General features: G+C 46.7%; 4 long non-coding RNA genes across 4 annotated transcripts in view; 1 reads left to right on the forward strand and 3 right to left on the reverse strand.

Annotated features, from left to right (window-relative positions):
- Positions 1–23,968: 23,968 nt before the first annotated feature.
- LOC122889221 lies at positions 23,969–24,322 on the reverse strand. The gene is made up of 3 exons (XR_006380852.1): positions 24,296–24,322; positions 24,149–24,216; positions 23,969–24,025 (listed from the first exon to the last, which is right to left on the reverse strand). It is a non-coding gene; the product is annotated as an uncharacterized LOC122889221 (long non-coding RNA).
- Positions 24,323–24,465: 143 nt separating this feature from the next.
- LOC122889222 lies at positions 24,466–34,970 on the reverse strand. The gene is made up of 3 exons (XR_006380853.1): positions 34,836–34,970; positions 32,153–32,254; positions 24,466–24,499 (listed from the first exon to the last, which is right to left on the reverse strand). It is a non-coding gene; the product is annotated as an uncharacterized LOC122889222 (long non-coding RNA).
- A 1,545-nt stretch (positions 34,971–36,515) lies between these two features.
- On the reverse strand, positions 36,516–47,278 carry LOC122889223. The gene is made up of 3 exons (XR_006380854.1): positions 47,216–47,278; positions 38,247–38,268; positions 36,516–36,537 (listed from the first exon to the last, which is right to left on the reverse strand). It is a non-coding gene; the product is annotated as an uncharacterized LOC122889223 (long non-coding RNA).
- Positions 47,279–69,829: 22,551 nt separating this feature from the next.
- Positions 69,830–72,089, forward strand: part of LOC122890084 — a 6,234-nt gene continuing 3,974 nt past the window's right edge. The window contains exons 1-2 of the long non-coding RNA XR_006381054.1: positions 69,830–69,981; positions 70,818–70,945. This is a non-coding gene — a long non-coding RNA (uncharacterized LOC122890084). The remainder of the gene's footprint in view (positions 69,982–70,817; positions 70,946–72,089) is intronic.

Here is a 72,089-nt window from a genome sequence, read left to right on the forward strand (position 1 = left end):
CCCGCTGTTCCTGCCAGTGCCAACTCTCCTGCATCGCGACCGTTTCCCGAACACAAAGCCAACGGCTCCTTCTCTTTGCCCGTGGCAGCGTGCTGCACCTTCCCCAGACTTGCTCTTGGGGAGCACGGTGACAGACGTGTCCGTTTCCTTAAGCCCCTTTCCAGAGGTGCATCCACGCTGCTCTCTCTGGCAGAGGGGATGCTAGGTGAAAGGGAATTTCGCTCCATGCGGGTATCTTGCACTGTCCTCAGCAGAATAGCTCAGGCAAGAAGCAGCAGCTTCCTAAAAACCCGACACTGTTTGCCCAACGAATGCTCTGCTTTCTCAGAGAGGAGGCCTGGCCATAGATGATTTCGCTCCATGCGGGTTTATTACAATTTGCAGGGAAGTCTAACTCAGGCAAGCAGCAACAGCATCCCTCAGACGCGACTCTGATTTCCCAACGAAAGCTGTGACTTCCCAAAGGGGATGCCCGGGCAAAGTGGCTTTCGCTCTATGCGGGGCTCTCCCACCGTGCTACGAATACTAGGCTAAGGCAAGCAGCCACAGCAGCCTACAGATCTGACTCTGATTTACCAACTGAACTAAGCAGGCACAATCAAAAACCAACAGCAGCGTGCGTTGCCTAGGATGGCACTCTATGCTCACTTCATGTCCTGTCATAGGCAAGGCTAGGCCTTTTGCACTAGCGCTCGCGTGGAATCGGGGACTAAGCCAGTGCCTTCCCCACAGGAGAGGAGAGTCGACATGAACCCTGCACACTGCCCTTGCACTGGGCTGGGGATCTGTTTGGGTCTGTCCCCCCTCCTACCCCGGCACACTTCCTGACACCAACAACGTTGTCACATCTTGGAGGAAGACGGCATCGGACTGCCCGTTCGTCCAGGGAGCTGTTTCTGCGAGTTGAAGCTAAAGCGCTTGGTGGCAAGCCCAAGTCTGCCGTAGACAGAGGGGGTCAAGGAGACGCTGTCCCCTTGGGACCAGAGACACAGGACAGGCCTGCCTTCTGCCCAGACTCCTTCCTCAGTGTGGAGCACACCTGCCTGCCATAGTCATACTCTTCTGTAACCTTAGCAGCCAGTCCTCCGACCCTCAGCACAGGTAGATGGTGACACTTGTCTTACAACGGGCCCGCTGTTCCTGCCAGTGCCAACTCTCCTTCATCGCGACCGTTTCCCGAACACAAAGCCAACGGCTCCTTCTCTTTGCCCGTGGCAGCGTGCTGCACCTTCCCCAGACTTGTTCTTGGGGAGCACGGTGACAGACGTGTCCCTTTCCTTAAGGCCCTTTCCAGAGGTGCAACCACGCTTCTCTCTCTGGCAGAGGGGATGCTAGGTAAAAGAAAATTTCGCTCCATGCGGGTATCTTGCACTTTCCTGAGCAGAGTCGCTCAGGCAAGTAGCAGCAGCTTCCCACAAACCCGACTCTGATTGCCCAACGAATGCTATGCTTTCCCACAGAGGATGCCTGGGCATAGAAGGATTTCGTTCCATGCGGGATTATTACAACGTGCAGGGGAGACTAGATCAGGGAAGCAGCAGCAGCATACCTCAGACGCGACTCTGTTTCACAAGTAGCTGGTGACTCTTGTCTTACAACAGGCCCGCTTATCCTGCCAGTGCCATCTCTCCTGCTTCGCGACCGTGCCCAGACCACAAAGCCAAGGTCTCCTCTTTGCCCGTGGCAGCGTGCTGCACCTTCCCCAGACTTGCTCTTGGGGAGCACGGTGACAGACGTGTCCCTTTCTTTAAGGCCCGTTCCAGAGGTGCAACCACGCTTCTCTCTCTGGCAGAGGGGATGCTAGGTGAAAGAAAATTTCGCTCCATGCGGGTATCTTGCACTGTCCTGAGCAGAGTAGCTCAGGCAAGAAGCAGCAGCTTGCCACAAACCCGACTCTGATTGCCCAACGAATGCTATGCTTTCCCACAGAGGATGCCTGGGCATAGAAGGATTTCGTTCCATGCGGGTTTATTACAACGTGCAGGGGAGACTAGCTCAGGGAAGCAGCAGCAGCATCCCTCAGACGCGACTCTGATTTCCCAACGAAAGCTGTGCCTTCCCAGAGGGGATGCCCGGGCAAAGAGGCTTTCGCTCTATGCGGGGCTCTCCCACCGTCCTACGAATACTAGGCTAAGGCAAGCAGCCACAGCAGCCTACAGATCCGACTCTGATTTACCAGGTACTGCTATACATTCGCAGGGGTTTTCAGCTGGCGCGAACTGCCCTTCGCTGCTGCTTCACAGCAAGGCTTTGGGCATTCGCTCTGACACTGCAAAGAAGAAGAGCTGCGGGAGAGCTAGTTTATCTTGGGCCTTGCTTTCCGGGGCTCCATGTTCGCGCCGTGCGTTCTCCCTGCCAAGCCGAACTAAGCAGGGTCAATCACAAACCTACAGCAGTGTGCGTTGCCTAGGATGGCACTCTATGCTCACTTCATGTCCTGGCATAGGCAAGGCTAGGCCTTTTGCACTAGCGCTCGCGTGGAATCGGGGACTAAGCCAGTGCCTTCCCCACAGGAGAGGAGAGTCGACATGAACCCTGCACACTGCCCGTGCACGGGGATGGGGATCTGTTTGGGTCTGTCCACCCTCCTACCCCGGCACACTTCCTGACACCAACAACGTTGTCACATCTTGGAGGAAGACGGCATCGGACTGCCCGTTCGTCCAGGGAGCTGTTTCTGCGAGTTGCGGCTATGGCGCTTGGTGGCAAGCCCAAGTCTGCCCTAGGCACAGGTGGTCAAGGAGACGCTGTCCCCTTGGGAACAGAGACACAGGACAGGCCTGCCTTCTGCCCAGACGCCTTCCTCAGTGTGGAGCACGCGTGCCTGCCCTAGTCGTACTCTTCTGTCACCTTAGCAGCCAGGCCTCCGTCCCTCAGCACAGGTAGATGGTGACACTTGTCTTACAACGGGCCCGCTGTTCCTGCCAGTGCCAACTCTCCTGCATCGCGACCGTTTCCCGAACACAAAGCCAACGGCTCCTTCTCTTTGCCCGTGGCAGCGTGCTACACCTTCCCCTGACTTGCTCTTGGGGAGCACGGTGACAGACGTGTCCCTTTCCTTAAGGCCCTTTCCAGAGGTGCAACCACGCTTCTCTCTCTGGCAGAGTGGATGCTAGGTAAAAGAAAATTTCGCTCCATGCGGGTATCTTGCACTGTCCTGAGCAGAGTAGCTCAGGCAAGAAGCAGCAGCTTCCCACAAACCCGACTCTGATTGCCCAACGAATGCTATGCTTTCCCAGAGAGGATGCCTGGGCATAGAAGGATTTCGTTCCATGCGGGATTATTACAACCTGCAGGGGAGACTACATCAGGGAAGCAGCAGCAGCATACCTCAGACGCGACTCTGTTTTCCCAAGTAGCTGGTGACTCTTGTCTTACAACAGGCCCGCTGTTCATGCCAGTGCCATCTCTCCTGCTTCGCGACCGTGCCCCGACCACAAAGCCAAGGGCTCCTCTTTGCCCGTGGCAGTGTGCTGCACCTTCCCCAGACTTGCTCTTGGGGAGCACGGTGACAGACGTGTCCCTTTCCTTAAGGCCCGTTCCAGAGGTGCAACCACGCTTCTCTCTCTGGCAGAGGGGATGCTAGGTGAAAGAAAATTTCGCTCCATGCGGGTATCTTGCACTGTCCTGAGCAGAGTAGCTCAGGCAAGAAGCAGCAGCTTCCCACAAACCCGACTCTGATTGCCCAACGAATGCTATGCTTTCCCAGAACGGATGCCTGGGCATAGAAGGATTTCGTTCCATGCGTGTTTATTACAACGTGCAGGGGAGACTAGATCAGGGAAGCGGCAGCAGCATAGCTCAGACGCGACTCTGATTTCCCAACGAAAGCTGTGCCTTCCCAGAGGGGATGCCCGGGCAAAGAGGCTTTCGCTCTATGCGGGCCTCTCCCACCGTCCTACGAATACTAGGCTAAGGCAAGCAGCCACAGCAGCCTACAGATCCGACTCTGATTTACCAGCTACTGCTATACGTTCGCAGAGGTTTTCAGCTGGCGCGAACTGCCCTTCGCTGCTGCTTCACAGCAAGGCTTTGGGCATTCGCTCTGACACTTCAAAGAAGAAGAGCTGCGAAAGAGGGAGTGTATCTTGGGCCTTGCTTTCCGGGGCTCCATGTTCGCACCGTGCGTTCTCCCAGCCAAGCCGAACTAAGCAGGGTCAATCACAAACCTACAGCAGTGTGCGTTGCCTAGGATGGCACTCTATGCTCACTTCATGTCCTGGCATAGGCAAGGCTAGGCCTTTTGCACTAGCGCTCGCGTGGAATCGGGGACTAAGCCAGTGCCTTCCCCACAGGAGAGGAGAGTCGACATGAACCCTGCACACTGCCCGTGCACGGGGATGGGGATCTGTTTGGGTCTGTCCCCCATCCTACCCCGGCACACTTCCTGACACCAACAACGTTGTCACATCTTGGAGGAAGACGGCATCGGACTGCCCGTTCGTCCAGGGAGCTGTTTCTGCGAGTTGCGGCTATGGCGCTTGGTGGCAAGCCCAAGTCTGCCCTAGGCAGAGGGGGTCAAGGAGACGCTGTCCACTTGGGACCAGAGACACAGGACCGGCCTGCCTTCTGCACAGACTCCTTCCTCAGTGTGGAGCACGCGTGCCTGCCCTAGTCGTACTCTTCTGTCACCTTAGCAGCCAGGCCTCCGTCCCTCAGCACAGGTAGATGGTGACACTTGTCTTACAACGGGCCCGCTGTTCCTGCCAGTGCCAACTCTCCTGCATCGCGACCGTGCCCCGACCACAAAGCCAAGGGCTCCTTCTCTTTGCCCGTGGCAGCGAGCTGCCCCTTCCCCAGACTTGCTCTTGGGGAGCATGGTGACAGACGTGTCCCATTCCTTAAGGCCCTTTCCAGAGGTTCAACCACGCTTCTCACTTGCTCAGGCAAGAAGCAGCAGCTTCCCACAAACCCGACTCTAATTGCCCAACGAATGCTATGCTTTCCCAGAGAGGATGCCTGGGCATAGAAGGATTTCGTTCCATGCGGGTTTATTACAACATGCAGGGGAGACTAGCTCAGGGAAGCAGCAGCAGCATCCTTCAGACGCGACTCTGATTTCAGAAGTAGCTGGTGACACTTGTCTTACAACGGGCCCGCTGTTCCTGGCAGTGCCATCTCTTCTGCTTCGCGACCGTGCCCCGACCACAAAGCCAAGGGCTCCTTCTCTTTGCCTGGGGCAGCGTGCTGCACCTTCCCCAGACTTGCTCTTGGGGAATACGGGACTCACTTGTCCCTTTCCTTAAGCCCTTTTCCAGAGGGGCATCCACGCCTCTCTCTCTGGCAGAGGGGATGCTAGGTGAAAGGGAATTTCGCTCCATGTGTGTATATTGCACTGTTCTCAGCAGAATAGCTCAGGAAAGAAGCAGCAGCTTCCTAAAAACCTGACACTGATTGCCCAACAAATGCTATGCTTTCTCAGAGAGGAGGCCTGGCCATAGATGATTTCGCTCCATGCGGGTTTATTACAATGTGCAGGGAAGTCTAACTCAGGCAAGCAGCAAGAGCATCCCTCAGACGCGACTGATTTCAAAACGAAAGCTGTGACTTCCCAAAGGGGATGCCCGGGCAACGTGGCTTTCGCTCTATGTGGGGCTCTCGATCCGTCCTACGAATACTAGGCTAAGGCAAGCAGCCACAGCAGCCTACAGATCCGACTCTGTTTTACCAGCTGAACTAAGCAGGCACAATCAAAAACCAACAGCAGCGTGCGTTGCCTAGGATGGCACTCTATGTTCACTTCATGTCCTGGCATAGGCAAGGCTAGGCCTTTTGCATTAGCGCTCGGGTGGAATCGGGGACTAAGCCAGTGCCTTCCCCACAGGAGAGGAGAGTCGACATGAACCCTGCACACTGCCCGTGCACTGGGATGGGGATCTGTTTGGCAATGTCCCCCCTCCTCCCCAGGCACACTTCCTGACACCAACAACGTTGTCACATCTTGGAGGAAGACGGCATCGGACTGCCCGTTCGTCCAGGGAGCTGTTTCTGCGAGTTGAAGCTATGGCGCTTGGTGGCAAGCCCAAGTCTGCCCTAGGCACAGGTGGTCAAGGAGACGCTGTCCCCTTGGGACCAGAGACACAGGACAGGCCTGCCTTATGCCCAGACTCCTTCCTCAGTGTGGAGCACACGTGCCTGCCCTAGTCGTACTCTTCTGTCACCTTAGCAGCCAGGCCTCCGACCCTCAGCACAGGTAGATGGTGACACTTGTCTTACAACGGGCCCGCTGTTCCTGCCAGTGCCAACTCTCCTGCATCGCGACCGTTTCCCGAACACAAAGCCAACGGCTCCTTCTCTTTGCCCGTGGCAGCGTGCTGCACCTTCCCCAGACTTGCTCTTGGGGAGCACGGTGACAGACGTGTCCCTTTCCTTAAGGCCCTTTCCAGAGGTGCAACCACGCTTCTCTCTCTGGCAGAGGGGATGCTAGGCAAAAGAAAATTTCGCTCCATGCGGGTATCTTGCACTGTCCTGAGCAGAATAGCTCAGGCAAGAAGCAGCAGCTTCCCACAAACCCGACTCTGATTGCCCAACGAATGCTATGCTTTCCCAGAGAGGATGCCTGGGCATAGAAGGATTTCGTTCCATGCGGGATTATTACAACGTGCAGGGGAGACTAGATCAGGGAAGCAGCAGCAGCATCCCTCAGACGCGACTCTGTTTTAACAAGTCACTGGTGACACTTGTCTTACAATGGGCCCGCTGTTCCTGCCAGTGCCATCTCTCCTGCTTCGCGACCGTGCCCCGACCACAAAGCCAAGGGCTCCTTCTCTTTGCCCGTGGCAGCGTGCTGCACCTTACCCAGACTTGCTCTTGGGGAGCATGGGACTGACTTGTCCCTTTCTTTTAGCCTTTTTCCAGAGGTGCATCCACGCCTCTCTCTCTGGCAGAGTGGATGCTAGGTGAAAGAGAATTTCGCTCCATGTGGGTATCTTGCACTGTCCTCAGCAGAATCGCTCAGGAAAGAAGCAGCAGCTTCCTAAAAACCCGACACTGATTGTCCAACAAATGCTATGCTTTCTTAGATAGGAGGCCTGGCCATAGATGATTTCACTCCAACGGGTTTATTACAATGTGCAGGGAAGTCTAACTCAGGCAAGCAGCAAGAGCATCCCTCAGACGCGACTCTGATTTCCCAACAAAAGCTGTGACTTCCCAAAGGGGATGCCCGGGCAAAGTGGCTTTCGCTCTATGCGGGGCTCTCCCACCGTCCTACGAATACTAGGCTAAGGCAATCAACCACAGCAGCCTACAGATCCGACTCTGATTTACCAGCTACTGCTATACGTTTGCAGAGGTTTTCAGCTTGCGCGAACTGCCCTTCGCTGCTGCTTCACAGCAAGGCTTTGGGCATTCGCTCTGACACTTCAAAGAAGAGCTGCGGGAGAGCTAGTGTATCTTGGGCCTTGCTTTCCGGGGCTCCATGTTCGCACCGTGCGTTCTCCCTGCCAAGCCGAACTAAGCAGGGTCAATCACAAACCTACAGCAGTGTGCGTTGCCTAGGATGGCACTCTATGCTCACTTCATGTCTTGGCATAGGCAAGGCTAGGCCTTTTGCACTAGCGCTCGGGTGGATTCGGGGACTAAGCCAGTGCCTTCCGCACAGGAGAGGAGAGTAGACATGAACCCTGCACACTGCCCGTGCACTGGGATGGGGATTGTTTGGCACTGTCCCCCCTCCGACCCCGGCACACTTCCTGACACCAACAGCGTTGTCACATCTTGGAGGAAGACGGCATCGGACTGCCCGTTCGTCCAGGGAGCTGTTTCTGCGAGTGAAGCTATGGTGCTTGGTGGCAAGCCCAAGTCAGCCCTAGGCAGAGGGGGTCAAGGAGACGCTGTCCCCTTGGGACCAGGACACAGGACAGGCCTGCCTTCTGCACAGACTCCTTCCTCAGTGTGGAGCACGCGTGCCTGCCCTAGTCGTACTCTTCTGTCACCTTAGCAGCCAGGCCTCCGTCCCTCAGCACAGGTAGATGGTGACACTTGTCTTACAACGGGCCCGCTGTTCCTGCCAGTGCCAACTCTCCTGCATCGCGACCGTGCCCCGACCACAAAGCCAAGGGCTCCCTCTCTTTGCCCGTGGCAGCGAGCTGCCCCTTCCCCAGACTTGCTCTTGGGGAGCATGGTGACAGACGTGTCCCTTTCCTTAAGGCCCTTTCCAGAGGTGCAAACACGCTTCTCTCTTGCTCAGGCAAGAAGCAGCAGCTTCCCACAAACCCGACTCTAATTGCCCAACGAATGCTATGCTTTCCCAGAGAGGATGCCTGGGCATAGAAGGATTTCGTTCCATGCGGGTTTATTACAACGTGCAGGGGAGACTAGCTCAGGGAAGCAGCAGCAGCATCCCTCAGACTCGACTCTGATTTCACAAGTAGCTGGTGACACTTGTCTTACAATGGGCGCGCTGTTCCTGGCAGTGCCATCTCTCCTGATTCGCGACCGTGCCCCGACCACAAAGCCAAGGGCTCCTTCTCTTTGCCCGTGGCAGCGTGCTGCACCTTCCCCAGACTTGCTATTGGGGAGCACGGGACTGACTTGTCCCTTTCTTTAAGCCCTTTTCCAGAGGTGCATCCGCGCCTCTCTCTCTGGCAGAGTGGATGCTAGGTGAAAGAGAATTTCGCTCTATGTAAGTATCTTGCACTGTCCTCAGCAGAATAGCTCAGGAAAGAAGCAGCAGCTTCCTAAAAACCCGACACTGATTGCCCAACAAATGCTATGCTTTCTCAGAGAGGAGGCCTGGCCTTAGATGATTTCGCTCCATGCGGGTTTATTACAATGTGCAGGGAAGTCTAACTCAGGCAAGCAGCAAGAGCATCCCTCAGACGCGACTCTGATTTCCCAACGAAAGATGTGACTTACCAAAGGGGATGCCCGGGCAAAGTGGCTTTCGCTCTATGCGGGGCTCTCCCACCGTCCTACGAATACTAGGCTAAGGCAAGCAGCCACAGCAGCCTACAGATCCGACTCTGATTTACCAGCTACTGCTATAAGTTCGCAGAGGTTTGCAGCTGGCGGGAACTGCCCTTCGTTGCTGCTTCACAGCAAGGCTTTGGGCATTCGCTCTGACACTTCAAATAAGAGCTGCGGGAGAGCTAGTGTATCTTGGGCCTTGCTTTCCGGGGCTCCATGTTCGCGCCCTGCGTTCTCCCTGCCAAGCCGAACTAAGCAGTGACAATCACAAACCTACAGCAGTGTGCGTTGCCTAGGATGGCACTCTATGCTCACTTCATGTCTTGGCATAGGCAAGGCTAGGCCTTTTGCACTAGCGCTCGGGTGGAATCGGGGACTAAGCCAGTGCCTTCCGCACAGGAGAGGAGAGTAGACATGAACCCTGCACACCGCCCGTGCACTGGGAAGGGGATCTGTTTGGCACTGTCCCCTCTCCTTCTTCGGCACACTTCCTGACACCAACAACGTTGTCACATCTTGGAGGAAGAGGGCATCGGACTGCCCGTTCGTCCAGGGAGCTGTTTCTGCGAGTTGAAGCTATGGCGCTTGGTGGCAAGCCCAAGTCTCCCCTAGGCACAGGTGGTCAAGGAGACGCTGTCCCCTTGGGACCAGAGACACAGGACAGGCCTGCCTTCTGCACAGACTCCTTCCTCAGTGTGGAGCACGCGTTCCTGCCCTAGTCGTACTCTTCTGTCACCTTAGCAGCCAGGCCTCCGTCCCTCAGCACAGGTAGATGGTGACACCTGTCTTACAACGGGCCCGCTGTTCCTGCCAGTGCCAATTCTCCTGCATCGCGACCGTGCCCCGACCACAAAGCCAAGGACTCGTACTCTTTGCCCGTGGCAGCGAGCTGCCCCTTCCCCAGACTTGCTCTTGGGGAGCACGGTGACAGACGTGTCCCTTTCCTTAAGGCCCTTTCCAGAGGTGCAACCACGCTTCTCTCTCTGGCAGAGGGGATGCTAGGTAAAAGAAAATTTCGCTCCATGTGGTTATCTTGCACTGTCCTGAGCAGAATAGCTCAGGCATGAAGCAGCAGCTTCCCACAAACCCGACTCTGATTGCCCAACGAATGCTATGCTTTCCCAGAGAGGATGCCTGGGCATAGAAGGATTTCGTTCCATGCGGGATTATTACAACGTGCAGGGGAGACTAGCTCAGGGAAGGAGCAGCAGCATCCCTCAGATGCGACTGTTTTCACAAGTAGCTGGTGACACTTGTCTTACAACGGGCCCGCTGTTCCTGCCAGTGCCATCTTTCCTGCTTCGACCGTGACCGACAACAAAGCCAAGGGCTCCTTCTCTTTGCCCGTGGCAGCGTGCTGCACCTTCCCCAGACTTGCTTCTGGGGAGCACGGTGACAGAGGTGTCCCTTTCCTTACGGCCCTTTCCAGAGGTGCAACCACGCTTCTCTCTCTGGCAGAGGGGATGCTAGATGAAAGAAAATTTCGCTCCATGCGGGTATCTTGCACTGTTGAGCAGACGACCTCAGGCAAGAAGTAGCAGCTTCCCACAAACCCGACTCTGATTGCCCAACGAATGCTATGCTTTCCCATAGAGGATGCCTGGGCATAGAAGGATTTCGTTCCATGCGGGTTTATTACAACGTGCAGGGGAGACTAGCTCAGGGAAGCAGCAGCAGCATCCCTCAGACGCGACTCTGATTTCACAAGTAGCTGGTGACACTTGTCTTACAATGGGCCCGCTGTTCCTGGCAGTGCCATCTCTCCTGATTCGCGACCGTGCCCTGACCAAAAAGCCAAGGGCTCCTTCTCTTTGCCCGTGGCAGCGTGCTGCACCTTCCCCAGACTTGCTCTTGGGGAGCACGGGACTGACTTGTCCCTTTCCTTAAGCCCCGTTCCAGAGGTGCATCCACGCCTCTCTCTCTGGCAGAGGGGATGCTAGGTGAAAGAGAATTTCGCTCCATGTGGGTATCTTGCACTGTCCTCAGCAGAATAGCTTAGGAAAGAAGCAGCAGCTTCCTAAAAACCCGACACTGATTGCCCAACGAATGCTATGCTTTCTCAGAGAGGAGGCCTGGCCATAGATGATTTCGCTCCATGCGGGTTTATTACAATGTGCAGGGAAGTCTAACTCAGGCAAGCAGCAACAGCATCCCTCAGACGCGACTTGATTTCCCAACGAAAGCTGTGACTTCCCAGAGGGGATGCCCGGGCAAAGTGGCTTTCGCTCTATGCGGGGCTCTCCCACCGTCCTACGAATACTAGGCTAAGGCAATCAGCCACAGCAGCATACAGATCCGACTCTGATTTACCAGCTACTGCTATACGTTCGCAGAGGTTTTCAGCTGGCGCGAACTGCCCTTCGCTGCTGCTTCACAGCAAGGCTTTGGGCATTCGCTCTGACACTTCAAAGAAGAGCTGCGGGAGAGCTAGTGTATATTGGTCCTTGCTTTCCAGGTCTCCATGTTCGCGCCTTGCGTTCTCCTTGCCAAGCCGAACTAAGCAGGGAAAATCAGAAACCAACAGCAGTGTGCGTTGCCTAGGATCGCACTCTATGCTCACTTCATGTCCTGGCATAGGCAAGACTAGGCCTTTTGCACTAGCGCTCGGGTGGAATCGGGGACTAAGCTAGTGCCTTCCCCACAGGAGAGGAGATTCGACATGAACCCTGCACACTGCCCGTGCACTGCGATGGGGATCTGTTTGTGACTGTCCCCCCTCCTACCCCGGCACACTTCCTGACACCAACAACGTTGTCACATCTTGGAGGAAGACGGCATCGGACTGCCCGTTCGTCCAGGGAGCTGTTTCTGCGAGTTGCGGCTATGGCGCTTGGTGGCAAGCCCAAGTCTGCCCTAGGCACAGGTGGTCAAGGAGACGCTGTCCACTTGGGACCAGAGACACAGGACAGGCCTGCCTTCTGCACAGACTCCTTCCTCAGTGTGGAGCACACGTGCCTGCCCTAGTCGTACTCTTCTGTCACCTTAGCAGCCAGGCCTCCGTCCCTCAGCACAGGTAGATGGTGACACCTGTCTTACAACGGGCCCGCTGTTCCTGCCAGTGCCAACTCTCCTGCATCGCGACCGTTTCCCGAACACAAAGCCAACGGCTCCTTCTCTTTGCCCGTGGCAGCGTGCTACACCTTCCCCAGACTTGCTCTTGGGGAGCACGGTGACAGACGTGTCCCTTTCCTTAAGGCCCTTTCCAGAGGTGCAACCACGCTTCTCTCTCTGGCAGAGGGGATGCTAGGTAAAAGAAAATTTCGCTCCATGCGGGTATCTTGCACTGTCCTGAGCAGACTAGCTCAGGCAAGAAGCAGCAGCTTCCCACAAACCCGACTCTGATTGCCCAACGAATGCTATGCTTTCCCAGAGAGGATGCCTGGGCATAGAAGGATTTCTTTCCATGCGGGATTATTACAACGTGCAGGGGAGACTAGATCAGGGAAGCAGCAGCAGCATCCCTCAGACGCGACTCTGTTTTCACAACTATCTGGTGACACTTGTCTTACAACGGGCCAGCTGTTCCTGCCAGTGCCATCTCTCCTGCTTCGCGACCGTGCCCTGACATCAAAGCCAAGGGCTCCTTCTCTTTGCCCGTGGCAGCATGCTGCACCTTCCCCAGACTTGCTCTTGGGGAGCACGGTGACAGACGTGTCCCTTTCCTTAAGGCCCTTTCCAGAGGTGCAACCACGCTTCTCTCTCTGGCATCAAGATCAAAAGCTTCTGCGCCGCAAACGAAAACCGTCAACAAAACAAAAAGGAAACCCACAAAATGAGAGCACTTATTTGCAAATGACTCTACAAAGGGCTGATATCCAAGAACTATAAGGAATTTCTCAAACTCAACATCCAAAAACAAATAATCGAGTCAAAAAATGGGCAGAAGATGGGACCAGATACTTCTGCAAAGAAGACATACAAATGGCTAACAGATGCATGAAAAACTGTTCATCATCATTAGCCATCAGGGAGATTCAAATCAAAACCACACAGATATCACCTTCCACCAGGTAGAACAGCAAAAACTGACAAGGCAAGAAAAAAACAGTTTTGGAGAAGTTGGAAGAAAGGAGAACCCTCTCATACTGCTGGTGGGAATGGATGTTAGTACAGCCACTTTGGAAAACGGTGTAGAGGTTTCTCAAAAAATGAAAAGTGAAGGATATGATATTTCACACCAGGGCTGAACCTGTCAAAAAAAATTACATGTGGCCAAGTGATTCATGTTGGCTGGCTCAATTGTTCTCAGGATACCTCGTTTTTCTCTTCTTCCCCTTCATCCTCTTCAGCAGTAACTGGACAATCAAATATTTCATTTTATATAGACATTCCAAGACTGGAAGGATGTAGAGTGAGTTCAATGAGTTTCAGGCCGAAGGAAAAAGATGTGACAGTAACATGGAACCCCCATTCCTGGGGGACTGACAGGTTTGCAAGAGGGGTGGCCCATCACAGTATTAATCCTTCCAATACTGGGGACATTGAAGTGAGTACACATGAGCCTAAGTAATGCCTTTCTGCAGCCTGGATAGGGGTGCGGGGTCTCTGCATCAGGGATTTAGAAGGCCAACAGTTGTTCAGGGTCTTTTAGAGCTGAAAGGTTAATCTGGATTGCTTGATTGACTCACTGACTTTATTTATGATAAGAAAATGTTGGTCACAGTTTCACGACATACAGAATTGAGGCAGGCAGTCAATACCTAAACATCTGCTCTCCAGGGTTATGTTTTTAAAAGACTGGATGTGTAGAAAACAAATCTGACTCAGGCACCAGCCACAGGACGTTAGCTCATGGGTTGAAGCCTGCCAATACACAGGGGCCATCTCTGGCTCACTGATATCACAGAACAGAAACAGAATCTGTCACAATGAAGATGTAATATTTCATCATGAAGGTTTTTTTTTTCAACACAAAGTTCACAAATTACTCAAACTCATAATTTATTCTGTTGTGCTTTGTAGCAAATAAAAAATTATTTAAAAATGAAAGAATATTTTGGGAGTGATTTAGATGTTAAGTTTTGTGCAAAAAACAATTTACATCTTAGGGGATCACAAGAAAATATTGAAAGCCCAAACTCTGGAAGGATTCTGAATTTAGAGTATTATAGATTATTATAGTATCTATATGCCTAATCATATAGTGATAGTAAGATCTAGTCTTATATGTATAACAAAATTCAAAAATAATTTGTAATGCTACTACAACATTATATTAGACCTGAAACACTATTGAGAATAGTCAAAGAAAAATTCAGTCCCCTGTTATTGACGGGAAAACAGGTAAAGACCATCAGTGAGGAAAAGCTTCAATTATAAGAGATGTCATATTAACAATGTCATAAGTGGGGCGCCTGGGTGACTCAGTTGGTAAGCATCTGCTTTGGCTCAGGTCATGATCCCAGAGTCCTGAGCTCGAGCCCCACATCAGTCTCCCTGCTCTATGGGAAGCCTGCTTCTCCCTCTCCCACTCCCTCTGTTTGTGCTTTCTCTCTGTAAAACTAATAAATAAAATAAAAAAAAAGAATGTCAAAAGGGGAGCATCTGGGTGGCTCAGTGGGTTAGAGCCTCTGCCTCAGGCTCAGGTCATGATCCCAGGGCCCTGGGACCGAGCCCCGCATCGAGCTCTTTGCTCAGTGGTGAGCCTGCTTCCTCCTCTCTCTCTCTGCCTGCCTCTCTTCCTACTTGTGGTCTGTCAAATAAAATAAATAAAAATCTTTAAAAAAAAAGAAATAAGCAACAAAGGAAAAGAAAAAAGTGGGAGTGCATGAATCAGTGGAGCTAAACATCTATTTTAATATCTTCAACAAATAGCAGCAGCTTTTTTTTCAAACGCTGATTCACATATTTTGCTTAGTACAATCTTCTGCATATTGAGAAGTGGTCTTGACAGTTTGAACAGAAGAAGTCTCAGTGGAATCCTGCGAAAGAGCTCTTACTAAACTGCAACCAATTTAAAACTGCTGAAGATTGTTACCAGCTCATGAGAAAATTAGAGAACATGGCAAATCTCAGTTGAAAATAAAGAGATAAGCAGGGGCACCTGGGTGGATCAGGTCTTGATGTCAGAATCCTGGGATCGAGTCCCACGTTGGAGTCCCCACTCAGTGTTGAGTCACCTTCCCCCTCTGCCTCTGCCTCCCCCTCCTCACCACTGTACTTGCATAAAATCATTAAAAAAGAAAACAGAGAAAAGGAGATGAGGTAAAAGGCATGCTTTGAAGATATTATTGATGAGTTTCCTTCCAATGAACACGAGAAAGGTAAATAAATTCCTGTTTTCCTTGTAAATTTAACCTTAAAAAAATGAAAGGTTTATGGAATCAGGTACCTGTCAAGTTTGCACTTGTTTTCCAACTACTGTAACATTGTTGGAAAAAAAAAACACTGAAAAGTAATAAAAGCATCAGTGCAGGACAGTCTGTGCTTTACATGGGGTACTGGGTCTAGCAGAACTCAGAGAGCAGGATCCCAGCTCCTCCTTCTAGAAGGTCCTGAAGGTCAGCGATTCTTGCATTCCTGGCCCAACCCAATGTAGCTTCAGTTTCTCTGAAGCTGAGTCATGATTTCACCCCAGAAACAAGTCGGCTTTGGTAAAAAACCAACCACAGTATTTCTGTTGCAGTGTCCCATGGCCTCTCAATCCAGTGACCCCTGAGTCAAATAGGGTCTTCAAATGCACTCAGGGACAATGAGGACCAAACCCTGGGAAGAGCCCCAATATGTCATCGCCTGTACTTTCTCACCTACCAGCATGTTCTGGGGAAGCTCCCAGAGCGCCCTACTCTGCACTCAGCCAACAAGGCAGCTTCTCCATCACACCTCAGGAGGCAGGAAGTTGCTGCAAAGGCCCCAGAGTCTCCCCAGGGCATCGGGTGAACCGGCTGGAAATACAGCTCTGGCTCTCTATCCTGGGGCAGTGAGAATGGAGCTGGATCCCATGACCTGGGAAGAAGGAGGGCTTTGCAGGATCAGAAGGGATTGGCAAAAAGGGCCTAAAAGGACAGAAGCATACACACTCAAATCCTCTTGCTGCTGAGGAAGGGATGGGTCTCCTGTCAGGGACCTCTGCCCTGCCCATCCCTCAACAGGGAAACTGTGGGAGGACTGTGGAGCATCATGGGTCTTACCACAAACACTGCCACCATCAGCTCCACTCAAGGTACCCTGTGTCTGGGGGGAAGCTGCTGAGGTGAAAACCCTGCACAAAACCTGGATTAATGCAGGGCCTCCTCACCAGGTTCTCAGGGCCCCACAAGACACTTCATGCTCTGATCACTGTCACAGTAGACCACTGCCTGGGGACAGCCACCTGTCCTGCTGATCACTACCCCCCTAAACTAGCAGGTGCCATGTGCTCAAGAGGATCTGTCACCAGAGTTAATACAAACACCAGCAGATCTAAATTCAGTCTGGGCCCCCTCCCCAGAAAGGTTCCTGGGGTCCCTTGCAGTAGAAGTACCACGAAGGGTAATCTAGTTCTATCCTCCATCCCCCCACTGCTGCCAGGGTGTTATCTGTGTCTGAAGGCTTCACCCTGTGCCCTCGAAGGAGAGGGACTGTAGGTCCCCCTGAAGGGAGATGCTGACACAGAGACAGAACCATGAACAGTTTATTGGGGAGATACCAGGAGAGACAAAGCACAGGGGACAGGATGGGCAGGGAAAGCATTCAGACCACAAGGCAGAAACATTTGTATCTTGAGTAGAAAATCACTGGAGCCTGGTTGTTGGAGGTCAAGGAAGTCTTCAGATTACAAAATGATTACCCTGTAAGGCAAGAGGATTTGGGTTAGTACAATGGGACCTTGTGTTTTCCTAAATGCTTTCTGCCTCCCATAGTGTATCTGAGGCCTTGGATGAACACTTGTGGCCACATCTGTGAGTCTGTATGTAATAGACAATAATTGTCTTCACATCTCACCTAGAAATATCTGATTGTACCTGTTCTCTTAGCTATATTTTACTTCATTGTGGCTAGGACCTGACATTTAATAGAAAAAAGGGGGCTCTTTGCCTTGTCTTTGAAATGAGAATTGCCACTACCGGGGCTGAGGTATTACACTCTTAGTGTATTTGTGGACTTAAATAAACATTGTTTGATTCTCATTGGCATGGAGCTATTTTCATTTAAACAGTGAGAACAGTGAATGGTCAGAGCCCAGATTCTTTGCCAATTAGTATTATTTTTTTTTCTTTTTGAGAAAGAGACAGAGAAAGCACAAACTTGTGAGCAAAGAGGGATGGGGGAGAAGGTGAGGGAGAGAGAGAATCCCAGATAGGCTCCACACTCAGCACCGAGCCCGACTTGGGGCTCAATCTCAAAAGCTCCAGCTCATGACCTGAGCAGGAATCAAGATTCTGCTGCTCAACCGACTGAGTCACCCAGGAGTCCCTGCAGGTTCTTTATGCTCCTATTGCTCTACTGACCTCAGAATCCAATATGTTCTCTCTATGACAGATTAAAATAAAAGCTGAGGCCCTGAGAAGGCCACACTGAGAGCTGGTATTTGGGCTGAGAATTCAGGAACACAGGCAAATCTGGACACTGGGACTGAAGTCCCAGGGAAGTGCACAGCTGCAGGCATGGTGGTGATGCAGATGCAGAGGCCTGGTGACAGGGCTCCAGCTAGGGCGGCTCCTGGCCAACCGTGACTCTCCCACTAACAGTCTGACTCGGGCTGAGGCCAGGGCGGCCACCCTTCCCTGGTTCTCCGTCTTGTCTTCATGCTTTCTCATGGCAGGACTTAAAGTCAGCCAGACAAGAATCCCCAAAGACCAAGGTAAGTTTCCCAAATCTCCACGACACTCTTTCACATGGTTCAGAATTTTCAGAAATTCAGGGCAACAACGCTCTTCACAGACTATGAGTGAATGGCTTCATGGCAAAAACGACATTCTGAGGCAAATAATGGCGTGATCCACACTGTGTGAGTGAACACATGCAGCAGTCGGTGTAGACCCCACGGTGTCCTCACACTCACTCTCAGGCTGCTGGCAACCAGGAACAGCCTCACCCTCCCTGAGAGAAGCCCAGCCTCTCCCTGAATACCTCCAGCCTTCTCGGCATCCACATCCTCCTGTTTCTGTGTGACTCGGGGCTCCCTCCCTTCTTTCTGGATACATCTCTCGTTCTTCCCTTATACAGAACACACGGTCTATGTCCTGTCATCAGTGTGTCCCTCGCTTCTCTCAGCCACACACCCTCAATTACTCACATTAAGGCCTCATCCCTCCCAGAGCACAGAACATCGTCTCCATACCATGTGCGTGTGACACCTGATGTGCACAGCTTTCGGAGAAGGGAAGCTCTCTGCCACCACAAGGAACGTACAACCCTCTCAGTATGACTAGAAGACAAGGTCCATCAATTCTAAATACAGAACAACCAGAAGAAAGTTACCATGTCTTTAGCAGCCTTCACTCTGCCATGCCACGAGAGGCCTGTGGGCAGCACCACTAGTCCTTGTGGAGGACACTCCAGCATCTGTATCTGACCCACACCATGGACAAGACAGAAGCTTCTCCACCTGGAAGTGACTGAGCAACATTCCAATGAACCCTCTACACCTGCCTCCGGCATCTGCCACTTTTTCTTTCATTCTCACCTCCCAGACCAGACAAGAGCATTACCCACAACTTTCTAAACTGAAGAGGACAAGGACAGACCCTATGCTAATGAACAATGCAGGGACCACAGCCCTGTGTCAGGCATTTATACAACTAAGGAAATGAGAGCTTAAACCCAACACGCTGCAGATGAAGTGAGAGGTGTTTCATCCCTCCCAGAACAACTTATGCAGATACTGGATGTGCACGATGGTAAGAGAAAGAAGTCTGTCATTGTGCAATGGAGACACTTCCTTCCCATCAATGGCACCTGCCCACTGCTCAGTGTGTGCAAATACCAGGGCACATGCACGTGTGTCCTGAAGAACTTCAGAATCATACAGCGTCCCAGCCTGGTTTCCCCTTCAATGTCAAGCCCTGAACACAAACTCTGCCTTTGCTCCACTGACACAACCAGAAGGTGATGATCTGGAAACAGAGATGCCTGTAAGCTCTACATGAAGACTTGCCACTTTGAATGTGAAACGACACCACACATGGTCCCCAGGATATACCCAACACACACATGTCAGGACACTGTGCTGCCCAGAGAGGAAAAGAACTCCAGAAATGGGTACAACTGAAAACACCCCAGCATTTACTTGGTTCTTCTCTGGGACCTTCTCGGGCACAGTGCTGCTATTGTGGCCTTGAGCTCCACAGGCTTCTGATTGGGACTGGAGGCCTAGAAGGGACAGAAGTGGATTCAGACTGGCGATGACCATACAGGATCAAGCCAACCCTCCCCCGCTGCCACAGCCTTTTCCCCATTCTCCCTCTGGAGGGTCCACTCTGTTTTTCACAGGACTCCCTGGACCCCTGTGGACGAAGGAGGGAACTGTCCATCACCCTCACAGAAACGACCACTCTGCCTGGGAACAGATGTTTCCAGAACTAATCTATCATGCTGGACAACTGGGGCCTCCACATGTGAGACTGATGTGAAGGTTGTTCTTCGTCCAGCACAGAGCCCAAAACATCGTGTCTGCGTAGTGTTCCTGGCAATGCTTCTCTGTCTGTCCTCTGTGAAATGTCACTTTTCTTCTCCATGGTAGACGCCTGCTGCCCAGTTCTGTATAGTGAACCAGACAGTCCATGAGATGGACGTCAGACAAAGTGGAGGAAAGTTACCATGTCCTCACTTGGGCTTATTGCTGCATTGCAAAGTCTTGTGGTACCACCTCTCCATCCTCTCCACCAACAGAAGTGGTTCAACTACAAATAAGCTCTATAACCCACATCAATTCATATCATCTCACCATATGGTGGAGGAATGAGGTGTGGCCAAGGCCCCCATGTCCACCACTGTGGAGGTGGATGAGGAGGAGTGAAGTCTGGTACATTCCACCCCATGTGGTAGGGCATACGGAGGAGCCCTGGGCAATGAGGGAACTCTCTCACACCTCTACCGACCTGCAGAACAGACAAGAAAATATTTTAGCAAAACAGACAAAAGTTGCAACACCAAGAAAAGAAACCAAAACAAAGAGCTCTCAGCATCTGGCTCCTTCTCCAATGCCACCTTCTAGGAGAGCTGCATCGTGCTAGAAAACTTACATGCCCCTCCCAGCTGGGGCCAGTACAATGAGGGGGGAGAGGGCAATGGCTGTTACAGGAATAGCCTGTCACCAATCATCACTTCCCATGTCTGCCCACGTTCTCCAGCAAGAAGTCGTGTCTTAAAGATGAAAAAAGATCACTGCAAACTAGTAAGGCATCGACATCCTGGACAATACTTCCTCTATCCTCCTCAGCCACCAGAGAAGATTTTGGTTTGGTCAGAATAGAGAGAATGTGACGAAACTGAATGCCCGTTCTCCACAAAGTTTCCGAGCCACTTGAGGGGAATCATTGGCCTGTAAGTCCCCGACTCTCCCCACGCTGCCTCGCTCCTGACAAAGGGGTCCTCAACAATCTACAGCTTCTGTCCATGGCTACAAAGACAATTGAGGAATTAGGCCATTGTGGTCTGACAGTGGCACTGGAAAAGTGTCTTCCGAGGGACATGATACCAAAAACCTTTATTTACACTCAACAGCTGTATTTGTCTTTTTTTTTTAAGATTTTATTTATTTGACAGACAGAGATCACAAGCAGGCAGAGAGGCAGAGCGAGAGAGAGGAAGGGAAGCAGGCTCTCCCCTGAGCAAATAGTCTGATGTGGGGCTTGATCCCAGGACCTAGGATCATGACCTGAGCCTAAGGCAGAGGCTTTAACCCACAGAGCCGCACAGGCGCCCCCTGTGTTTGTCTTAAAACACAGTCATTTGGAAATTTCAACCTACTGAGTTCCAGAGTAATTTTGTACAATGGGAAATGAAGATGGGAAGGCCATATAAGAGAATTCACAGAAGGGTATATGCTTCCCAGTGGAAAACTCCACACGTGTGATGAGAAAAGAAATCAGCTCTCACACTAACTTAGGACCAAATGAGCTGCTCCTGGAAACCCAGCTGAAGGGCTGGGAGGCAGTGGTCATGCATGTAATCACTGATATCCCCCTTCAGAACGTGTGAGCCAGTGTGCGATTACAAGAGTGCCCCTGAGAGCATTGACACTTCAAAATACTTGTAGAAAGGGTCTTAAGTGGGCTGGTTCTGCACGGCACATTTTCCAGCAGAAGGAAAATGGGGATGACTCATGAAACATGCCCTGAGAACACTGCAGACTGCAAAGGAGACAGTATAAAATGCAGAGAGAATTTTCCCCAGTTTCCATTTGTGAGGATTACCAGACCCATCTATCCCGAGCATGTGCACACACATGTGCACACACCAGTGCACCTGAACATAACCTAATTGGAGTCAGGCTGGCCAGGGGACTTCACTGTGGAGGGAGGGGTCCTCCTCCCCCAGTTACTTCCCCGGTGTGCACTGTGGGCAGGCGGGGGTACACATCCGCACACGCATCTTCCCCACCATCATGTTCCAAGACAGTAGCATCTGTGCCAGAATGGCTGTCCGCCCCCTGTGTCTCACCTAGAACCTGGGGTGAAGAGATGCCATGGGGAAAACTACTGTCACCACATGTTAATATAGGTCTGCACACCTCAACAGAGACAAGAGTGTGCCACCAAGGATAATCAACTAAGGAAAAACTCCTTTCAGGACAGGTCGGTATTGACCACTGGGACCACCCTCCCCCATCATGGCAAGCACAGCATCTCCTTCTATACATTGACAACAAACACAATGAGAGGCCCTGAGAAGCCTGGTGTCCACACGTGGAAGTGCAGGCACTTGTAGGTCAACTGGAAGCCCACCAGCATCCCACCTGACCAGCTCTGCTTCCCTCCCTGACAATGGGATCTTCTACGCTCCACAAGGTCTGTCCAGGGCCACAGACACTGCTGAGGAGATAGGAGTGTCTGGAGTCCTGCAGAGGACCTGGAAGAGTGCTTTCGGAGAGAAACAGTACCCCTTCGAGTGAGCGAGACCAGCACTGTGGATCCATGTCCCTGACATTTGGACAGTCCTTAGCTCAGGCACAGAGAAAATGCCTAGTCCTTGGTGCTGAGAACCACTGATGGGCCAATTCGATATCCCCAAATGCAAACCAGTCTGTCTAGAGCACAGGCAATGCTCCCAGGATGGGTCGGGAGAGATGCTATGAGCTGGCACAGCCATCAGACCCCATCAGAACCCACTAACGGGAGCATAAGTAAAACACATGTGAGGTGTGGGCCTTGCAGAGAGTCACTGGGATTCCCTCCTCAGGGCTGCTTCTCCAGGGGGTATTTTCTATGACACACCCGGCACCTGCCAGAGTTCACCATCATCTCACCCAGGGGCCAACTGGAGGGATTCCAGCTCTCATCTTCATTCACTCAGATGGGACACACAGGAGGTCACAGCTCACCTTCTCCACAAACACTCGAGCTGCCCAAAGCATGTGGGGCACATGTGACGCAGTCCTGGCTTTTCCATCCTCCATCTGAGGACCTCTGCAGACCCATTTCCAGGTTAGTCTCCTGCCCCAAATACTAAAAATGTTCCTTCTCCCACAGGAAAGCAAACCTCAAGGAGTCAGCTGGGCTAGCTGACTTCACTGTGGAGTGAGATGTCATCCTCCTCGAGTTATGTACACACACACATACACGCATGTACACACACACACACACACACACACACAGAGAGATGCATGAGGTGAGCATCCTTCCATCACATGTCTCAAAGCATCTACAGCTTTGGGAGGAAGCACGCAATTGAAGATCTCTAACGGAGCAGCCCGGAGGCTCCTCGGTGAACAGCATGCACTCTGAAAGGGATGATCGCAGGACACACACCAAGGCCACAAGGCCAGGACAGGGACCTGTCCACACTGCAATCCATTTCAGAAACGGACACTACTAAAAATGCCCAAGCACTTACCATATGCATCTCTGGGTCCCTTTGAGGGCTAGTGCTGCTGTTCATCCTGGGAACCAGTCTACATGCTAGATCAGACAAAGGTCAGAGGTTTATTGTGGTTTGCATGCCCTCCCTGCCTTCCTCTCCCATCTTGCACTCTTTCCCACTATTGGGTCCCTTATCAGAGGGTTTCACCCGGGACTCAAGTGACTCCTTTGCAAAGAGAGACACCAGTCACCTCTTGCGTGAGACACTCCAGGGCCCTGGCTTCCGTGTTTCTGTAAGTAATCCATCATGTGTGGACTGGTCGGGGTACAACTGGCTGGAAATCAACACTAAAATTGGGGTGCTCAACACACATCAGACAAAATCACTTTCTCTTCATAGATTAAACACCTAAGTAAGAATAGCCTTGCGTGGGTGACATCCACGAACCCTTAACATGAACAGCCCATGTTCCCTTCTCAAGCCACAGGTGGATGGTTCATTTGTCCATCCTGCAGTAGGGACCTAGAATACGTGACTGGCCAACAAATAAACATTTCAGAGAAGTAACTGACTTTGACATTTGTACAGTCACGAACAAGGAATCATAGGCAGAATGAGCAATAAAGCTATGGCATTGCACCGATAACACGAGAGGAGAAAGATATATTTCATTGCTCAATATGGTCCTATAGCTGACAAATAAAACAAAAATATAGGAGCCTCCATAATGAGTAAATAAATGCCCTTATTCACAAATAGTCATTTTTTTTGCCAAGGTTTGACTACTGAGTCAAGGTGGGAAGGGTACTCGCCTCCCACCTTCTCAGGTTCATCTCTTCCGAAGGGGGTAGTAGGGGGAAGGTGTGGAGCGGCGTGATCTCCACCTGTCACGGGGGCAAGTGTCCTGCTGCCTGGGGGCATATAAGGAATGCACCCTCCTGTCACCCCTTCAGACAAGCTGCAGGCTTGTGATTCTCTGCAGGACACACAGCGATCACCCACAGGAACAGGAAGGACATCGTGTGGTTTCACAGCAGAAATCAGGCTGCTGCTGCATTTCACATCGTGCTCCCTACCTTGTCACACAGGCTTCTGCAACTCAGGCCTTCCGGGCATCAGTTCATGCCTCATGGATCCCACAGGCAGCATCTCCCCTTTCATCATGCGCAATCTTGAACACAGAAAAAGAGTGGACATCTCTAAGAATTACAACACCACGTCCTCTCCTAGGCAGTAAACAGCATAGCCGTCACCTCTCCAAACACCCATAAAAACGCACGTCAAACTCTCACACCTGTATTTCAGGTAGGCGTTCTCCCTGCTCTGCTGCATCATCCTTGTTTCCCAATACTGAGCCTTCATCTGTGGCAGATAAACACACCCACCTTCAGTTGTGCCCAACTGTGCCACAAATGAATATGAGGAAATGGAAAACACTTACCCAGTTAGCCAGAGCATTCCTCTCTTGAACTGAGATCTGAAAAAGCCAACACACCAGAAACCCATGTTCAGGGCTCTAAGGACCACTACCATCACCTGCAGGGGGCGCCAAGGGTTCAGTGTGTTGGACACAACTCCGGTTACCTTGTGGTTGAAGGTGAGATAAGACTCCTGCAGCTCTTCTCGCATTTCTTCCACTTCTTGTCTGTGAGGGGGGACAATTGTTTTCATCAGACAAAACCCAACACTGGGTGTGATTTTCAATCATCTGCCAATGTGGCCATCCTCCTCTTATCTGTCCCCTCATACAATTGATCCTGACACAGGAAACACTTTCACCTGACTATAATTGGACTGTAGGATCAAAGCTATTCTTACAGCCTTTCCTTCATCATTTTTCTTTGCCTACAGGATCAAAACCGACATAACTTCCTTACCCGTTTTCAATCTTTCCCTCAGTTATCACATGACAAATGTCTTTTGTCATGAAGCTCTATTCTCCTTTAACTTCTATCCTCGCGATGGTTCCCAGGTTTGCAAAGACCAGCACCATCAGATGCCACTACCGGGCTTATGGGAAGGACTCATCCTAGGATTAACTGTTTTCCTCCAAACACCACCTCAAGGACTCTGGTACGGAGCTAGTTTCCACAGTCAGGCCAACACTGGGGATCTGGATATGTTTAGTAATGTAATTGTTTTGTGCCTTATCTTTCCGTGTCAGTTAATTCGCTCTGGATACATCCTCTGAATTTTAGTGTATATTATTTAATTAAGTCCTCAAAATGTACAAAGATTAACAATCCAAAGGGAGGGAGGAGTCAAGATGGTGGAGAAGTAGCAGGCTGAGTTGACATCAGGTAGCAGGAGATGAGCTAGATAGCTTACCAAACCATTCCAAACACCTACAAATCCAACAGGAGATCGAAGAGAAAAAGAGCATCAATTTGAGAAACAGAAAATCGACTACTTTCTGAAAGGTAGGAGCCACGGAGAAGTGAATCCAAAGCGATGGGAAGATAGACCCTGGGGGGAGGGTCCGGCTCCTGACAAGTAATGGAGCATACAACCTGGACTTTTTTTTTTTTTTTAAAGATTTTTTATTTTATTGATTTGAGAGAGAGAGACAGTGAGAGAGAGAATGAGCGAGGAGAAGGTCAGAGAGCGAAGCAGACTCCCCATGGAGCTGGGAGCCTGATGTGGGACTCGATCCCGGTACTCCAGGATCACGCCCTGAGCCGGAGGCAGTCGTCCAACCAACTGCGCCACCCAGGCGTCCCACAACCTGGACTTTTAAAAGCGATGTTTACTGAGGGACGTCACTCCAGAGGCTAAACCGGGCTGAAGCCCATGCGGGGACGGCGTGGCCCCAGTTCTGCAGGGTCACAGAAGGACCGGCGGTGTCTGAGTGTCATTGAACTCACAGGTATTAGAGCGGGGATGCCGACAACAAAAAGAGAGCCGAGGAGTGACCTCTCAACTCAGCATTACCTTGAACCGTAATCCATGGCACAGGATCTGGGGAGATCCCCCCGGAAGAGCTCAGCAATCTAAGGGTTTCGGAGACTCCAGGTGGAGCTGTATGCCAGAGAGAGACGCTTGGTCACAGCCTGGTTGAGGTCTGAGCACAGCCGGAGGCCAGGGAGAGGGAAATGATGAGCGCTTTTCTCTGAGGGCGCACTGAGGTGTGGGTCCCTGAGCTCTCGGCTCCTCCAGACCAGAGATTGGGAGGCCGCCACTTTCATTACTTACCTCTGGAACTCTACAGAAAGTGTTCAGGGAACGCAAGCTCCTGAAAGTGAACCCCAGCGGATTACTTAGCCTGGCCTCCGGAAAGGGTGGTGCAATTCCGCCTGGGGCAAAGAGACCTGCGAATCACTACAACAGGCCCCTCCCTGAGAAGATCAACAAGAAATCCAGCCAAGACCAAGTTCACTTACCAAGGAGAACAGTGGAATACCAGAGGAGGAGAAAGCAAACCATGGAATTCATGGCTTTCTCCTCATGATACTTTAGTCTTGCAAAGTTAATTTTTTTAACTTTATTTTTTTATCTTCTGGTATTTTTTTTAAACTTTTACCCTTTCTGCTTTTAACTTTTTTTAACTAGTTTATCTTAACAATACTTTTCATTAAAAATTCTTTTTTCGAACCTTCATTATTATTGTCATATGGTATCCTTCATTGTATCTAACTTCAGTTTTTGTATACACATAGGGTTTTTTCTTCTAAAAAATTTGGGGTACAACTTCTTCTAATAGATGGAACTATACCCTAAATCTACCACCGGGCTTGTTCTACTCTCCAGCCTGAGCAAATCTTCTCCACTTTCTTTTTCTTTATTCTCCCAACCAACTTACATATCAGCTCTTTTTTTAGAAATTAAAAAAAATTCTTTTCATCTTAATATTCATATTCCGTCCCTTCATTGTGTTTACTCTTATATATGTTTTCCATTCTTTAAAATTTGGGGAGGTAATTTCTTCTAAGAGACAAAAATACACCCAAAATTAAGTGAGTGACCCTGTTCTAGTCACCAGGCTAATAGGTATATATATATATTTTTTATATTAATTCATTATTAGTTTTCTTTCTTAATTTTTTTCCCTGAACTTCCTTTACCCCCTTTCTCTCCCACCATGATTTGGGGTCTCTTCTGATTTGGCTCAAGCACACTTTCCTGGGGTCTTTGCCACCCTTTTAATATTTTATTTTCTCCTTCATATATTCTTATCTGGACAAAATGACAAGGCGGAAAAACTCACCACCAAAAAAAAAAAAAAAAAAAGGAACAAGAGGCAGTACCGAAGGCTAGGGACCTAATCAATACGGACATTGGTAATATGCCAGATCTAGAGTTCAGAATGACGATTCTCAAGGTTCTAGCCACGCTCCAAAAAGTCATGGAAGATATTAAAGAAACCCTATCTGGAGATATAAAAGCCCTTTCTGCATAAATAAAAGAACTACAGTTTAACCATGTTGAAATCAAAAAAGCTATTAAAGAGGTGCAATCAAAGATGGAGGCTCTTACTGCTAGGATAAATGAGACAGAAGAAAGAATTAGTGATATAGAAAACCAAATGACAGAGAATAAAGAAGCTGAGCAAAAGAGAGACAAACAAATACAGGACCACTTGGGGAGAATTCCAGAGATAAGTGATACCATAAGACAAAACAACATTAGAATAATTGGGATTCCAGAAGGAGAAGAAAGAGAGAGCGGAGAAGAAGGTATATTGGGAGAATTATTGGAGAGAATTTCCCTAATATGGCAAAGGGAGCAAGCATCAAAATCCAGGAGGTGTAGAGAACCCCCTCAAAATCAATAAGAATAGGTCCACACCCCGTCATCTAATAGTAAAATTTACAAGTCTTAGTGACAAAGAGAAAATCCTGACAGCATCCCGGGATAAGAAGTCTGTAACATACAATGGTAAAAATATCAGATTGACAGCAGACTTATCCAAAGAGACCTGGCAGACCAGCAAGGACTGGCAAGATATATTCAGAGCAATAAAGGAGAAAAATAGGCAGCCAAGAATACTATATCCAGCTAGACTATCATTGAAAATAGAAGGAGAGGTAAAAACCTTCCAGGACAAACAAAAACAGAAATAATTTGCAAACAACAAACCAGCTCTACAAGAAATATTGATAGCAGTCCTCTAAGCAAAGAGAGAGCCTAAAAGTTGTAAATCAGAAAGGAACAGAGACAACATACAGTAACAGTCATACTACAGGCAATATAAGGGCACTAAATTCATATCTCTCAATAGTTCCCCTGAATGTAAATGGATTAAATGCCCCAATCAAAAGACACAGGGTATCAGAATGGATAAAAAAAACAAAACCCAAAAATATGCTGCCTACAAGAAACTCATTTTAGACCCAAAGACACCTCCAGATTTAAAGTGAGGGCGTGGAAAACAATTTACCATGCTAATGAAAATCAGAAGAAAGCTGGGGTGGCAATCCTTCTATCAGATCAATTAGATTTTATGCAAAGACTATAATAAAAGAGATGAGGAAGGACACTATATCATACTTAAAGGGTCTCTCCAACAAGAAGATCTAACAATTTTAAATATCTATCCCCCTAACATGGAAGCAGCCAACTATATAAACCAATTAATAACAAAATCAAAGAAACACATCAACAATAATACAAGAAGAGTAGGGGACTTTAACACTCTCCTCACTGAAATGGACAGATCATGCAAGCAAAAGATCAACAAGGAAATAAAGGCCTTAAATGACACGCTGGACCATCACAGATATATTCAGAATATTCCATCCCAAAACAACAATACATATTCTTTTCTAATGCACATGGAACCTTCTCCCAAATAGATCACATCCTGGGTCACAAATCGGGTCTCAACTGGTATCAAAAGATTGGGATCATTCCCTGCATATTTTCAGACCACAATGCTCTGAAGCTAGAACTCAATCACAAGAGGAAAGTTGGAAGGAACTCAAATGACAGAGAAAGGAAGCTAAAGAGCATCCTATTAAAGAATGGATGGGTCAACCAGGAAAATAAAGAAGAATTGAAAAAAAAATCATGGAAACAAATGATAATGAAAACACAATGGTTCAAAATCTGTGGGACACAGCAAAGGCAGTGCTGAGAGGAAAATATATAGCGATACAAGCCTTTCTCAAGAAACAAGAAAGGTCTCAAATACACAACCTAATCCTACACCTAAAGGAGCTGGAGAAAGAACACCAAAGAAAACCTAAACTCAGCAGGAGAAGAGAAATCATAAAGATCAGAGCAGAAATCAATGAAATGAAAACAAACAAACAAAAAAACAATAGAACAAATCAATGAAACAAGGAGGTGAAAGAATTTATAGGAGTGATAAACCCCTGGCCAGACCTATCAAAAGGAAAAGAAAAAGGACCCATATTAATAAAATCACAAATGAAAGAGGAGAGATCACAACCAACACCAAAGAAATACAAACAATTATAAGAGCATATTATGAGCAACTCTGCGCCAAAAAATTTGACAATCTGGAAGAAAGGGGTGCACTATTAGAGACAATATTATCTACTACAAATGGGCCAGGAAGAAATAGAAAACCCTTAACAGACCCATAACCAGTAGGGAGATTGAAATAGTCATCAAAAATCAATAAACAAACAAAAGCCCAGGGCCAGATGGCTTCCCAGGGGAATTCTACCAAACATTTAAAGAAGAATTAATTCCTATTCTCCCGAAACTGTTCCAAAAAACTGAAATGGTAGGAAAACTTCCAAACTCGTTTTATGAGGCCTGGATCACCTTGATCCCCAAACCAGACAAGGATCCCATCAAAAACGAGAATTACAGATCAATATCCTTGATGAACACAAACGCAAAAATTTTCACCAAAATACTAGCCAATAGGATCCAACAGTACATTAAAACAATTATTCTCCACCACCAAGTGGGATTTATTCCAGGGCTGCAAGGTTGGTTCAACATCTGCAAATCAATTAATGGGATACAATACATTAAGAAAAGAACAAGATCCACATGATACTCTCAATAGATGCTGAAAAAGCATTTGACAAAGTACAGCATTCCTTCCTGATCAAAACACTTCAAAGTGTAAGGATAGAGGGCACATATCTCAATATGATGAAAGCCTTCTATGGAAAACCCACTGCAAATATCATTCTCAATGGAGAAAAACTGAGAGCTTTTCCGCTAAGGTCAGTAACACGGCAAGGATGTCCATTATCACCACTGCTATTCAACAAAGTACTAGAAGTCCTATCCTCAGCAATTAGACAACAAAAAGATATCAAAAACATCCAAATCGGCAAAAAAAAAAAAGTCAAACTCTCACTCTTTGCAGATGATATGATACTATATGTGGAAACCCCAAAAGACTTTGCTCCAAATCTGCTAGAACTTGTACAGGAATGCAGTAAAGTGTCAGGATATAAAACCGATGCACAGAAATCAGTTGCATTGCTTTACACCACAACAAGACACAAGGAGGAAAATTAAGGATTCAATCACATTTACAACTGCACCCAAAACCATAAGATACTTAGGAATACACCTAAGCAAAGAGGCAAAGAAACTGTACTAAGACTCTAAAGTACTCATGAAAGAAATTGAGGAAGACACAAAGAAATGGAAAAATGTTCCATGCTCCTTGATTGGAAGAATAAATATTGTGAAAATGTCTTTGCTACCTAAAGAAATCCACACATTTAATGCAATACCTAACAAAATCCCATCCATTTTTTTTCAAAGAAATGGAACAAATAATTCTAAAATTTATATGGAACCAGAAAAGACCTCAAAGAGCCAAAGCAATATTGAAAAAGAAAGCCAAAGTTGGTGACATCACAATTCTGGGATTCAAGCTCTGCTACAAAGCTGTCATCAACAAGACAGAATGGTACTGGCACAAAAACAGACAGACACATAGATCAATGGATCAGAAGAGAGAACCTAAAAATAGACCCTCAACTCTATGGTCAACTAATCTCAACAAAGCAGGAAAGAATGTCCAATGTCCAAATGACAGTCTCTTCAACAAATGGTGTTGGGAAAGTTGGACAGCCACATGCAGAAAAATGAAACTGGACCATTTCCTTACACTACACAGGAAAATAAACTCAAAATGGACGAAGGACGTCAGTGTGAGAAAGCAATCCATCAAAATCCTTGAGGAGAATACAGGCAACAACATCTTCGACCTCAACCACAGCAACTTCTTCCTAGAAACATCGTCAAAAGGAAGGAAATCAAAGGCAAAAACAAACTATTGGAACTTCATCAAGACCAAAAGCTTCTGCACAGCAAAGGAAACAGTTAACAAAACCAAAAGACAACTGACAGAATGGGAGAAGATATTTGCAAACGACATATCAGATAAAGGGCTACTATCCAAAATCTATAAAGAGCTTGGAAACTCAACACCCAAAGAACAAATAATCCAATCAAGAAATGGCAGAGGACATGAACAGACATTTCTGCAAAGACATCCAGATGGCCAACAGACACACGAAAAATTGCTCCACATCACTCGGCATCAGGGAAATACAAATCAAAACCACAATGAGATACCACCTCACACTAGTCAGAATGGCTAAAATTAACAAGTCAGGAAATGACAGATGCTGGCGAGGATGCGTAGAAAAAGGAACACTCCTACACTTTTGGTGGGAATGCAAGCTGGTGCAACCACTCTGGAAAACAGCACGGTGGTTCCTCAAAAAGCTGAAAATAGAGCTACCCTATGACCCAGAAATTGCACTACTGACTATTTACCCTAATGATACAAACGTAGTGATCTGAAGGGGCACGTGCACCCAAATGTTTATAGCAGCAATGTCCACAATAGCCAAACTATGGAAAGAACCTAGATGTCCATCAACAAATGAGTGGATGAAGAAGATGTGGTATATATATACAATGGAATACTATGAAGCCATCAAAAGAAATATATCTTGCCATTTGCGACGACGTGCATGGAACTAGAGGGAATTATCCTTATCGAAAGAAGTCGATCGGAAAAAGACAACTATCATATGATCTCCCTGATATGAGGAAGTGGAGATGCAACGTGGGGGGCTGTGGGTTAGGAAAAGAATAAATTAAACAAGATGTCACAAAACAAACTGAGGGATGCTGAGGGGAAAGTTGTAGGGAGAGGATGGTGGGGTTACGGACACTGGGGAATGTATGAGCTATGGTCAGTGCTGTGAAGTGTGTAAGCCTGGCAAATAACAGACCTGTACCCCTGGGGCTAAGAATACATCATAGGTTTATAAGAAAATTAAAAAAATTAAAAAAAAATCCAAAGGGAACTTTTCAGGAGCCAATAGTTTGTAGTGTCGGAACTTACCTGTACTTCTCCATTTCTTCTTCAGTTACTTTCAGATATTTATCGGCAGCTAACAGCTCATTCTTAGTTGCATTCAATTCATACAGTGTCTCTTCTAGCTTCCTAAGATGGGAGAAATATATACATTGTCCAGTAGCCAAGGTCCTGAATTTTTGCCATTTATTATTCTCCCAGCACACTTGATGGCCTATGTTGGAATGTCCCCACTAAAAGCACAGACTGACAACACAACAGGAAAATGAATGAAGGCCCCATTTAAGGTTGAAGAAACATTGAACTCTGGCTGCTGGCCAGGCTCCCTGCAATCTTTATACTTGTATACTTTAATTCATTCACCATATCACCAAATAATATTGCACTCCGTGCCCTCTTGGAATACGTCTTTGGTTTGAGATGGTGAAGTCTCATTTCAATTCAAAGTGAAAATCCAAGCCTGACGAGCTACACTCGTTAGGATGAATAGGGGCCCACCATTAGTCTCCGTGGGGAGTCCTGATCCTCAGACCAAGGCTGTGCCCCCACAGTCAGCCCAAAGGAACTTCCAGAATATGGCTTCACTGGTATGGAAACTCACTCCCACACATCTCTAGGCTTTAGAAGTACAACCACTGGCCCCTTGTGAAAGATCCTGGTATAGGAAAAGGCCAATCTTAGTGCCGAAAATATGTCCTCAAATAATCCATGTGAACTGCCACATACTCAGGGTGTTATCTCAGTGGAACAGAGTTCAGATGTAGAACTGTCAACTCCATTGACTCTATCTTTATTTAAAAAAATATTTTATTTATTTATTGGACAGAGAGAGATCCCAAGTATGCAGAGAGGCAGGCAGGGGGTGGGGGAAGCAGGCGGCCCACTGAGCAGGGAGCCCAATGCAGGGATCCATCCCAGGACCCTGGGACCATGAACTCAGCCGAAAGCAGAGGCTCTAACCTACTGAGCCACCCAGACGCCCCAAGTCAACCTTCTAGACCAAGACCAAGTTCATGGATGGTGAAGGCAGCAAATGGCGATGCTTAGAAAGGTTGGTCTGCTGGGCTGCCCTCGACTCTTTTGTTCATGGTGTTCATTCACAAGGTTTCAACAGGACACTTGTCAAGAATCTCATGCAGAAAGACTTAGGGAGAGACAAAAGCTCTAGAAAGAGAAGGACAGGAGCATCTGCTTCTGGTCTCTCAACTATCCTTCAGCAAATGTCTTCTGGAGCGGCAGTCAGTGTGTGGCTCAGGGATATGGTGTTGAAGAAAGAAAGGTGGTCAGGACATTGGACCTTTCCCAAGAAGGTCCTGAAGTATGTAAATTAAAAGTAAGACTCCTTTCTTTGCCTGAATTGTGTTCTAACAGCAGACATAAAAGTAATGAAATATTATTATTATTATTATTAAAATTATTATTATTTCAAAGATTGATTTGAGAGAAGGAAAGAGTGAGGGGAGGGGGTATTTACCAATGAACAGAACCCAAGTGCCTGTGAGAGAGAGCGGCCCCCACCCCCGATGTGGGAAGGAATAACACAAAGCTGAGTCTCCAGTGTAGACAGGAACAGTTTTGCTTTTCCACATGAATGAGGGACTCCAACGTCCTTATCTCCTCCTGAGAAATAAAAGGAAACACTGGACAAGAGAGAAAACTTGTGAGTGAATGCACCCAATTTCTAAAGAGCACATGAAGAAACATGATAACCAGATGGAGAAGAAGGAAGCCTAGGAGAAAGCCAGCCTGGCAGTGGGAGCCAGTTTCCCGAGGACACATCAGTGAATTCTAGAACAGGCTAGTGAATACAAAGTATATGAACAAGCAACCTTTGGGGGACAGGTTGGAATGCAATAAGCGAAGCTCTCATCCAGCCAGCAAAGATGAGACTTAGTGAAACTGCAGGCTTTGGTTGGGATCCAAGAGACTTACACCTAGAAAATCGTGTGGAGGAGCACCTGGATGGCTCAGTCACTATCTGCTTAAAAGTATTTGGTTCAGGTCATGAGCCCAGGGTCCTGCAATAGAGTCCCACACTGTACTCCCTGTTTGGCGGGAAGCCTGCTTCTCCCTCTCACACTCCCCCTGCTTGCGTTCTCTCTCTCGTGGTGTCTCTCTCTCTGTAAAATAGATAAATAAAATCTATTTTAAAAAGAAAGAAAGAAAAGAAAAGAAAAGAAACAGAAAATGTGGTGGACAGGAAATACCCTGGTCTTCTAAGGTATTGGGCTGTAGCGAATAATCTCAGTTGTACACAAGATAAAGGGACACAGTATTGCTGGAGCCCCAGTGCACTTTCCACAAAGAAACTTTCCCTGTTTCTGCAGGAAGAGAATTCCATTTTTCTGCACTTTCTGGACCCAAGTCTCATACTGAACAAGAAATGGACCTAATGCAGGAGTGGTCATAGCACATGATGAGAGTTAAAATAAAGGGACAATGTAGACTGACCCAGAGGGGATCCAGGTATCAAAGTGATTAATGCTGGTACCTTCCCCCTTCTTCCCCAATGAATCACACAACAACATATGGAAAGTCATTGGAACAGAAAGGAAAATTCAGGTTACACAAATCAAGATAGGAAGGGAAGGCACAATTCTACAGAATGCATTTGGCAAAAGTACGCAAAGATCCAATTCCAGAAGGTCCAAATACTTGCCGCCATGAAAATTCATGCAACAGTATCTATGACAACACAGCAATAGCTTACTCTTCTGCAGTCAGTTTTCGGTTTTCAGAGAACTCCACCACCATATCCAATTTCTTCTTTAGCAGGTTCAATTCTGCTTCTTTAGCTGTTTTGTGAGAACTCAGGGCATTACACTGGTCTTCCAGGATTGTTTTCCTTTCTGTAAAAGATGAGTTTGCTTTTCTGTGTTTGTGCCATGACCTGAGAACTTGGTTTCAATGGGGAAAGGAGAAGGGCAAGGCCGTGAAGGCAGGAAGGCATTCTCTCCCTGCCTGATGCAAACTCATTGCCACCATATGGAGATTTCATCCCCCAAAACAAAGTACCTTTCAGTTCTTCGTTTTTTGATGTCAAGGCTCTCAGCTCTTGATCCGACAGTGCATCTTGGGCCTTTAAGACAGATTTGAGAAAAGACATATGAGGGCACATAACAGGACAGGATCATGGAGGGCAACAAAGAAAGCCCTTGAGGCATAAATAGAATAAGGGGAAAGTAAAGAAACTCGTTCATGTCAAAAAACGCACAAATGACTTTCTTAGAGGAACTGATATAAAATAATATTCTACTATACAAATTGGGCTTGCTATCATCCTTCACTGCTCATGTATTTTGTGGGATTTTCTACATAACTTGGAGGGCAGTGCTGAATGATGTGATGATTACCCAGCTGTGAAATAATCCATACTTCCTAGGCCTTGAAATTGCAAACCTCATCGGGGTGGTCCTAAGTGAAATCACAGCTCAGGGTTCAGTAGGAGTTGCAGGTCCCAGATGCCCAGGCTCTACTGCATAAACAGAACACGAGTACACTGCACTCACCTCACCCAATGAACCAAAAGCCTCCCAAGCCACATTATAGTACAACTAACACCTAACTTTTCCCACATCCACATTCTTGATATTCTTTTCTCTCTGAGCTTGTAAGAGAGCTTGTTTACAATGAAGGGAGACCTTCAAATTTTCATTAATCTCTTCCACCTTTTTGATGTTCTTCAAGAAAACATATTGAATGAGTAACAATGATTCATTCCTTGGGGCACCTGGGTTGCACCTGGGTAGCCCAGTCTGTGGAGTGTCTGACTCCTGCTTTTGTTTGCCTCAAGTCCTGATCTCAGGGTCATGGGATTGATCCCTGCATCAGGCGAAACACTCGGCATGGTGTCTTCTTGGCATTCTCTCTCTGTCTCCTTCAGACCCCCTCCCCTCACTCTTTCCTTCTCTCAAATCAATCTTTGAAATAATAATAATTTTAATAATAATAATAATAATAATAATATTTTATTACATTTATTTCTGCTGTTAAAACACAAGTCAGGCAAAGAAAGGAGTCTTACTTTTAATATATGTACTCCAGCAAGGGAACACTTATGTTCACTTTTTGTTTCTTCTTGCTTCTTTGCTTCCTTGGCGTATAAAAAATATGAAAAAGGAATCAGAAGTCCAAAATAGCATGTTAAAGAAACCTATATTTGTTACTCCTTTCACAAAGAAAGAGGCAGTACTCTACATTTGTGAAGCTTATCTTACTCAAGGACCATTTCTGGGTTGCATGATATGATCGATAGAATGAACTACCAGAGGGTAAGTAACCAAAATGAAATCACAAGAAAATATTTGAAAGGGCACACATACCTTCTCCTCCCATCTCGCTATGTTTTTTTTCAAAATCCCTGTTTTCGTTTTTAAAATCATTAATCTTCATCTTGATTTGGTCTAAAGTAACTGAAAGGAGAAAAAAGAATTTTAAGATAATTAGCAAAAACAGTGACATTGAATAATCCCAATATATTAGCACCAGAGTACATTCTCTGACACTTGGGTGTCACTAACTTGCTAGCATTCCCATTGTGCCTGAAGGAAGCATGTTGTAGCAGCATTTGAAACCTAAGACTTTCTATATCAGTGAGATTCCTACTTAAATGTTTTTCAAACATAAAAATAAAAAAACAATCGAATGCTTTCTCATTTTTCTCCCACCTGTAAGCACCATTCTTGGAAAATTCAAACCTTGCATATGCTAATGTCATCGCCAGAGATGTGACCGAAAAATCAAGCATCCTAGCAACTAACATCTCTCTCCTCCAGTGATTGAGATACAAAAGCAGGTCCCTGCAAACAACCCATAATGAGCAAAACTATACTTTGTTCCTGCTCAGTGGAACGTCCACTTCCAGGTCCTACTTGGAATCCAACACAAGGAAAGCTCAAGATGTCAGGTGAGTGACAACTCACAGGCCTTCAGAGACTTTCTGCTGCTCAGAGATCGCCTTGATCTCTGGGGGCTCTAGAGGACAAGATCTCTGCTATAAACACAGTCCATGTTACAGAGAGTCTTTGGAGGCCCTGGATAATGCACAAGCCTGAGAAGACAAGCTTTTATCATCACAACAGGAGAATGTTACCCTCCACCCTTAAAGGAAAACAACACTCATGTGGAGACTGATGGCAGCTGCATAACACTTGTAAGGTCTAGAACACAGACTCCTCTAAGAGCCACTTTATTTTCTTATCGTGGGGCACCTGGGTGGCTCAGTTGTTTAAGGGTCTGCCTTCTGCTGGGATCAGGAGCCCGGGTCCTGGGATCGCATCCCACATCCAACTCTCTGCTCAGCAGGGACCTGCTTCTCCCTCTCTGTCTGCCTCCCACTCTGCCTGCTTGTGCTCTCTCTCTCTCTCTCTATCAAGTGAATAAACAGAATCTCTTAAAAAAATAACTCTCTCATCTTGCCTCAAAGTGCAAACTTCTCTTCTCCTGACCCACTGTGAGCACTCTCCTGCTCTGAGACCTCTCTTCTCACCAGTACCACTTCCACACTCACAAAAACGAACAACAACATTCAATGGTTTCCTAAGTGCCAGGTGGCCACCCAGGCTGTCATCAGCCATCACCATGGAATCACCACAATCCATGAGCCCCACACACTATCCATTATCCCCTCTGGCACAGGCTCTATTCCATTCATTCTCCCCTGGCAGGAAAGTCCCCCTCCACTTCAGACTTAAAACCATGGTTTATTCTCTCCTGTGACACACGCTCTGCATGGCAATATCTGCCTTCTTCTGTAAGTGTAGCTGGTTTGCTAGACTCAGAGAGATTTCTCCTCTTGACATTTCACCAAGAGCCAGCTCATGGTGAAGTACTCTCTCCAGACCTCACGCTGTCATCATCACTTGCCTCCTAAACATCTCTCTGCAAAATTACACCTTGTATTCTCCCTAGTCCCACAAAGAGTTCCTTCTCCTGGTCTCATAGAGATGGCAACTCCCTCCACACTGTCACTTAAGACTCCCCATGGGGAAGAGAAGCATTTTCAAGATTTAAGTCAGTGAGACATCAGAAGTCACCATATTTATCCCACATCAAATTAAACACACATCAAACACGGGTACTGAGAATTTTTGGCAAAGAAAACTGAAGCCCCAAATCTTACCTTCATATTGTCGAGGCTTTATCTAAGAGAGGAAGAAACAAAGATAAGCTAGATGACAAAACATATTATGAGTAATAATCTATAGTACAGATAGTACCACAATTGAAATCCAAAGATATTAAAACAATCACTTTGCTTAGCAGCATGAATTCACAGGATTAAAATGGAAGATATAATTAGAATTTCTGATGAAGTCATCATGGTTCACAATAAATTTATGATAAAGAGCGCAGTGTGTTTAACTTATTTTTGCCCCCAAATTCTATTCACATAGTATTCAATGAATGTTCAACCTATTCAATTTTGACAAGGGATCATGCAGACATTGAAAAAATATCCATTAATTCATTATTTCCCTAGCTTTTTTCATGTTAGTCACCACACAGTCTGTCATTAGTTTTTGTTTTCTTGTTTTTTTAAATTTATTTTTTATTTATTTTCAGCCTAACAGTATTCTTTGTTTTTGTACCACACCCAGTGCTCCATGCAATCCGTGCCCTCTCTAATACCCACCACCTGGTTCCCCCAACCTTCCAACCCCCAAGACTTAAAACCCCTCAGATTGTTTTTCAGAGTCCATAGTCTCTCATGGTTCACCTCCCCTTCCAATTTTCCCCAACTCCCTTCTCCTAACTCCCCATGTCCACCATGCTCCACCAATAAGTGAAACCATATGATAATTGACTCTGTTTGTTGCCTTATTTCACTCAGCATAATCTCCTCCAGTCTCATCCATTTTGCTACAAAAGCTGGGTATTCGTCCTTTCTGATGGAGGCATAATACTCCATAGTGTGTATGGACTACATCTTCTTTATCCATTCGTCCATTGAAGGACATCTTGGTTCTTTCCAAAGTTTGGCGAACATGGCCATTGCTGCTATAAATATTGGGGTACAGATGGCCCTTCTTATCACTACATCTGTACCTTTGGGGTAAATACCCAGTAGTGCAATGGCAGGGTCCAAGGGAAGTTCTATTTTTAATTTCTTGAGGAATCTCCACACTGTTCTCCAATGAGGCTGCACCAACTTGCATTCCTACCAACAGTGGAAGAGGGTTCCCCTTTCTCCACATCCCTTCCAACACATGTTGTTTCTTGTCTTGCTAATTTTGGCCATTCTAACTGGTGTAAGGTGAAATCTCAATGTGGTTTTAATCTGAATCTCCCTGATGGCTAGTGATGATGAACATTTTTTCATGTGTCTGATAGTCATTTGTATGACTTCATTGGAGAAGTGTATGTTCATACCTTCTGCCCATATTTTGATATGATTATCTATTTTGTGTGTGTTGAGTTTGAGGTGTTCTTTGTAGATCCTGGATATCAACCTTTTGTCTGTATTGTCATTTGCAAATATCTTCTCCCATTCCGTGGGTTGCCTCTATGTTTTATTGACTGTTTCCTTGGCTGTGCAGAAGCTTTTGATTTTGATGAAGTCCCAGAAGTTTATTTTTGCTTCTGTTTCCTTTGCCTTTGGAGACGTATCTTGAAAGGAGTTGCTGTGGCTGATATCGAAGAGATTACTGCCTATGTTCTCTTCTAGGATTCGTTGTGATCTCTCCCTTTTCATTCATAATTTTATGAATTTGGGCTTTCACTCTTTTCTTTTGGATTAGTGTGGCCAATGGCTTATCGATCTTATTGATTCTTCCCAAAACCAGCTTCTAGTTTCATTGATACGTTCTATTGTATCTCTGGTTTCTACCTCATTGATCTCAGCTCTAATCTTGATGACTTCCCTTCTTATGTGTGGAGTTGGTTTGATTTGTTGTTGATTCTCCAGTTCATTAAGGTGTAGAGACAGCTGATGTGTTCTGGAGTTTTCAATTTTTTTGATGGAGACTTGGGTGGCTATGTATTTCCCCCTTAGGACGGCCTTTGCTGTATCCCATAGGTTTTGGACTGAAGTGTCTTCTTTCTCATTCATTTACATGAATTGTTTCAGTTCTTCTTTGATCTCCTGGTTGGTCCAAGCATTCTTAAGCAAGGTGGTCTTTAGCTCCCAGGTATTTGGGTTCCTTCGGAACTTTTCTTTGTGAATGAGCTCCAGTTTCAAAGCATTGTGATCTGAGAATATGCAGGGAATCATCTCAGTCTTTAGGTATCGGTTGTGTCCTGATTTGTGACCCAGTATGTGGTTTATTCTTGAGAAGATTTCGTGTGCACTTGAGAAGAATGAGTATTCTGTTGTTTTAGGGTGGAATGTTCTGTATGTTTCTATGAGGTCCATCTGTTCCAATGTGTCATTCAATGCTCTTGTTTCTTTACTGATTTTCTGCTTCGATGATCTGTCTATTTCTGAGAGAGGTGTGTTAAGATCTACTATTAATGTATTCATATCAATATGACTGTTTACCTTGATTAACAGTTTTCTTGTGTAATTGTCTGCTCCCATATTGGGGGCATAGATATTTACAATTGTTAGATCATCTTGGTGGATATTCCCTTTAAGGATTATGTAGTGTCCTTATGTATCTCAGACTACAGTCTTTAGTTTAAAATCTCATTTATCTGATATGAGAATTGCTACCCCAGCCTTTTTTTGAGGTCCATTGGCATGAAAGATGTTTCTCCATCCCTTCACTTTCAGTCTATGTGTATATTTAGGTTCAGAATGGGTCTCTTGTAGGCAACATATGGATGGGTCCTGTCATTTTATGTAATCTGCAACGCTTTGCCATTTTATGGGAGCATTTAGGCCATTTTCATTGACAGTGATATTGATAGATACGTTTTTATTGACATCGTGCTACCTTTTAAGTCTTTCTTCCTGTAGATTGTCTCTATATTTCTGTTCAATACTATTCTTAGGATTTTTCCTCTTTTACAGAACTCCCCCCTTAAGATTTCCTGCAGCGTTGGCTTGGTGGTTGCATAATCTTTTAAGCCTTGCCGGTCTTGGAATCTCTTTATCTCTACATCCATTTTGAATGTCAGTCTTGCTGGATAAAGTATTCTTGGCTGAATGTTATTCTCCTTTAGTGCCCTGAATATCCTGCCAGCCCTTTCTGACTTGCCAGGTCTCTGTGGACAGGTCTAAAACTATTCTCATGGGCTTTCCTCTGTAAGAAAGGAGCCTCTTTGTGCTAGAGGTTTTCAAGAGATTATACCTACAATTATGATTCCTCAATTTGACTATCAGGTGTCTTGATGTTTTTCTGGAATCTATAATCTTGGGTGGAGAACATCTGGCCTCTAGTATATGAATGCTGGTTCCATTCGCTAGATTGGGAAATTTTCATGAAGGACTTGTTCCACTATATCTTCTAGACTTCTTTCTTTCTCCTCCCCTTCAGGGATTCCAATAATTCTGACATTGGAACGTTTCCTGGCATCATTTATTTCCTTGATTCTGTTTTTGTGGTTTCTAAGCTGTTTGTTCCAGGCTTCCTCTTCATCTTTCTCTCTATCTGTTTGTCCTCCAGATCACTAATTCCATATTCTGTCTCAGTTACCCTAGGTTTGAGAGAATTTAGATTTGATTGGAACTCATTGAGAGCATTGTGAACATCAGCCCTGGTAACTTTTAACTCTGCCCTAACATTGTGAACATCCTGTCTGGTCGCTTTCAGCTCGGCCCTACCTAATCAATTCCGTTTGGTCATCCATGGCTTTCTCCAACCTAGCTATTGCCTGGATAAATGTTAGCCTGAATTCTCTTTTCGACATATTGTCTATGTTGATAGCCCTTAGCTCTGTTGTGGAAGGTCCATCCTCTGTATTTTTCTTCTATTGGGATTCCTCCTCCTAGTCCTTTTGGTGAGAGATGACTGAACAGATGTATCTGCATGTATCGACCGTGGTGCCGTCAGGGTGCATTCTGGAACACTTCTGATCAATCAGGATTCCCCACCCAAATGAGAGAAAAAAGACAAGAAAAAGAAAAAAAAATAAGAGAGAGAGAGAGAGAGACAGGAAAGAAAGGGAAGATGAAAGAGAAGGCTCATCCCAAATGCACCCCAAGGTAAGATTTATGAGGTATACAAACGAAAACAGACAAAGAAAAAGACTAATAAAAGAATATAACAAGAGAAAAATATATAAATACATGCAAATACAGGAAGAACCTCGTTGAAAAGAACCCCAAGTGTAAGATTTATATACTATCAGGACAAACACAAAAACACAGAAACACTGGTGGAAGAAAAAGATGGAAGAGTGGTTATAAATTCTCAGTGTGGCTGAGGAAGGTTGTTTTCATCCTTCCTGGATGTATCTTGATATCTTTGTTAAAGGACTCAACTTTCCTAGGATAAAGGGGGATTAAAAATTGGTTTACCTATAGGGGTAGTATTGATTGGGGAATGGGGATTACTTTGAAGTTTAACTCTATATGAATATTAGAAAATAAAAATAAAAAAGGAATAAACTAAACTAAACTAAAATTTTTAAAAATTCAAAAAATAGAAGTGCAAAAGAGAAACACAGGTGTATGCATCAAAAAGTTCAGGATGGAAGTTTATTATGGAATTTGATGTGCTGGACAACTCACTGTGACGGTAAATAGGTTAAACAATTATCTATATACAAGACATGAGCCAGAATAGTGGGAACAAATTAAAAATAAAAGTTGTCCTATGAAGTAGTGGTGGTGGTTCTCTTGTAGTCTTTTTTTTTTTTTTTTTCATGGTTGGTTTTCTGGGGGAGGTGCCTGCCACGTTGGTTTTCAGTCAGTAATGTTCCCTGAGTTAAGTCCTCCAGTCCCCCTCTAGGGGGTGGGCTCTGAGGAAACCGGTTTTTTTCAGGCTTTTGTTCTCTGGAGGTTTTTATGTTTGTTCACCTTCCCCCCTGCCTCTCGCCTTGACCTCTTTTGATGGTTTTTGTAGGTTTAGAGGAAAGCAAACTATACCCTCACTTCCCTCTCAGAGAGAAGCCTCAGTCTGTTCTTCTGTGGGTGTTGCAGAGCCCATATAAATTTCTCCTTGGCTGCTGGCAGAGTAGGTTCTGAGTCGTGTTCCCTGGGGACGCAGGATCTTCTGCTTGTACCCAAAAGCATGGCAGCAGCGGCTGTCTGGGATCTCCAGACCGCCAGAGAGGTTCAAAGCAGCGATCACACTCTGAGATTTTACCCGCTGGCCCAGGCTGGGAGTGCCTAGTCTTTCTGGGTCTAAGAGCACCTGGCTTGCGTGCACCTCTTTCGGGGGAGGCTGTGGGTCACGTGCGCATATCAGGCTCTGAGAACGGGCGCAGGTCTGAAAACACCAGGCTGGGCCTTCGCGCACCTCTCTTGTGGGAGAGTATGGGGTGCTTGTGTTAGGCTATGAAACAATGGCGGGTATCAAAGAGCGCTGGCTGGGCCTTTGTACCTCTCTCAGGGGAGGATGAGGGATGCGTGCATTAAAGGCGCTGTAGCAGGGCTCGCACGTTCTGCCGTCCTGCGTGGCTCCCATCCCCTCACAGGAGCCAGAACCCTCGCAATCTCAGGTGTGATGGAGGCTCTGGGACCAAGATCTGGTTTCCTTGTCACACTCTCTCTGGCTCAGAGGCAGAGGAGGCTGTCCTGGGACTGGGAACTTAAGCCCCTGTCCCTAGCTGCCCCGATTCCCACAATTTACCCGCCACGTTCCTTTGCTCTTTTGGAGTGCTTTCAACCAGTCTCCAAGTTAATGCTGGTCCACAGACACAGGGCACGCTCGCTCGTATTAGGGTATTACTTTCCAACTGGTCAGCTCTGGTGGCACCCTCCCCCTTTTGTTTATCTTGCAGTATCAGTCCGCCTTTCCCACTCCGCTTTACCTGCCCATTGGCAGGTAAAGTGTCTTCTGCCTCTGTAGAGATCCAGATGTGTAAAATTCTGATCTCAGGCTGATTTCATGGGTGATCAGAGTTCTTTGGTAGCTAATCAGCTCACTTTAGAGTACAGGTTGAAAAGGTGCCTCCTCCTACTTCCCTGTGCCATCTTGTCCCTCCTGTCATTAGTTTTTGATGTAGTGTTCCAGGATACACTGTTTGCATATAACACCCAGTGCTCCATGAAATAGGTACCCTCCTTATTACCCATCACCAGGCTCCTCATACCTCTCTCCTCTAATACCCTCAGTTTGCTCTCCAGAGTCCATAGTCTCTCATGGTTCATCTCCCCCTCTGACTCTTCCCCCCTGATTCATTTTTCCCTTCCTTCTCCAAATATTGCCTATGCTATTCCTTATGTTCCACAAATAAGTGAAACCAAAGGATAATTGACTTTCTCCACGGGACTTATTTCACTTAGTATATTTCCTTCACATTTTTGCAACCCAGTATCTGCACTGAAGTACAGAATCTGGGACTATTTTAAAATACTGAAAGAAAGAAAATGGAAGGAAGGAGGAAAGAAGGCAGGCAGGCAGGCAAGGGAGCAAAGGCTGTGTCAAGGATATGCCACCTCTTTCCTTCTCTACAAAGCTATCCTGAAACCTTACAAAGAGTTGGCTGTTTGCTGAATTCACACAGTTATGGCACATCAGGTGCTATGAAGTTTTCCAGATTGTTTAAATGCAGTGTCATCCAAAAGAAGTAAAAGCCATCGGATGAGATAAAGAGTGGTCCATGATGAGATGAAGCATAAGCCATGACAGAAATTACAGCTGATGTTTCCAAAAAGAGGAGCGAGGCAATTCAGATTTGAGTCACCCTCATGTTATTATAGCTCAATAACACCTAGGCAAGACCTCATTTTGACACCATTAACATATTTCCCGTTTTAAAAGTTTTACAGGATAATGAGAGGCTGGGGCCAACCCCCAAATCTTGCCAGGTTATTGGAATATCACCATGCTATCAACAAACCAGTCATAGTATGTTGTTGGGGAGAGTGCATCGGGAGAGAAATCAGAAAGCCATGGTTATTCCTTTAATTTCACATGTTGATTAGGAGTCTCTGAGCTCCTGTGGCCCATGTCAACAACCCCATGGGCAGGGGAAGTGGAAAGGTCGATGGCTACACCAAATATATAATATTTTTCTTTTCTCTTTGAAGGGACGTATTCTCCATTGTAAGGGAGAGGGGGAATAGTCCCACGGAGAAATAAACTCAAAAGAGTTCTTTCTTTTTACAAAGGTCTGCCCTCAAATGAAACTATGTCTCCAGAGTCTAACTGGCGGTTTCCCAAAGACTAAGCCACAGAGGTGAGGGAAATACTCAACTCCAGTGCCATCTCCTCCCTGTCTCACTGGCGAGGACCTCAGTCTAACCCTGAGCCAGAGGAGCAGAAAACCTCACCCTAACTCCCACTTAGCTCTCTTCCTTCAGAAGGACACGGTATCTAGCTTTCAACACAACACTACAAGGCATGCTGTAGGTAAAAACCATCACAGCAAGCATGAGAATCACACTTCCTGTGGCAGAAGTGATGGGGAGAGCAGCCTGGACTTTAAAATCTCTTTGATGTATGATACTGGGCCTAAGGGAAAAGTGCACAAGAGGAAGAAGAGATGGTAAATGTGGGCAGAGATAGGAAACTCTAAGATTGTAACATGTTGTCTAGAAAGACAACAACACCATTATAAAAATCAAGAGTGCTTGCGCTGGCTTCATGAAGAGACTCAAAATAAACCAGAGGAAAGAATCATTGACAGTAAAGAAACTTCCAAAAAAGAAACACAAAGACAAAAATTACACAGACAACACAGAAAACCCAAGACTGGTAGGTCATTACAAAATGTGTAACACACACATAACAGGAATACCTATTCCTATAGGAGAGTGGACGGAGAGCTATTTGAAGCAAAAATGACAGAGGATTGTCCGAAATTAATGGAGTTACCTAATCAAGAACCAGGAAAATCAAAACATTGAAAGCAGGATAAATACCAAAACACAAACACAAACAATGAACCAAAAACACCAATGTTTCCTAATTTAGAATATTCAGCTACAGATCATTAAAGTCAAAGAAATTGTTCTGGAAATCTGGAGCAGGGATTGGGAGTGTGTGTGGGAAGGGGAGAGGTGAGCAGTAACACCTTACTCCAGAGAAAAATGATAAGAACGACATCACACTTCTTTTCAGAAACCATGCCATCAAGAAGGATGAAGTGTTTATACTGTTTAAAGGAACATCGAGCTAGAAACCTGTGGCCAGTGAAATGATCCTTCAAAACACACCACAGAGTAAGGAAACCCGTCAGGAATAATGACGGGCATTATTTCAATGACGAAGGGGTCAATTCTCCAAAAAGACACAACAATTGCTAATGTGCATGCATCAACAACAGAGTATCAGAGCACATGAAGCAGAAACTGAAAATATTGCAGGTGGGAACAGATGAATCCATTCCTACAGCTGGAGAATTCAACATCCTCTTATCCCTCATTGACAGATCCAGAGATGCAGGAGTTCCATGAGAACACAGGTGAATTGACCAGCATCACCCATCCACCGCATCCACACACATCGGCAGAATACTTCATTCAACAATGAGGTATAGAAATTCTGCTCAAGCTCACATGAACTGTCACTGAGGGAGCCCATATTTGGGGCAATACAACACATATGAACCACCAAAGGGATCGAAATCACAGGAACTATGCTCTCCGACCACAGATGTCTCAAACTAGAGATCGAGAACAGAAAGATAGCTGGAGAAATGACCGGAGAGAGAGAGAGAGAGATTCAACAGCCCACTTCTAAGGAAGACATGGGTGGAAGGGCAGGTGGGTGGAGGGATGGGTGAAGGAGGTGAAGGGAAAGAAGTGTGCACTTCTTCTGCTGAGCACTGAGAAATGTACAGAATTGCGGAGTCATGTTGTACACCTGAAACTCACATTACACTGTTTGCCAATTATGCTTGAACTTAAAAAAAAGAACATAAGGATCAAGAAGGCACTTCAATAGAAATTTAAAACTACATCAATCTAGGTGATAATCAAAATTGACATATTAGAGGGAAATTTGTAGTACTGAATGGACATAAAAATGTCCAGGGACTATAACATTTTTTGCTTATTTATGAATGAAAGTACAGAAGGTACATTAATATACTTACAGCGAGGATGGTTCTCCAGAGGTAAATGAGAAAGGCACAAGTTCCCAAGAAGGCAGTTAAAATAAGAAGCTTCCACAGAACTTCAATCCCATGAGGGCCAAGATGGAAATGGTCAGGCAAGGAAAGGACAAGCTGAAATACCATTTGAGACAATGAGGAATCTCAAAGACATTTACTGTGTATCTGTCACAAAAAATCAACTTTACAAACCCTCAATCAGCCTCCAGGAGGTAAGCATACCTCTCAACTACCTCCTCCTGGAGGAGAAGGATCATAGAGGCATTTCCAAGGAGCTGGGGCAAACTTTTGGCAGTGATGAGTATGTTTATCAACTTACCATGATGATGGCTTCCTTGTTGCTTACCTATGTCGAATATCAACAAAAAGTATTCTTTGAAAAAATGTTGTGATCATATATACATTATAACACACTAAAGCTTCAGGCAAAATCTAATAGACAAAGCTTAAGGGATTTTATCTACAAGCACATTGCGATTGTTTTTTCTATAGCTAACAGAACTTGAGAATTTATAAGCCAACATAAAATAAACAAGGTAAGTCAATGTAAACTTAGAATAGGTAAGGAGTCAGTGACTTGTATTGTACATCCATGAAGGACCTGGAAAAACTCCTTTGGATCATTTCCAAAACTACACCCAAATTTATGGACGAATGAGAGAAAGCATGAATAGAATTTGTACTAGAAGTACAAATGAGCACATTATATGGACACATGTTTATAGATCAGGACACAAGTGAGAGAGACAGGAGGCTGCTCATTAATATGACATGTGATTATTGCTCAATAAAAATAAATCAGAGTTACTGATTAGTTTCTGAAAACATTGATGTTTTCTTTCAATGTTCACTCTGATTCTGAATCACAAACCCAGATGTCAGATTTCTGAAGTACATAATCAGGTGATCATGTATGTTCTAAGGATATCTGTGAGGTTTAGTATCTCCAAAAAGCCAATGGAAGCAATTCATGTGCCTATTTCTTGGTACTGTAAATGAATCATGCAAGAGCAACTTAAAATTTAACTTTCTAAAGAGGGAAAATATTAACGAATGTATTTATTTATTTGAAAGAGAGAGGGGGAAGGGCAGAGGGAGACTGAGTAACTGAGTGCCAGCCCAACCAGGGCTCAATCCCAGGACCCTGGGATCATGACCCAAGCCTAAGGCAGACACTTAACTGCCTGAACTACCCAGGTGCCTGTGAATTCTAAGAATACAAAATTCCTGGATATGAACACCAAGGCTAGGAACACATCATTTTACAAAAACTACATTTAGAAGTATTTCAGGAGAAAAGACACTAACAATGCAATTCATACTAATTCACACCAAGCTTGAATTTTGTGCAAACCCACCTCTCTAGAAAGGAGCTCCTGAAATCTAAAACATTTTCCTCTTCAGCCCTCACACCTGAGGTCAGGAAAATGTGTGTTGGTGGGAAACGTACATTGTCTTTGAATAGCCACTGTGTGGAAGAGAGCAGTAGCTGTCAGCACAATGGTTGGTCATGGGGATCAAATGCACAAAAGACAGAGGCTGTCTTGTCAGGAATGTAAAACATGCCCAGCTGTGGGCACTCAGTACATCTGGCAGCTGTCTGGATGCTGATACCAGTAGCTGAGACTTAACTAGAGGACAGCCAGCAGGGTCAAAAACCCTCAGTCCTCCAACAGTGGCCATGAGCAGGTGGAGGTGGGAAATGCAGGACCAGTTCATATAGGCAAGAGTTCTCATGAAGGGTGAGAAAGGTGAACTGATCCATGAGATGCAGCCCAGGTAGAGGGGAATGATTCCAATCCAGACGACCAAGAAATTCCCTCTTCTGAAGACTCAAATGAAACAGAATGAAGTCTCCTTTGACTAGAGGTCTTCATGTGGGATGGGTCTGCCTCAATACAAGCATCTTTCTTGACTACTGACACTTCCGGATCCCTCTTTCATAATCTGGTGCGAGCGGATCTAAAGAGGTCTACTTATTTCCAGGGGTGTTCCCTAACTGTTGGCTGACTCTGTCTTTCTCGTCGGGTACAGGGTTTACTTTTTCATGACAGAGTGAAATATTAATGCTGGAAACCACGTATTTCTTTATATTTGGACAATCCTAGGGACATCCAGAACCTTCTTATTTTGGGGAAATCAACACTCTGCACATACTTGGTCAAAGAAAGGACAACAACTCATTCACTTCCTGATCACATCACTCCTAGTGATTTTCCCGTGACATATATCCCAGCAGGTTGTGGTCTATTAGTGTCTTCTGGGATTCTCAGGTCTCCATGGACCTGGTGGGACACACAGTCCCTGGGGACAGCCTCCAAGAGCAGAAGGAAAGTGCTGATTCAGAAATTGCTAAAACTCAACCAACCAAGAAGCAGAGCAAAAAGGACATTTCACTTCTTAACACTCAAGTCCCAACACCAATGCTTAAGATACCCAGGGCTGTCAAACTTTACAAATATAAACAATGCGCTGACACAAAAACAAACTAAACAGAAGCTGGACCCTGAATTTACCAGGCTTGCATTAGGATCTTCACCGGGATTCCAGGGGATAATCTGACACTCCTAGCTCCTACTAAATTAGAGTTCCTGACATTTTCAAAGACAATTTTAAAGGGATATAATGTATATATCACACAAGCCCCCTATTTAGGACAAAGAGCTCAATGGCTTTTCCTATGTTCACAAATCCTTCCTCTTGACACTATAAACTTGGAGCCTTCAGGTTTCCATCCTACCATAGCTGTGCTTCTTGGACCAAGCAGAACAGACAGGACCCAAAACATGAGGGAAATGGCTGTGGCCACAATCCCTTCAGGTTGACCCTGAAGCCTGCCCTGTGGTGCCCAGTTGTCAGGAAGAACTCTCGTTCTTCTGAAGTTACCATCGAAAACCCCATGAAAAAGCTCTGGTTAAATAACCCAGTTGGAAGAAAGACACCACTAGCAGCTCATGGGCACCCAAGTAGCTCAGTCAGATAAGTGACCAAGTCTTGGTCAGATAAGTGATCAAGTCATGATCTCATGGTCCTGAGGTTGAGGCCCACTTTGGGATCTGTGCTCACTGCATAGCTTGTTTGGGATTTTCTCTTTCCCACCCTCTCTGCTCTGCCCCCTAAACATGAGCCCTTTTTCTCTATTCCTCAAAGAAATAATATAAAAAGAAGAAGAAGGAGGAGGAGGAGGAGGAGGAGGAGGAGGAGGAGGAGAAGGAGAAGGGGAAGAAGGAGAAGAAGGAAGACACGAGTGAAGTGTCACATTTACTCACATTTGGATTTGGGGAACTGGGACACTGGAGCAAGACAAGCCAGAAGAGCAGCCTTTGCACCATCATGTCATGGTCCTTTTAAGGGGCACTGTGGGCCCAGGGAGGAAGTGAAGATGTTTGGGGGGCAGGGGAGGGTGGGGTGGGGGTGTTCGGAAGGGGTGGGGAGGGGCTGGGTGGTAATTAGGAATGGGAATAGGGAAGAAAGAGAGGGTAGAATGGGGAAGGTGTTGGTCAGGAGAAGAAGGGGTCAGGGACAGTGTCAGTGTCAGATAAAGTACTCGAGGGGAAATAGCACAGTTCAGAAAGGTTAGGAGGTTAGCAGGTTAGTAAAGGACAAGGTCAGCAGGACACATTAGCAGGTAAAGTGAACTCTCAGGAGCAGTTGGTGTGGAGAATCCATCCTCCACCAAGCCTTCCCGGGTTTGAACGTTTCCTTAGCAACCTAGAAACATTCTAATCTCTCCACCAATCCGCTGCCTTTGCCCCTAGTAGCTCAACATGGATGCCACAGGGGACCTCATTTGTACAAAGCCCCTTCCCATCTGATACCCCAACACGGGCCATCCCAATAACAGATCCTCTCTGGATCTTTGGCCATACTTCTTGTTTGCTCCCTCCAACCCAGGTCTCCGATCCCTCTTCTGGGCGCTCTCTCCTTCCCTTCCAAACTCCCATCTGAGAGCCACTGGCTGAACAATGTAGAAAGCAAAGGAGAACCAAACTGCAACAACAAGCAAGTACACAACCAGAGTAGGAGGTCCGAGCCCTCTCTCAGCAACTCAACGCAGACAGAACGTCCACAAGATGTAGATCTTAATGGCAAACCATCTGAATCCCATAGCTGTCTCCATACATCTGTCCACATCCACATCCACTGATTTTAGGCACATAGGAGACCATTACAAAAGTGCGCCCAATTAACTTTAGCCATAAGGGAAATTTCAATTTTGTTTCTGATGCATATATTCAGGCAACTACAGAGCATCTTGTGGCAATATAATGTGCTAGAAATCACTGGTAAAAAGTGAACTAGAAATTCCCATATGTTTAGAAATTGAGAAGTACCTCTATCAATGGAACAGGAGTAAAGAAATAGAAAAAAGAGGGGCTCCTGGTCGCTCAGGTCATGATCAGGTCCTGGGATCAAGCCCCACATAAGGCTCTGTGCTCAGCAGGGAGCCTGCTTGCCCCTCACCCTCTGCCTGCCTCTTTGCCTGCCTCTCTGCCAACTTGTGATCTCTCCCTCTCTCTCTCTCTCTCTGTTAAATAAGTAAATAAAATCTTAAGTAAAAAAGAAAGAGAAAAGGAAAAGAGCAACACTGGAACTGAATGATATGAGGATGATACAATTGAAATCAAATATGTCTTCTGGGCTGTAATATCCTCCAGTATTAGCCTAAGAAGACTTAATGGTCTCAAAATCATCCCCAATTGGCTGAGACATTGGAACACCTCCGACAGAGTGGATCTGTCACTTCTCTTTGTGACCCTCCTACCCACTAGCTTTGGCTTTACATGAGGAAACTTTACAGGGAAACAATCCATTCAGACTCTAATGTCATCTTCTGGGACCTCCAGGAATGAGAGCCTTTTAAGAGAAGACTTTAACCAGCTTCTACCCTGGCGGATCCAGGACAACACCCAGAGAGCTGGCAGCTCCATCTGTGCTGGGTGGGGACAGCCAAGCAGGTGGGCAGGGCCAGGGACCCAGCAGACTAGACAAAACCCTTGTTATCCTCTCTCCTGAGGCCTGTCTTGAGCTGAACTTCCTAAACTGTGTCTCCCTAGGACTCTCAAATGTTTCCTCAACTCCTTCTGGCCCAAGACAGCTGATTGTCAGTGCTCTATAAACCACCACTTTATTATTGTGTAAATTTTTTGTAAACAGGAACAACTTAAATACAACACTTAATTAGAACAACAGCTTGTTTTTTCTAATTAACATATAATGTATTTTTTGTTTCAGGGGTAGTCTGTGATTCATCAGTCTCACACAGTTCAAGCACTCACCAAAGCACATACCCTCTCCAATGCCCATTCCCCAGCCACCCCATCCTTCCCACCCACTTCCACTCCTGCCACCCTCAGTTACAACAATACCTTAAACATACACATACAGAAACCATAAGAAACAAGCCAACAACAAAACAAGGATAGCAAAACAAAGTATTCAATTCTGCTTAGATGCCGCTGTCCACCTCAAGAGCCCCAGAGTTGGGCTGCCCTGGTTGTAGAAGGAGACCGGCTATGGAAGGGGTGGAGTCAGACTAGTCCAAAAGTGAACAGGAGAGAGGTCCAACCTGTAAGGGGGGCCAGGGACTTCCCTGGAAGATGGCCAGAGTCACCTTGACTAGAACTGGAATTGGGAGCAGGGAAAGAAGCAGGGAACAGAGTTTGGGGGCCTCCAACAGGTGAGATCAGTCATGGAGTTTTGTCAGCCTCCCATCGGTGAAACCCTTTGTAGCCCCTGGAGACAAGCCGGGAGCCTAGAGTTTGAGATCCAGCTGTCCTGCTTACCTGTTGTTTGGCCCGGTGCTCATTTCCTTCAGTGGTCTGGGAGTGTCCATGCCCGTGTCCATAACTGTGTGGAGGACAAGAAAAAGTCACATGTTGAGAACACACAGGCAGTGGCGTCATCACCTCCATGGGCTCAGTGTCTTTGGAGATCCAGTGCCTCATGTCTCACCCCTGTTAATGGCAGCCCAGGTTACAACCACATGTCCCTCCTGTTTCAGGCATGCTATGCCCTACCCTTTGCCCACATCAGCATTCCGGCTCCAATGGCAGGAGGACCCCATGAACTGTGGGGAGAGCTCTGGGCCCCTGGAAAGACTGAGAGATTCCTGGAACAGGGGAAGGGTGATCAACTGAGGGATTATACAGGACTGGTGAACTGAGCTTTGGGGCACCCTGGAAGGAATGGGGGATTGGGCACCTGTGGAAAGGGATGGAGGCATCTTACAAGATTCCTGGGTCCCCACAGGGCAGATCCCTCCTACACTCCTGCTGGTGCTGTCAGGGATCTGGAAGCAACAGCAGCACCAGCAACAGAAGTAGCAGCAGATCAATGGGATGCTGGATGGACCTGGGAAGAATGGTCTGGCAGGTAAGTGGAATCACCAGGCTGGGATGCCCTTGGCCTCCTCCTCCTTCCCCAGCTACCACTCAACCTCTGACCCTGACTTCACCTTCCAGCAGGGCGTGGGAAAGCCAAGCAGAGGTGCACACCCACAGCCAATGAAGGGTCCCTCCCCAGAGCTCTGTGTCCTTGTTTCTGAATAGACAGAAGGAGTCACCCGGGGCCCCTGGAAGAGGGAGGGAGAATCAGGCCCCAGAGCCCTCTCTGATGGCTAGGGGCCTGGGGAGAATCCTGGAGGGACAGAATGTAGCACTGGTTGATAGTCTAAAAAGTATATATTTATTAAGGAAATGGAAAAAACAAGTTGCTAGTTGAGCCTCTGGAAGAGAACAGGACCAGTTTCCATTTTTCCAATTTCTACTCTTTGCCTGGAAAATTACTTCACCTCTCCAAACCTCTGTGTCCTTCTCTGTGATGTGGAGACAGGACGGCTTCATTCCTCAGGGCATGGATGCCAAGATTCATCGAGTTCCAACATACAAAACTAGTTTATACTGATACCTATCACTTTAAACTTATACCTATCACTATCATAATTTTTTCTTAAAGATTGAACTTGTTTTTCTCAACATTATGCTAAATAAACTTTATATTTACTTTCTTAGAAAGATTTTATTATTTGAGAGACAGTGAGCACAAGTTGTGGGCAGACACAGAGGGAGAGGGAGAGGCAGCCTCCTCGCTGAGCAGGGAGGATGCAGGGCTCAGTCTCAGGACCCTGAGATCAGGATGCCAGTTAAAGGCAGATGCTTAACTGACTGAGCCACCCAGCCATGGAGGGCCCTTGAGAAGGAGCCCCCAGGGCTGCAGCAGTGGGAACAGCCCCAATCCCGATCCCTAGCGGGAGAGATACATCCCCAGCGCCAGGATATCCTCCAGCCCAGGGAACTCCATCTTAGCAGTGCCTGCCTCCCCACATCCCAGGTGGCCCCAGAGTCCAGCCGTTGCCAGTCCCTGCCTGCCCCCAGCCCTTCCTCCCATTCCATCCCCTCCGCTCCATGCAGGTACCTAGTCAGGCTCTTCTTGTGGCCCATGGTCAAAGATGGGCTGTACCCCGCCCACCCCCTAAAAGCCAAAACCAGCGCTGCTTGGAGGAGTAACGACATAGGTGGAGTCCTCGTGGTCCGTCCCTCTCCCTTCACAGACCAGGACCTCAGCCCTACCTAGGCCACTGGGCCTCGAGCACACTCCACCACTGCCACCGCCTCCACCGCCGCTCCTTGAGCCTCCACATCTGCCAGTCTCCTGAGACCAGCTCCCACCTGCGCTGCCTCCACTGAGTGCATGACAGGGAGTGTGTGCTCCTTGGGGGTGTGCGGGCCTGCTGGTGACCTAGTTGCCCAGCGAGGTGGAGCGTGTGATTCCGGCAAGTGTCGATGGGCTCCGGACCCTGCAAGTCTGCCTTAAGGGGCTGTAGCAGGGACACAGTCCAGGAGCCATTCCCAGGGAAGCAGTTCCCCACACTGAGGCTTGCAACTGCCAGTGCTGCTTGCTATGCCTCCAGGCTTGGAGTGCCCTGGGAGCCAGCGGGCCTCTTTCTTTTGGCCCCAGTTCCCCTGCTACCTTCTGCTCTTCTGCCACCAGGAGCTTTGGAGCAGCCTCTCCTAAAGTTCTGGCCTCCTGCCCATACCCCAGGCTGAAGCCCCTTCACAGGCTCCTGAGGCAGGAGAGAACTGTGCTGACAAAATAAAGACAGCAATGCATACCCTGGAAAGCTGAATCCACACATGACAACACAGAGACCAAAGGCTTAATTACACGTGCTCCATCAGACCCTGTCCAGACACCAGTGCCCTGTGTGGGGGGGGAGTCATTCACAATCTCTCTCCTGCCTGGGACTACTGATTTTAATGATGGCATGCCATGTTCTTTTGAGGAATTGTGTAATTTTCTGAATGAGTAAAGTGAACAAACAGTACAGTCAGCAGTGTTATACTACATATTCTCAGCCCATTTTCAGGGCTCAGAGGGTTAAGCATCCTACTCCCAACTCTGGCTCACTTCGTGATCTCAGGGTCCTGGGATGGAGCCTTCAGTCTGGCTCCTGGCTCAGTGCAGAGTGTACTTGACATTTTTACTCTCTCCCTCTACCCTTCCCATGCCCCCGATGGAGACTCTCAAATAAACAAATATCCTTAAAAGGATAAATAAACCTTTAAAATCAAAAAACAAAAACAAAACCCTCCTTACCTAAAAAGGAAGGAGGGAACCATGGGGACAAAGACGCCACCCACAAAAAGGCCCTCCTGAAAGAGCCAAAGAGAAAATGAGAGCCAAAGGACTGCAGCACATGTCATTTAGGGATCCACTATTACCTGAAGTTCTACTGAACTGAGTTAGTGCTGACAACTTCCTCAAGTAGCTGCCGTTTACCAAAAGAGCATTTACGAGTCTTGGAATTTCTACAGCATTGACAGAAGCACAGGAGAAACCTATGCCATATGAGGAATGCATGTGAGTGTCACGTAAGCAGTAGCTGAGGGTTCAAATGCGGCACTATGATCAAAGAGGCACTAATTATCTCCTGCTGCAGCAGTATCTTGGCCATCTTTACTACAAAAAAGACATGATTGGATTCAGAGAAGCAGCAAGACCGAAGCAAAGTACATCGAATCTACCACCGAGACTAAGAAGTTACTCTGCTCAACAGTCAAGAACGTCCACTTCACAAAAGGGTTAAGTAAAGTTGTCAATTTGCAGGGGTGGCTCATCCTAAAAGCTGATGGCATCATCCTTCATGACACTGGCAAACCCTACTTTATCCGTCTCCTCTTATCACAGAGGAAAGGGACAGAGTTTCCTCCCCACACACAGCCACCTTCAATATACACCCCTTTATTTCCTATGTTGAAAGGCTTAGGGTAGAGTTCTCTCAGCATGGTGAGGAGGCAACCTTCCTGGCCGGGAGCAGGTGACCCCTCCAGGCACTTAAGTTGTATTACAGAGCAAACAGGAGACACCACAGGACAGGATGGAAATCTTCCAAACTGGTTTGTGGTGATGCTTGCACAAGTCTTTAAAACAACTGAAATTCAATGAATCGTGCACTTACCATGAGTGACTTCGACAAGATGGAAATCATACCTCCATCAAACTACACAATAATCACCAGCCAGGGGCAGACTGCGATGACACAGTTAGAAAAAGGAGTGTATCCAAGACCCAAAGAGACCCTCCATATGACTGACACACCCAATATACATCTCTGTTGCTCCCAGAACCTCTGAGGATCCTGTTCAGTATTTCCTCCTGCTTCCCTTCACATGTTCCTCTGGTGCATCTGACCTCCTTCCCATTCTGCTCCAGAGAAGACCTTATGAATCCCTTCCACGAATCCACCTGGAGTATTCAACACATAAAGTACACCTGGCAATAACAATGAAAAGTTGGCAGGTGATCTTGTAGAAGTCGATTCCTTTTTTCAGAATAAATGGGAAGGAAAAGGAGGCATTCAAATTGATTCCCCTAGCCAGAGTGCTCTAATCTCCCACACAGCACCTTATTTATACCTGTCTCCAAGGCTGTAAAACTTGGATTCTGCTCATCCTAGTGCTTTTCTAACCAACTCCTCCTCCACCCCTCACCAATATCTTGACCAGTACCTTTAACCTCCTAGGAATTTCATAAATGCTCTTTGGGGAAGTTATTATTCTCCTCACCCAATTAAGTGACACCTGTTCTATCCTCAAAGGGTAAATACAGTTCTGTGTCCTACTGGACCTACCACTCATCAAACTCTGACTTCCTTCCTAGACTTGGTCAATTATGGCAATAAAGACCAAAATGATGAACAAACTCCAAAATGACCACGGGTTAGACCACCAGTGAGGCTGTTGTCATAATACAAATATGAAATACCAGCTCAGAGCAATAAAACCTAACTTCTACACCAGCCAAGAGGTTAATGAATCCCTTTTAAGATTTTTTTTAAAGATTTTGTATTTATTTATTTGACATAGAGAGATCACAAGTAGGCTGAGAGGCAGGCAGAGAGAGAGGAAGGGAAGCAGGACCCCTGCTGAGCAGAGAGTCCAATGTGGGACTCGATCCCAGGACCCTGAGATCGTGACCTGAGCCGAAGGCAGTGGCTTAACCCACTGAGCACCCAGGAACCCCCCCTTTTAATAATTTTAAAAGTTATTCTAAAATCCTAAATTCTTACCTCATCCTCAGCATCCAAACCCAACAAGCTTTCTACTGTCATCAATACCAATATGCAAGACAGAAAGTATGAAATCTTTGCAGTACCAAAAAAGAATTACAAGAAAAAGACCCAGGAAGATCACAGAGCAGTAACTAGGATGGCAGGGAAATTAACCTACTGCTTCTCTACCTCATGACACCTGGGTGAAGACCTGTTGAAATTCCCCTTTCCACAGGAATCCCATTTCTAGCCTAAGAAAGCCCAAATGGGGTCTGCTTTCCAATTAAAGATGGCTTCAAGAATGTTTCTCCAACACCTAAATACTGACAATAACCAACTGGTGAAAAAATAATGAATACTGTTTTTCTGAAAATAAATAAATTGGAAGAAAAAAAAAAAGATGAAACAAAAAGGCCACAGAAAGTTGGCAACACTTTTCAGAGTGTTAAGTCCTCTGATCTTGGAAATCTGAAATCCCACTCAAGCAGAGACATGAAAAAATTACACGATCCTTTACCTCTTTAGTTAGATTTATTCCCAGGTATCTTATGGTTCTAGGTGCTATAGTAAATGGAATCGATTCTCTAATTTCCCTTTCTGTATTTTCATTGTTAGTGTATAAGAAAGCCACTGATTTCTGCACATTGACTTTGTATCCTGCCACCTTGCTGAATTGCTGTGTGAGTTCTAGTAGTTTGGGGGTGGAGTCTTTTGGGTTTTCCATATAAAGAATCAGGTCATCTGCAAAGAGAGAGAGTTTGACTTCTTCATTACCAATTTGGATACCTTTTATTTCTCTCTGTTGTCTGATTGCTGTTGCTAGGACTTCTAATACTATGTTGAACAAGAGTGGTGAAAGTGGGCATCCTTGTCTTGTTCCTGATCTCAATGGGAAGGCTGCAAGCTTTTTCCCATTGAGGATGATATTTGCTGTAGGTCTTTCATAGATAGATTTGATGAGGTTCAGGAATGTTCCCTCTATCCCTATACTTTGAAGCGTTTTAATCAGGAACGGATGATGGATTTTGTTAAATGCTTTTTCTGCATCAATTGAGAGGACCATGTGGTTCTTCTCTCTTCTCATATTAATTTGTTGTATCACATTGATTGATTTGCGAATGTTGAACCATCCTTGTAGCCCAGGGATGAATCCCACCTGATCATGGTGGATAATCTTTTTGATGTGCTGTTGGAACTTGTTGGCTAGGATCTTGTTGAGAATCTTAGCATCCATATTCATCAGTGATATTGGTCTGAAATTCTCCTTTTTGGTAGGGTCCTTGCCTGGTTTGGGGATCAGGGTAATGCTGGCTTCATAGAAAGAGTCTGGAAGTTTTCCTTCTGCTTCAATTTTTTGAAACAGCTTCAGGAGAATAGGTGTTATTTCTTCTTTGAAGGTTTGGTAGAATTCCCCAGGGAATCCGTCAGGTCCTGAGCTCTTGTTTTTTGGGAGGTTTTTGATCACTGATTCAATCTCGTTATTAGATATCGGTCTATTCTGGTTGTCGATTTCTTCCTGGCTCAATGTTGGTAGTTTATATTTTTCCAGGAATGCATCCATTTCATCTAGGTTGCTAAGCTTATTGGCATATAACTGTTCGTAATAACTTCTGATGATTGTTTCTACTTCCTTGGTGTTAGTTGTGATCTCTCCCTTTTCATTCATAATTTTATGAATTTGGGCTTTCTCTCTTTTCATTTGGATTAGTGTAGCCAGTGGCTTATCGATCTTATTGCTTCTTTCAAAAAACCAGCTTCTAGTTTCATTGATACGTTCTACTGTATCTCTGGTTTCTCCCTCATTGATCTCAGCTCTAATCTTGATGATTTGCCTTCTTATGTGTGGAGTTGGTTTGATTTGTTGTTGATCCTCCAGTTCTTTACGGTGTAGAGAAAAATTAACAAAACAGGAAACCACATGTGTTGGAGAGGATGTGGAGAAAGGGGAACCCTCTTACACTGTTGGTGGGAATGCAAGTTGGTGCAGCCTCTTTGGAGAACAGTGTGGAGATTCCTCAAGAAATTAAAAATAGAGCTTCCCTACGACCCTGCAATTGCACTCCTGGGTATTTACCCCAAAGATACAGATGTCGTGAAAAGAAGGGCCATCTGTACCCCAATGTTTATAGCAGCAATGGCCACAGTCGCCAAACTATGGAAAGAACCAAGATGCCCTTCAACGGATGAATGGATAAGGAAGATGTGGTCCATATACACTATGGAGTATTATGCCTCCATCAGAAATGATGAACACCCAACTTTTTACATCATGGACGGGACTGGAAGAGATTATGCTGAGTGAAATAATTCAAGCAGAGAGAGTCAATTATCATATGGTTTCACTTATTTGTGGAGCATAACAAATAGCATGGAGGACAAGGGGCATTAGAGAGGAGAAGGGAATTTGGGTAAATTGGAAGGGGAGGTGAACCATGAGAAACTATGGACTCTGAAAAACAGTCTGAGGGGTTTGAAGTGGCGGGTCGGTGGGAGGTTGGGGTACCAGGTTGTGGGTATTATAGAGGGCATGGCTTGCATGGAGCACTGGGTGTGGTGAAAAAAATATGAATAATGTTTTTCTGAAAATAAATAAATTGAAAAAAAATTACACGAAAACCCTTAAAGAGAAGAGAGAAGTATCCTGTTCCTAAAACAGTCTGACTTCAGTAATCTAGGTTCCTAGATTCATTAAAAATCGAAATGTCACTCTCAACATCTGTAACTCTGGAACAAACTTCGAACATTTCTATGGCTTTTAAAATCAAAACCTCTTACCAACTTCCAAAATTTGGTAAATCAGATTTTTTTAAGAAACATGTAGAAACTGAAATGCATTTCATTAGAAGATAATTATTCCCTGCAATACATCAGTAGAAACTTGAATTTGGTTTTGGTCTTCACTGGTAAATTTCTCAAGTTCTTAGGACTTTCCTAGCCATTTACTTGAACATTATCTAAGGGAACACTCAAAGCAATAACACAATAAAGAGGTTTGGCCTCTGCAGGATTCTACATGTAAAAAAAAAAAAAAAAAGGACACATAAATTAAACACAATCACACTGCTTTAAATAACATTTTTTATAGATTTTTATTTATTTATTTGATAGAGAGAGATCACAAGTAGGCAGAAGGCAGGCAGAGAGAGAGGGGGAAGCAGGCTCAACTTTCATGCCATTTGATGGAATTCCCTGTTTCAGAGAGCAAAACAAAATCTATTCAGCCCCCAGTAAGTGCTTTTTCTTTTCTTTTCTTTTTTTAAAAAGATTTTATTTATCTGACAGACAGAGATCACAAGTAGGCAGAGAGGCAGGCAGAGAGATTGGAGGAAGCTGACTCCCTGCTTAGCAGAGAGCCCAATGCAGGGATGGATCCCAGGACCCCAGGACCATGACCCCAGCTGTGCAAGGCATCATGGTCCAGGCCCAGATGTTGCGGGGTGCCAGTGGGGGCACCCTGTCCACTCCCCAGTCCCTGTTTCGGTCCCTGGAAAGAGTGGGTGGGTGGTCGCCCAAACCATGTTTCCAGTCCAGGATTCCTAGGAAATTGCTAGTGCCTGTGTTTTGCTGTTTCTCCCCAATTTTCCCCTGCTCTGGGTCCCCACTCCTCACTCCTCCTAAAGCCAAAAGGACCAGCGAACCTGCCACAGACAAAGGCTTTTGGGATTGGAGCGTCTCCACCTTCAGAAGCTGCTCTGAAGCCTTAAAATGCAGTATCTGCAATGTGAGCGAAGCCACCTCCACCATATACTTGAAGATCTGGGTTAGCTTTGGCAGAAGGACTTTTGTTCCTTAAGGTGTGGGAGAGGGTGGAGCGCTATCCTTGAGGCCCTCTTTCCAACTTGTTGATGATGGCTTTTTTGCATTTGGGCGTGGTTGATGTGTGGTTTTGGTTGTGTGTATTTTGTGTGTATTTCCCCGCCACCGTCTCTCCCTGTCCACGGATCTCCATTTTAGCAGCGCGGGCCTCCCCGCACCCCGGGTGGCCCTGGAGCCCAGCAGTCACTGTTCCACAGCAAGTCCCCAGCCATCCCTCCCCTTCCACACCCTCAGCTCTGAGCAGGTACCTGGTCAATGATATGCTGTACCCCCAGCAACCCACCCCAACCCCAAGCGGGAAGTGGCACTGCTGGGAGAAGAAACGCAGTCCCCCCCCTTCCCCAAGCCCTTCCATGGCCCGACCTCAGCTGGACCTCAGTCCCTGGGCCTCAAGCTCCCAGGCCACCTCCGCTTGCACCACTGCAGCTGCCAGTCTCCCTGCCAGTCTCCCTCCCAACTGCACCGCCTTCTCCAAGTGACTGATGAGGGGCAAGGCTGGGTGCTGTGCCGAGGCGTGCAGTGGTGTGGCATGGCACAGCGTGGTGTGCTGTGCCATGTGCCAAGCTCTCTGTGCACCTCCCTGGGTGGGTGTGCTTGCTCAGGGAGCGTGGGACTGCTGGTGACCCGGGGGCCTGGCGAGGTGGAGCCTGGGAGCCCCACAAGCAGTGATGGATTCTGGAACCCTTGTGTCCCCCTTACGGGGCTGCATTTTCAGTGCCTGAGTTTTGTGATCATGGGTCTTTTAAGTATGAGTTTGGATGAGTATCTATGAGTTTTGCGATTATGTCAAATTTATTCCTAAATCATTTAGGTTGATGTTTTTTGTAACTGGAATTGTTCTTAATCTATTAATCTCATTTTTGCACTGCTCAATTTTGGTGAACAAGACTACAACTTGTCCTGAGTACTGATCCTGCATCGTGGAACTATGCTGGACATACTGAGGCCTAAGGGCATTTTTGTGGATTAATCTTTTTCTATAGAAGAATTCTATAGAAGAATTTTTTTCTATAGTATCTTATGAAAATAGAGACATTTTCACTTCTTCCACTCTTATTCATACTCCTGTTATTTCGTTTTCTTGCTAAATACCCAAGATAGAATTTCCAATAAAATGATGAATAAAAGTGGCAATTGCAGGCTTTTTTTCTTGTTCCTGACCTGAGGGAGGAACCATCTAGCCTTTTACCATTAAATATGTAAGTGTGGGTTCTCATATACAGCTTTTTATTACGATAAGAAAATTCTCTTTTATTCAGTTGACAGATTATTATCACCAAATGGTGTTGACATTTAACCACTTTTTTCTTCTATATCTATGGAGGTAATCATGTGGTTTACCCTTTATTATATTAATATGGTATATTAATTATATTGATTAAATATCATTTTATTTATTTATTTAACAGAGAGAGAGAGAGAGAAAGAGAGAGAATGAGTGAAGCAGGGGAAGTTGGAGAGGGAGAAACAGGCCCTCTGCCAGGCTTGGAGCCTTATGCAGGGCTTGATCCCAAGACCCTGGTATCATGACCTGAGCTGAAAGCAGATGCCTAATGACTGAGTCACCCAGGTGCCCCTAAATATCACATTTTGAGCAAACTTTGCATACCTGAGATAAATCCTCTTTAGCCATAGCATTTTATGTGTTGCTGAATTCAGTTTACTAGCATTAGTATTGAAGATTTTTGTGTCTACAGTTCTAAGAGATATTGGTCTATAATTTCATTTTCTTGTGTGATCTTTACCTGGTTTGGGGATCTCGCTAATACTGATTCTCACAGAATGAATGCGAACTGTTCTCTCCACGTCTACTTTTTGAATGATTTTTGAATCTTCCTTAAATGTTTTCACAGAATTCACCAGTGTGCCATATGGTCCCAGATTTTTTTTATGGAAAGTTTTTGGATTACCTGTTCGATTATTTTACTTGTTTAAATTCTATTCAGATTGTCTACTTTAGGGTTAAGATTAAGGAATTTGAGTCTTTCTAGCGACCTGCCAAATTCCTTTAGTTTTCTAATTTATTAGCATGCAATTGTTCCTCGTATTGCAATTTAATTCTTTTTATTTCTATAAGGCTAATAGGAATGCCTCTCTTTCATTCCAGATTTTTTCATAATGTGGTATTTTTATCTTATTTTTGGTAAGAATAGCCAAAAATTTGTCAATTGCTCACCTCTTTAAAGAATTAGCTTTTGGGGCACCTGGATGGCTCAGTGGGTTAAAGCCTCTGCCTTTGGCTCAGGTCATGATCTCAGGGTCCTGAGATCAAGCCCCTCATCAGGCTCTGTGCTTAGGAGGGAGCCTGCTTCCCTTCCTCTCTCTCTGCCTGCCTCCTGCCTACTTTTGATCTGTCTCTGTCAAACAAATAATAAAACAAAATCTTTTTTTAAAAAAAGAATTAGCTTTTGTATATATTGATTTTCTCTGTTGTGTCTTATTTCATTTATATCTGATCTCATCTTTCAAAATTTCTTTCCTTTTGCTTGCCTTTTAACTCATTCTTCCTTTATCAAGTTTTTATTTTTATTTCTTTATTTGAGAGACTGAAAGAGTGAGTGAGAAGGGAAGAGCAGAGAGACAAAAGCAGTCCTCGCTGAGCACAGAGCCCAACCCGGGGCTTGAGCCCACAACCCTGAGATCATGACCTGAGCCAAAACCAAGAATAGGTCACCTAAACAACTGAGCCACCTATAAGCCCCTAATTTGTTTTTCATTTTGTCATTTCTTATGATGATAGGTTATTAAAGTAATACTTTCTTCCTTTTTAAATATATGTTTATAATCCTAAGTTTCCCTCAAAAAAAACAACTTAACTGTATCCCATAAGACTTTGTATTTTATATTTTCACTTTCAAGAGATGAGCAATTGACAGATTTTTGGCTTTCAATCATCTCAAGGTATTTTCTAACTTCTACTGTGATTTCTTTTCTGACTCCTCTCTCATTTAGGAGTGTGTTATTTATTTTCCACATATTTGTGAATTTTCTGTTTCCTTTTGTGAATGACCTTTATTTTATTGTATGGAGTCATACATTGAGTGACTTTAGTTCTTCAACATGAATACTACATTTATAGGTCTTTTGGTTTTTCAGACTGGATAATCTCAATTGATCTCTATTTATATTCCCTGATTATTTCATCTTTTACTATCACTGAGCTCATCTGGAGAATATTTCATTTCAGTTATAATGCAACTTTCATTTCATTCTGTTCTAATTTTATTTTTAGTATATTCTTGATTTGGTGGGGCACCATTCTTCTACTTCCTGTGTATACTTTTTTGTAAGATTTTATTGATTTATTTGACAGACAGAGATTACAACTAGGCAGAGAGGCAGGCAGAAAGAGAGAGAGGAGGAAGCAGGTTCCCTGCTGAGCAGAGAGCCCAGTGCTGGGCTAGATCCTAGGACTCTGGGATCATGACCTGAGCCAAAGGCAGAGGCTTTAATCCACTAAGCCACCCAGGCACCCCGGTGTATTCTTTAAACATGGTTTTTCTTCAGTTCTTTAACATATGGAAACATAAGAATGACCGTTTTTGTCCACGTCTTTATCCACTCAACCTATATCTGGAGTTCTTTGGAAATGGCTTTAATTAATTGTATTTTGTTTGTTTTTTTTTTTCCTAGTGTATAGATAGCTATACTTCCCTTTTGCTGGAGTATTGTGTAATTTCTTGAGAAAATTAAGGTTTAAACTATATAATGTGGTAACTATAGAAGGTAGATCCTTCCCCTGGGTTTTGAAAGGTAGCCTAAACATCAAGGCCAGATCTCCTGAGACTACATTTCACTCTGTTTTCCCCCCTACATACACATATTTGCACACTTCATATGACTGTATTTTAATTATTAACCTGGGTAGTGGAATGCATATGTCTATTTACTTATTTACTGCTGTTTAATTTTGATGTTATTTTCTTTTTTTCCCCAATTTATTTATTTTCAGAAAAACATTATTCTAAAGCACTGGGTGTGGTGAAAAAATAATGAATAATGTTTTTTTGATGTTATTTTCTAATTATACAATGATTCTCTTTTAGCTGCTACTCCATGGAGTGTGCATCAAGAGTGCAACAAAATCCTATTGGCTTTCTTACCACAAATGTTGTTTTTCATTTCACAAATGAAATGTGAAATTTTCACAAATGTATGCTTTCATATGACTCGAGCTCCCCAATACACTCAAATCAAGAAAGATTCTTAAATACATAGAAAAATGGGGATTCAAATTGTGTCATGCTTTCTGCCTACGCATCATAGACATGTGATGTAAAACGGATATCGAGACAAAAGATTGAGCTTGGTTTTAATTGTTGCATCTAAACACTGTCAGACTGTAGACAAATCAATCATTAAATTATGCTCTTATTTGTAAACTGGGAATAACATCAGCTCTACTTAATACTTTAATATTTATGCATTTTTACATCAAATGTTACATATTTCTACATAAAAGTTATAAAATGCATTTTATTGAGATAAAATGTGTGTATTTTCTCCTGTACCACCTAGTTACTGTATAATATATAGGGTTATAAATTACTTTCTCAAGGTTACACACTCTTAAATTGCATATATGAAACTCAACCTTTTCTTTTTTTCTTTTTTTTCATATAAAACTATGCAAACGTATTACACAGATGTCCTTAGCTCTATTCACAATGCCCCAAATTGGAAAACTACATGTATACACAAGTATATGCATACATAAACAGATATGTATATATATATATATATATATATATATATATATATATATACTTGTATACACAATGGAATAATGTTTTTTTGTTTTTTTTTTAATTTATTTCTTATTTATTTCAGCATAACAATATTCATTATTTTTGCACCACACCCTGTACTCCATGCAATCCTTGCACTCTCTAAAACCCACCACCTGGTTCCCCCTACCTACCATCCCCCCGCCCCTTCACACCCCTTAGATTGTTTTTCCAAGTCCCTATGCTCTCATGGTTCACCTCACCTTCCAATTTCCACCAACTCTCTTCTCCTCTCTATCCTCCTATGTCCTGCATGCTATTTGTTATGCTCCACAAATACGTGAAACCATATGATAATTGACTCTCTCTGCTTGACTTATTTCACTCAGCATAATCTCTTCCAGTCCCTTCCATGTTGCTACAAAAGTTGGGCCTTAGTCCTTTCTGATGGAGGCATAATACTCCATAGTGTATATGGATCACATCTTCCTTATCCATTCGTCCGTTGAAGGGCATCTTGGTTCTTTCCACAGTTTGGTGACCATGGCCATTGCTGCTATAAACACTGGGGTACAGATGGCCCTTCTTTTCACTACATCTGTACCTTTGGTGTAAATACCCAGGAGCCCAATGGCCGGGTCATAGGGAAGTTTTATTTTTAATTTCTTGAAGAATCTCCACACTGTTCTCCAAAGAGGTTGCACCAACTTGCATTCCCACCAACAGTGGAAGAGGGTTCCCCTTTCTTCACATCCCCTCCAACACATGTTGTTTCCTGTCTTGCTAATTCTGGCCATTCTAACTGGTGTAAGGTAATACCTTAATGTGGTTTTAATTTGAATCTCCCTGAGGGCTAGTGATGATGAACATTTTTTCATGTGTCTGATGGCAATTTATATGTCTCCATCGGAGATGTGTCTGCTTTGCACCCGACACGAAATACAAACAACCAAAACCACACATCAACCACCTGAAAATGCAAAAAAGCCACCCTCAACAAGTTGGAAAGAGGACCTCAAGGAGAGCCCTCCACACTCTCCCACACCTTAAGCAAGAAAATCCTCCCACCAAAGCTAACCCAGATCTTCAAGTGCCTGGTGGAGGTGCCTTCCCTCACATCGCAGATGCTGCCTATGAAGGCTTCACTGCAGCTTGTGAAGGTGCAGATGCTCTAACCCCAAAAGCCTTTCTCTGCAGCAGGTTCCCTGGTCTTTCTGGCCTTCTGAGGAGGGAGGAGTGGGGGAAAGGGGAGGGAAGAGACAGGGATCCAGTTAAAAAGGAGGAGAAACAGCAAAACACGGGCACTGGTGAGCCCTAGCAATTTCCCAGGCATCCAGTACTGCAAACTTGGCTGGGAGACCGACCACCCACCCACCATTTCCAGGGACCAAAACAGGGACCGGGGAGTGCACGGGGCGCCCCCATGCGCACCCCACAAACTCTGGGCACAGACCATGCTGCCTCCCACAGGCAGTGGAGATGGCAGCGGCCTGAGAGAGGCCAAGGCGGTCATGGGGAGCGGCCGACTTGTGGACTGCAGCGTGGTGCTGGGGAGGGGGCCGGCAGGGGAGACGCTGGCCGGATCTGGAGGGAGCATGTAGAGGCAGCCAGAGGCCTGTGGCGGGAAATGGGCCAATTCCTTCCCTCTCCCCTCCCAGGCTGGCTCCCTCCCTTTCTCCCTACCTGGGTAAATCTCCCTTTGCCTGGGAGGAATGGTAATGGCGGTGGCAGCGACGGAGGGCCGCTGAGGAGGTGCTGCCAGGGCTGTTGCACTCAGAGCCGCCAGCCTCCAGCGGGAGCGACGGCGCCCCCTGCTGCCGCAGCCTCCCCCAGCCCCAGGATCTCCATTTTAGCAGCGCGGGCCTCCCTCCGCCCTGGGTAGCCACGGAAACTTGTCGTCGCCAGCCCCCTGTAGCCCCCAGCCCTCCCTCCCCTTCCACCCTCTCAGCTAAGAGCAGGTACCTGGTAGGGCTCTCCTTATCGCAGAAGGACAAGGGTGGGCTCTACCCCCGCATGCCCCCCTCCCAAATGCCAAAGTGGCGCCACTGGAAGGAAAATGCCATCCACGAAGTCCTCACAAACCGGCCCCCTCCCTTCTGGGCGACAGTCCTCAGCCCTACCTCTGCCCTTCCTCAGGTGCCAACACCGCTTGTGCAGCCAAAGCAGTCTGCGCAGACGCCGCCGTTTGCTCCGCCGCTGCTACCGCCGCAGACGCCGCCGCCGCCGCTGGAGCCCTGAACGCCCAAGCGGTTGCCGCTTGTGCAGTCCAGCTGTCTGCGCCAATACCGCTTGAACCGCCGACGCCGTCGTCTGTGTGGCCGCCCCTTCCGCAGACAACACTGCCTGCGCTGCCAAGGATGCCGCTTGCTCCGTTGAAACCACCTCCATCTGCACCGCCGCTTGCGACGCCGAAGCCGCTGTCTGCACTGTCGCTGCTACCGACGCTGCTGAAGCCGTGTCTGTCTGCACCGCCGCCGTTGTCTGCGCCGACGTCGCTTGCACCGTTGACGCCTTCCTCGGCGCCATCTCTGATTTCGGCGTTGACGTCCTCTGCGCCGTCACCGACGCCGCTTGTTCCGCCCCTAAAGCCGCTGCCACTGCTATCCCCGCCGTCGCCGCCGCTTATGCCGCTGCCGCCACCGCTTGAGCCCTGGACGCTTTCGGAGCCGAAGCCGCTTATGCAGCTGAAGGTATCTGCCCCTACGCCGCTTGGCGCCCTCAACGCCGCTGTCTGCGGCCACTGCTTACGCCGCAGGGCCGCTTGCGCCTCTGACGCAACCGCTTCCGCCGCCGCCACTGTCTGCGCCGCCAGCGCCATCAGCCTCCGTAGCGGGGACGGCGCAGTCGGGGCATCCCTGGGCGGCTTAACCGGTGTCTGAGGCGGTGCAGAGGGCGTTGACCGGAGAAGAGGCGGCGGCGCAGGTGGCGGCGTCGCCAGACAAGCGGGGAGGGCGTCGGCGGCGCAAGCCGCCTAGGCTGCACAAGCGGCGTGGGGGTTCAAGTGGCGATGGCGGCCCAGACGGCGGTGGCGAAGCGGTGGCGGTGGTGGCGCTGATGGTAGCGGCGGCGGCAGAGTCGGCGGCGGCAGCGGTAACAGCGGAGGTGCAGACAGCGGCGTCAGCGGCGCAGGCGGTGGCTGTGCAGATGGCGGAAGCTTTGGTGGCGGCGGCCTTGTCGGCGGCGGCGCCGGCGGTGGCGGCGGCGGAAGCGGCGGTGGCGCAGACAATGGCGTCGGCGGTTCAGGCGGCCTCTGGGCAGAAAGTGGTGGCGGTGCAGGCGTCAGTCGCTTTGGTGGTGGCGGCATTGTCGGCTGTGGCACAGGCGGTGTTGGCTGCGGAAACGGCGGCAGCACAGACGACGGTGTGGTCGGTGCAAGCGTCATTGGCGCAGAGTTGGACTGCACAAGCGACAACCGCTTGGGCGTCCACGGCTCCAGCAGTGGCAGCAGCGGCGTCCGCGGTGGTAGCAGCGGTGAGCAGACAGCGGCGTCGGCGCAGACTGCGTCGGCTGCACAAGCGGTGTTGGCGACTCAAGCGGCAGATCCGGCACAGATGGCAGCAACACAGATGGCAGCAACGCAGATGCCGGAGGGGGCTGTGGAAGAGGCGGCAGCGGCAGCTCCAGGGAGCCCCAGCAACTGAGGAAGGGCAGAGGTAGGGCTGAGGACTGGCGCGGAGAAGGGAGGGGGGCAGATTTGGGAGGAATTCCTGGATGGCACTTCTCCTTCCATTGGCGCCACTTTGGGCTTCGGGGTGGGCGGGCTGGGGTACAGCCAACCCTTGTCCTTGCAGGATAAGGAGAGCCCGACCAGGTACCTGCTCTGAGCTGAGAGGGTGGAAGGGGAGGGAGGGTTGGTGGCAAGAAGGGGCTGGCGACGACAAGTCTCCGTGGCTCCCCAGGGCCGAGGGAGGCCCGCGATGCTAAAATGGAGATTCTCGGGGATGGGGGAGGCTGCGGCGGCAGTGGGCCAGGTCGCTCCTGCTCAGGCCTGGCTGCTCTGGTGCAGCAGCCCTGGCGCCTGCTCCTCAGCGGCCGTCCGCCGCTGCCACCGCCGTGGCCATTCCTCCCAGGGAAAGGGAGATTTACCCTGGTGAGGAGGGAGGGAGGGAGCCAGCTTGGAAGGGGAGAGGGAAGGAGCCAGCCCACTCTCCGCCACTGGCCTCTGGCTGCCTCTGCGTGCCCCGTCTGATCCAGCCAGCATCTCCTCTGCTGCACTCCCCCGCCCCCCAATAGCCCCACACTGCAGTCCTCAAGTCCGCCCGCTCCCCGCTCCCATGGCGTCCTCTCTTTGGCCGCTGCCATCTCTGCCGCCTGTTAGAGGTAGCAGGGTCTGGGCCCTGAGGTTGTGGGGTGCCCTTGGGGGCACCCCGTGCACTCCCCGGTCCATGTTTGGGTCCCTGGAAAGGGTGGGTGTTTGGTCTCAGAGCCAAGTTTGCAGCACTGGATCCCTGTCTCTTCCCTCCCCTTTCCCCCACTTCTCACTCCTCAGAAGGCCAGAATGACCAGAGAACCTGCTGTAGAGAAAGGCTTTTGGGGTTTGAGCATCTGCACCTTCAGAAGCTGCGCTGAAGCCTTCATAGGCAGCCTCTGCCTTGTGAGGGAAGGCACCTCCACCAGGTACTAGAAGATCTGGGTTAGCTTTGGTGGGAGGACTTTTGTTGCTTAAGGTGTGGGAGAGTGTGGAGGGCTCTCCTTGAGGTCCTCTTTCCAACTTGTTGAGGATGGCTTTTTTATATTTCCAGGTGGTTGATGTGTGGTTTTGGTTGTGTGTATTTTGTGTTGGGTGCAAAGGGGTCCTTTTCACCGCATGACTTGTGGGAGGACATTTGTCCAAGTTTTTGTCTCATTTCTAACGGGCTGGATTGGTTTGCCACTTGTATCCATTGGGTTATTGGTATGGATGGGCTCAAAAAGAGAGGAAGCAGGGATTTTTCTGTGGATTGGAGGAGTTTACACATGTTCTTTTTTTTTTTTTCCCAATTTATTTATTTTCAGAAAAACAGTATTCATTATTTTTTCACCACACCCAGTGCTCCATGCAAGCTGTGCCCTCTATAATACCCACCACCTGGTACCCCAACCTCCCACCCCCCCGCCACTTCAGACCCCTCAGACTGTTTTTCAGAGTCCATAGTCTCTCATGGTTCACCTCCCCTTCCAATTTACCCAAATTCCCTACTACTCTCTAACGCCCCTTGTCCTCCATGCTATTGGTTATGCTCCACAAATGAGTGAAACCATATGATAATTGACTCTCTCTGCTTGACTGATTTCACTCAGCATAATCTCTTCCAGTCCCGTCCATGTTGCTACAAAAGTTGGATATTCGTCCTTTCTGATGGAGGCATAATACTCCATAGTGTATATGGACCACATCTTCCTTATCCATTCATCCGTTGAAGGGCATCTTGGTTCTTTCCATAGTTTGGCGACTGTGGCCATTGCTGCTATAAACATTGGGGTACAGATGGCCCTTCTTTTCACGACATCTGTATCTTTGGGGTAAATACCCAGGAGTGCAATTGCAGGGTCGTAGGGAAGCTCTATTTTTAATTTCTTGAGGAATCTCCACACTGTTCTCCAAAGAGGCTGCACCAACTTGCATTCCCACCAACAGTGTAAGAGGGTTCCCCTTTCTCCACATCCTCTCCAACACATGTTGTTTCCTGTTTTGTTAATTTTGGCCATTCTAACTGGTGTAAGGTGATATCTCAATGTGGTTTTAATTTGAATCTCCCTGAGGGCTAATGATGATGAGCAT

Source organism: Neovison vison, chromosome 11, assembly GCF_020171115.1.
Source record: "Neovison vison isolate M4711 chromosome 11, ASM_NN_V1, whole genome shotgun sequence".
NCBI classification, from domain to species: Eukaryota; Metazoa; Chordata; class Mammalia; order Carnivora; family Mustelidae; genus Neogale; species Neogale vison.